The following is a 72,089-nucleotide window of genomic DNA, read 5'->3' as shown; positions in this document are numbered from 1 at the left end:
AAGTCTTCCTCAACGAAAATACTTACCTTTATCGGCTTAGAGCCTATTTCAGCTTCCAAATACACTTCTTGGACATCATCCTCAAAGACTCTAGCTCATGACTTGTGCATGGTATGCTCATATTTCAGCTCTGCATCTATAATAGCTTGCTAACTTGCTTTGTCTAAATCCTCCTCTGCATCCAAAGAAGGCTTCTTTTGGTCTTTAAGTGTTCCCAAATCAGCGTTTTTACTTCCCTCAGAAGTAACATTACTTTCCACCACCAAATTACTACTCTGTTGCATGAAATCACTACTCTACTCCATGAAGTCACTGTCTTTCTTCATGGGGCGAACAGTTTGCGGCATCAAATTACTCTGCTGATGCATGGGGTAACTGTTCTGCTCTGCAGATAAAACCACTTCTGATGATAATACCTCTAGAAATACCCTATACTGAGCCAAAATTTTCTGAACATCCACTTCAAAAACTGGCACAACTGTGGGGTTAGCTTGCATAAAAATCTCCTCCTCATCATCCTCAATCTTAGGTGCAACATTAATTGTCTGAGCAACTAACGGACGGTACTTAGGTTCCAAAATTACCTGATTACTTGTGGACAACTTGACCTCCTTACTTCCATGAGGAATAGTCGTTGTATCTGAGTCCCAATCCTGCTTCAACTTGGCTAGTCTAATCCACGGTCTTCCCAACAACATATTATATGAATCCCCTAAACCTTCCATACGAAGAACAACAAAACTAACCTTGAACTTCAGCCCGACTATCCGAATAAGCTGATTCTTTAATATTCCCAATGGCTGAATTCTTCTTTGATCTACCATTTTAACCTGAAATGGTGCTACCACAAGTCCTTGCAACTTATGTGCCAAATACATCTCTTCAGGAAAAATATTAACTCCAAAACCTCCATCTAAAAGAACATCATCAAACTTGCTACCCAAATAGTCAACTTGAATAGTCAGAACCTTATAGTCTACCACCTCCATCTATGTGGGAATCACCACTTGACAATCTGAGGTCTGTTCTCGATCCATAGCATAATGCTTAAACACTTCATCTTGATTCGACATAATCTTAGCTAAAAGCTTTTCTTTAAACCCTGGAATTAAATCAAGGATTTGTTCCAAAGTCAACTGTAATGAAGATTTTTCATGACTCGTGCTACTTTAACCCGCTCTTGTTTTGGGATGGGTTGCCAAAGAAGGTTGGATTTTGCCTTCAAGTCCTCGTTTAGGTGTTGCACCACCTCTTTTGAAGCACCTAGATCTGCTCCACTACTTTTGCATTGCATTTCTCTAGTGCCATGTAGTTCTCCACCATGAGCTGCTACTTGGGGTCACTAGAACTGGTGCCTACAAAGAAGTTGAAAAAATCCTGGACAAAGGGTGGTGGCGATGCATCTTCAACTCATAGATGTTCTCCTCCATGGCAACTTGCTTACCTTTGTCTATGTGCAGGGGATGCATGCCCTTATTATCTACTTGGTCATTGGGTGGGTGGTCTAAAAGGATCTAGAGTGTGGGCACTGACAAGTTTGAACTTGGCTACAGAGCTTGGTCTGAATTGAGGGTGAGAGGGAGCAAAGCCAACATGAGTGTTATCCATGTGCTCTGATAGATGGGATGGAGATGGAGAGATCTGTGGATGAGCAAGAGGAGCAGTTTGGGCATCAGAGTCTAGGTCATTTGGTTTGTCGAGCGGGGGGGAGCTAGGAGCAAGATTTGATCATGGCAGCCCAAAGTTCTTGTTGGAGCTTCTCCCATCTATCCAGACACTCCACTTCATAGTTGCATTGGAGTTCTTCAATGGTCTCGAAGGAGAGTGAGGTCGCACCACCAAGATTCTCTACTCCTAGCACACGGGACTAGAGGAAGACATTCTCCCACTCTAGTTGTTGCACTCTCTTCTTGATATTATCAGCAAAGGCTAGTTGGGCATGTTGGCACCCCTCTAGCCTTTGATGATGCTCCTGAAGAACAATGTTTTTTTACCGAAGTTTCTTAGAGACGGCGATATTGGCTTGTTTGAGGCGATCCACATGGGCCACTAGGTCTTACTATTGGCGCTTCTACCAAGTCAAGAACCCATTGATGAAGTTCAATGACTGTGGTTCATCTCCCAGCTCTGAACTTGAATAGAATGATGACAAGATGTTGGGACAAGTTGGCATGGAGGGGCATGACCCAAAGAGGTGCTATTGAGACAAGTAAGGAAAGAAGTGGGGATAGGGGGTTTGGTGTTATCTCTGGTCTCCTCCTACCTTTGGTGCTTCTATCCCTTTTATTTGAGAAGGGTGAGTTTGGCGTGGAGAGACTAATGGTGGCGAAGCTAGATTTCTTGGGGGACTAGAGATGGTGGGGCTTTTTTGGAGGATTGGGGCCTTGCATAGTGCGTTGCTGAGTAGTGGGACTAGGTGGCCATCCTTTATTGAGAACTTGGTCTCTATGCCACTTTGTAGGGTAGGATGCTCCTCCTTTTTTAGCATCTCAATGCTCTCCATGGTGTCTTGATGGAGCTAGAGGTAGGGTCAACCACGGCTGCTATCATAGAATGAGATTGGGAGGTGTCTATCATGGGCCAAGTCAATAAGGGTAGGTAGGGGAAAGAGGAGGGTGAAGTGTTAGCTACACATCATCTTGATGGTTTTGACAGTGGAGTACTTGTGGGATAGGTTTTTTCCTCCACAAAGAGGTGGTATAAATGTACATGCACCCAAGAAATAGGAGAAATAGGAGGAGAGAAGAAAAAGGTCAGTACCTTTTTGGAGATGCTAGAACACCTTGGCTTGCAAGAAGAGGGCCTCGGGAAAGAATCCAAGAGCATCAAGCTTGCTCTTGTGGTCATCAACTATGTTAGTCAGCCGGTACTCCTTGTTGATGATGGGGCTAAAATTTTCTTCCATCATGGTGGTAGTGGGGAGGGATGGTGAGTCTTGTTTGCCATGGGCAAGCAAGCGCAGCATCCTTTGTACTCTCTTTATGGAGAGCTTGTATGTGTTGCCCTTCATCTGGATAGTAGAGCCATTGATCAGCTGCTCTAAGATGGATTGTGTGTCAGGGGGATAGAGGTAGAGATCCATGGGAGGTTGGTGAATTGGGTGAGCTACAAGGACTCGATCCATGCTTGAGCATCTCTAAGGTCGATAGGGTTGGTGGGTGTAACCCCCTTAGTGGTGAGTTGGAAGGACACCATAGCAAGGAGAGGGAAGGATGGTCAAAGATAGAGAATGAAAGAAGAGGCAAAGGAGAGATGTGCACAAGTGTTGGGTGAATGATAAGGGTGTCGAGGAAGAGATTCTTTCTTAAAGAAAGGTGTGATTAATGCAAATAGTTAGTGGCCAATGCATGTGTACCATGTTAGCAAAACAAACCATGACCCAACATGATTAGAATGGGTTTTTTGAGATACCAGGGTGCCATCAACTACATGAGCTAATGAGTGGGTTTCACTCGGGGAAGTTATTATATGTATATCTCTACATCACATGCGTTCAAGGCCTATTATAAATATCCTTATTTGTGAATTTCTCTAAAATAAAATATAACCCTTTTTTATTCAATCTGTAAATAACCCCTTTATATTACACCCTTCTATATGTAAAAAATGTAGAAAAATAGTATTTTAAAAATACCTGATTTTGACCCCACATGATGCACACATATATTCATGAGTAACTTACCCGAGGGGTTTCATAAATGAGTGCCACGTCAGCAAAGGTGGGGTCATCTAAGAGCCATTTGATATGGAGTTGGGCAACCTATTGGAATGAAATGCCAAAATCCAATGGTGAACGAAAAGCAAGGGAATTTGTTTTGATAGGGAATGTGCACAAAAGGCATTTGGTTTAATAGTGATAGAGTTAGAATCTATTGATAGGCTTCGGCCCTGCTATAGGTTACCTTGTAAATCTATAAGATAGATTGAGTTAGTGTTGCAATCATGAAAGTCCCAAAAAGGACCTCTCCACCAAAACTTGAGCTTGTTCGGAAGGCTTTCCATCTAGGTCTTTAGCTCGTCTTTAGAACCACCGTGGCAAGTTGGCCCTTTTGGAACAATGGTTTCTTGGATAGCTGATCAACTTGATGATTCTATTAGGCTCTTGGATAACTGATTAGCTTGGTGATTATGTCAGGCTTGGATCTTAGATAGAATATAAGTACTGTGGATTTGGTATTCTTCTAGTTGGGAAATGGCTTCCATCTGGAATGGTAGCGGATCCAACAAGTGGTTGATCTCTGAGTGGGTCCAATACGGCAACTCGTAGAAATTGAGAACCATCACATTCCGTTTGGATATGACTCCGTGTGGACCATTTTAAGCTCGTACCAGCTTTGGGCATTCATACGTGTTGGAGGTTGTCCAAGAAAACCTTCCCTAAGTTCATGACCCTCTAGCAAGAAAGTAGTGTATCCTTGATATACCATCTTCTTCATGGTTCATGATCTTCGGGAGTCTAACTATGGCCCGCACAATGGACATGCATGATAACCTGAGGTAACCAGAACTGTCCCAACACCTCTAGCCAGTGAATACAAACTTGAATGAGCTATGATAGATATTACCAACAAGAATGAAAGCCTATTTACCTGAGCACTCTTCGAATCCTCGAAATTCATGCATCATCCACATGAGAATGGCTTGAATATTAGCGAACCATCGACCATCGCGCTTGCTCTCCACCCACCCACAAATCAACGTATGTCGATTCTTCCAAAAAATGAGCCAATCTTTGGAAAATCATGACTCAGGGGGTCGACTAGGGTTTACCGTATGGTACCATGTGAGTATAAGGGAGGGGGGATTATTTAAGGGAAGGAAGGTACATTTTATAAGATAAGGTCCCATAAATAGGGGGTAGATAAGGGGTATTTTCATATATTTCTTGCATGCAGGTGACATCTCCTTATTACTACCTAGTGAATCCCATGTGCTCACGACCACAAATCCCAAGGGGGATATTTGCTTCTAGGCTGAATACTAGTTTGTATGGAGTCATGCGGGTGGCAACTTTGAAGGAAGTCTTGAAAACCCATAGTGTTGCAGGAAGCTTAGTATCCCAATCTTTTCTATTCTGATCTAGAAACTTGGTTAAAATTTTACATAAGACCTTATTGGTGGACTTAGGTAAGTTGTTAGCTTGTGGGTAGCAAAGAGAAGATTTCTTATGGACAATTAGAAAGAATGATGTGAGCTCCTTGATGAATTTATTTACAAAATGTGTACCTTAGTCACTAACCAATTTGATTGGACTGCTATATCTAGTAAAGATATCCTTAAATCAAAATTTGGCAACTAACTTAGCAATCTTGTTTGATAAGGGCCATGCACTATCGATTTGGTGTAGTAATCCATTGTTGTTAGGATATACTTGTTTCTTGTGTATGTCACAGTCAAAGGGATGGGACTACAGTCCCCACTTTTGGAAGGGTTCTAGAGGTAGGATTGGCTAGAACAGCAAGCAATCTCTAGCTCTAGGCTAGCCCATAGGAATCAGAGTGCTAGATCCATTTGCAAACATCACCATGCATGGTCAAATACCACAAACTAGCTTGCTGGATTTATTTGGGTTTTAACTTTAGTGGTAAAGTTACTACCAATAACTCCTTGATGGGCTTCCTCAAGGCAATAGGCTGCTCCATAGGGAGGACCACTCTTTACAATGCTCTAGAGAGAGTGTGGTAGTACAATTGTCTCATGACAAATTCAAAACACCAGCTCTAGAGAGCCAGTTGTTTCCATTGGTCTTTTGAAGATGGGGTAGAGGTACGCCAATTTTCAAGAATGTCATCATTTCTTTATACCACGACCATGGAGGGTTTGGCGACTCTTGGTTTGGTGCATTCACTTTTGCAGCAAATAGTTGGGCATATGAAAAGTTTTCTTTAACACTAGTTGGTGGTTCTCCAGAATTAAGGCAAGACATGAAATCTACAATGACATGTGGGTTCTAGAATGATGAAGAAATGTGTAATCAATTTCTTGTAGCATCAGAAGGCGAGTCGCCCAATAGTGACATTTTTTTGCTTGACCAAGTAAACTATTATTGAATGATCTACATGAGCAACAAAGGAATTTTTTAGCAAATAATGCTAGAATTTCTTGATGGAGTAGACCATGCCAAGACACTCTCTTTTGGTTACTGAATTTTTTTTCTTAACATTAGACAAATCTTTTGCTAGCATAGAACACTACTTGAAACCAACCATTGGCATCCTGTTACATAAGCACACTTCCAGTAGCAATATTAGATGCAACTACAAATACATAAAAATTATTTGCCCAATCTAGCATGGTAGGATCACAATAGGCTTTAGAGAGTAATAGCCAAAGGCATCGAAATTCCAAGTTGGCATCTTCATTCCATTGGTATGCAGATTTAGCCACGTGCACCAATTTATTAAGGGGAACATCAAGCAACCCAAGAGTTGTAGCTGTCGGCCATACCAACGGATTTGGACTAAAAATTGGAGTAATAGGTTTGCAAATCTAGTACTATAGCTTGCATGATTGCTGCCACCTTGGTGTGGTCAACAACAATGCCATTTTGCAAAATGATGTGGCCTAGTAAAATACCACCTTGAATAGCAAATATACATTTGAGCGAATTTAAACTTAAAAACTTACCTCTCAATATCTTGTGAGGCAAAGCTAGAGGTTCATCAGGTGAAGTGTGACCTTTCCAAAGACATTAAAATCATCCAAAAATACCCTCATAAAATTAGTGAGGTAAGCTCTTGCATGTCTCTCTAAAAGGAGGCCAAAGCATTATTGACACCAAACCATATCACAAACATATACTCCCCATGTAGTGATGAAAGTTGTTTTGGCTTAGTCTTCTAGATCAAGGCGCACTTGATTGTACATGTTGAAACCATCGAGAAAGGATTACATCTTGTGGGCAGCTACGTCATCCAAGATGGTATCTAGGTAAGATATAGATAAGGGGTAGGGAAGGGATTTGGGATTGTGACTGCATTAAATATTCGTAGCTTCTTGTTCTTCTTTGGAACAATGAAAATCAAGGAGATCCAATTCACTCAATCTATCAAAGTGATGAAACCTACTCTTAGTAGTTGATACAACTCCTCTTTGACTTGTTCACTCATGTGAGGGTTCATTCTATAGTGTTACATCTAGATTGGGACAACATCCAATTTCAAAGGAATCCAATGCTAATAGAAGTAAGGATCAAGCCCTTTCATGTTAGAATATTTGCAAGTGAATACATGTAAAAATCACATGATACAACATTTAATAGAATTTTAGAAAGAGATGGAGAAATAGATTACACAACAAATAAGATGAGAATAAAAATTTTCTTTAACTCCAAACAAGTTGATACAAAGATGGCTGTGTCCACCTGTGTGCTTCCAATGTGAAGCTTAGATGGTGATCTAGATAGAAGATAGGTGAAGAGCTTAAGGCTAGATAGAATAACTCTGATTGGGTGAAAGGATAGATAATGAAAGCTGTGAAGGGGTATACCTTACACAGCAAATAAGAGGAGAACAAATAATTTCTTTAACTCCAAAAAAACTAATACAAAGATGGTTCTATCCACCCATGCGCTTCCAATGTGAAGCTTAGAGGGCGATCTAAATAGAAGATAGGAGAAGAGCTTAAGGCTAGCTGGAATAACTCTGATTGGGTGAAAGGATGGATCATGAAAGTTGTGAAGGGGTCTTCATTTTATAGCCTCTGAAGGGGGTCATGATGGATGACCTTCCATGTGCACATGTGTTTGTTGACCTTCCATATGCACATGTGTCTGTTGACCTTCCATGTGCACCTCCACTAGTTGACCAAGAAATATTCCAAGGAATATCCCCTACCCTTAGCCAAGGACTACTTACATGACCCTTGGAGCCAAAATATGTGTCTGTGATAGCTTCTTTACCCCACAACTCAATGCAATGTGCCTTGAGTTGCTTCCATCTTACTACTCTATCAAACACCCAAAGGCTAGAACTGCAATGGTCACCTTTTGGTCATCTAGTCCTATAGATCTCATTTGATATACAAGTCAGGGCCCACCAATGTCCAGGCTCACACATGGATTCTCCTCATAATGGGGGACTTACAAACTTGAGCACCATGGATCATTGGTGGCACCTTATGACGGTAGGGTATTGTGCATATCTAACACTCATCCTCAATGTCTTGAACTAACTCATTGGCCCAATGCCAAGTCTTTAAAGATGAACTTGAAGAGAATCCTTCAAGAGTGATTTGGTAAAGATATATACTCAATTTATCCACTATCCCATCCTCGATCAAATCATACACATAGTGATACTGGATCTCTATATCTTTTGTGCATGTATGAAACACTAGATTCTTAGCAATGGCGATGCAACTCTGATTGTCACACCTTAGCAAAGTTGGGTCTTCATCTTGCAATCCCATATGCCATAAGATCCTCCTTAACTATACTTCTTTACATCCAACAAAATAGCCCGCATTGTACTCTACTTTGGTAGAAAAAAATGCCATTGTTGGTTGCTTCTTACAAATCTAAGAGAAAATTCCTAAACGTAAAGAAAAACAATAACTAGAAACTAACTTTCTAGAATCATTATCTCTTGCCCAATTTGACTGAAAATACCCCATAAAAGAAGAAGTATCATAACTATATGTGATACCATAGTCAAGAGTTCCCTTCAAGTATTTGAACACTCACATCCCAGCCTGCAAATGACTCTCACAAGGTTTATTTGAGAACCTGCTAAAAAATCTAACAACAAAACTAATATTTGGCCTATGTTGCACAAGTAGATCAAGCTACCGACCAACCTCTTGTACCTCCCAATGTCTCCTAGTGTTGATGTATCCTCAATGGCTAACTTTGCATTGACCTCCATAGGTAGACCTATCTCCTTGCACTCAATCATACCAAATGCTTTCAAGATCTCCCATGCATACTTCTTCTTAGAAATGAAGATCTTTATTGGCTATTACCATGACTTCAATCCCCAACAATAGTGTAACAAAGCCCAAGTCTGTCATTTCAAACTCAGAGCTCAAAGCCTTTCGAGTTTGATTGATCATATCTTCATAGTCACCTGTAATAAGAAGGTCATCCACATATAGGACAATAACTACAAACTTTTCACCATCCTTGTAGACATATAAGTTAGCATTTAAGGCACATTTTTTAAAGTTTAAGCTTAAAAATAACTTATTTATCCAGTAGTTCCATGCTCTAGGGGCTTTTTTTAGCCCATACATTTCCTTCTTCAGCTTACACACATTGTTCTAAAAATGAGGGGCCTCAAACCCTAGTGGCTAACCTTCTCCTAAAGGTCACCATTCAAGAACAATGACTTAACATCCTTTGGGTAAACTGTCCATTATTGTGGGTGGTTGCTACAAGTACTATGCGAATAGTGGTCATTCTAGTAGTTGGACCAAATGGATCTTTAAAATCAAACCCTTCAACCTTTGAAAACTCCTGTGTAACTATCCCAAAATACTTACTTGTTTTGAAGATTAAAAACACCCAAACTTCCTACCTATCTCAAGCTCCGTTTCGGGGATGAATCCCCTACTTCGATGCTCGATATGAGGCACACAAGTGCTCAAGCTTGAATCCATTGGTCTCGGCAACGGAACCAAAATGTGGGAGCTTTTGCTCAACCGCCAAGACCCACGGACCGCTTATTGCTTCAAGCGTTCCAAGCGAGCTCTAATGGCTATCTCTCACCTAGCCGAGGCGCCGTTGATCCTACAAGTGTAGTGAGCTTACCTTGATGCCAATGTGAGTAGCTCCTCTCTTGCACACCTCGGTAGCTCCACGATTCTTGATGCTAGCTCAAGCATCCTCAAGCCTCCTCCATCTCCAAGCTCCATCCTCCATAGCCGCACGCGCGAGAAAAGAGAAGAGAAGAGAAGAGAAGAAGAGAAGAGGAGAAGGTGAAGAGCTTCACCCTCTTGATCCCTCACTCCCACACACTCACTCCCTCACACTCTCACACTCCCTCTTCAAGAGCACACACAAGCAAGAAGGAGAGAAGAAGAGAGGAAGAAGAAGACTCATTTTGCCACACACCAAAAGAATGAGCTTCTCATTCACTTTTCAACTTTATATACAAAACCCTAAATCCCTTTTGGGCGGTCATCCCCTTTTTTACAAGGCCGGCCTTGGCCTAAGCCCATTTCTCATTTCCCACCATTCTAATTTATCCTATTCCCAACTAATGCGTACAATTTTCACAGGAGCGAGCCTGGCACTCTTTTACAAGGATTTGGGAGTGCTTTCACATTTAATGGTGCGCCTTTTACTCTTTTGCTGTCTTGGGGTGACACTGAGACTTTCTGAGGGTCGTGCCCGAACATTTGAATTTTTCAGGGTCTGGTTACCAGTCAAGGCACATTTTCCTTCTTTTATCCTATGCCTATTTTTGCTATTTTCTTTTTCCATTTTCCCACTCCTCTGTGCTGCGGTAAACACGGTAAACACATGGGTGGGGCATGTTTCAAAAGGGATATAAATCTAGAATAGTAGGTCTCCAAGGTTAATCTAGATTGCTTCAAGTTAAAGAATTCATTCATTTTCCGTGTACAATAGGCTAGTGGGAGATATGTTACTTCCACAACCCCTTGGTCCTTGCACCATTGCTTCCACCAAAGTTAGATTTGCCCATCAAAATTAGTTTAGCTATCATTGCTTGATTTGGAGGAGTAGTTCCTACAGCGGCAACAAAGTAATCTTCTATAGATTCGATCCAAATTTTCACTTTAGACTCACCATCCTTTCCTCTTCCATAAAACTCGAGTAGTTTGATTTTCTTGAGAATTAATTTCTTCTCTTGCACTTTGACCAAGATAAGTGTGAACCCTCAAACGAATGACGGTGGAAAATCCAAAAAAGATAAAGCAGAAGACAAAGGCCAAGGCAAAGTGAAACGGAAGACAAAGATGCACAAGGAGAAAAGTCCTAAATAAGGGAGAAACGCACACAATGAAAAGTGCAAGTCAATACTTTTGTAAAAGAGCGCAAGCCCATCGTGGTTTAATTCAAGGAGTGCTAGGCTCTCACCCGTGCAATTTGTAAATGTAGACAGGCGGTGGAAAGGAAGCTAGGAAGATAGAAGGACAATGGAAAAAAGAGCCTAGACCATGGTCGGCCATGTAAAAAAGGGGATAAGGGGATGACCGCCCAAAAGGGATTTAGAGTTTTGTATATAAAGTTGAAAAGTGAATGAGAAGCTCATTCTTGTGTGTGGCCAAAAGTGGCTCTCCTCTTCTTCTTCTTCTTCTTCTTCTTGCTTGCTTGAGCTTGTGCTTGAGAGAGGGAGTGTGAGAGTGTGAGGGAGTGAGTGTGTGAGGGTGAGGGACTGGGGAGGAGAATCTCTCCATCTTCTCGTCTCTTCTTCTCTTCTCTTCTCTTCTCTTGTCTTGCTCGCGGTGATGAAGCTTGGAGCGTTGAGCTTGAGGATGGAGCTTGCTTGAAGCTTGCACTTGGATCATGGAGCTACCGGAGTGCGTGGGAGAGGAGGTAACTCGATTGGCATGAAGGTAAGCTCACTACACCCGTAGATATGGATGGCACGTCGGCTATGTGAGAGGTAGCCATTAGTGCTCGGCTTGGAATACTTGAAACAATAAGCAGTCCGTGGGTCTTGGCAGTTGAGGAAAAGCTCCCACATTTTGGCTCCGTTGTTGCTGGGACCAACAGATTCAAGCCTTGAGCGCTTGCGCGCTTCGAATCGAGCATTGAATTAGGGTTTTCCCCGAACCGGTGCTTGAGGTAGATAAGTAGGAAACGAGGGAGTTTGAAGATGTATTTGATCTCCTTAGCAAGTAGGTTTTTTTTGTTTTGGACTTGGGAAAACATGATGGAGTAGTGTAGGTATTTGTCTTATAATGTTTTCTTGCATTTAGGAAGGATAGAAGCAAAACCTTGCAGCAAACAGTAGGGTTTTCTGTTGTTGTATAGTAGGCTGAAATAGGGAAATAGGGGCATAGATTCAGATTTCTGGCTGGAAGAGTATGAGGGACTAACTTTTGAGGTCACAGCAGGCTGGGATGGGGCAATAAGAGGCCCACGGAACCAGGAAAGACCACATTTGACATCCTACCTTCTAAGAAGAGAGTGAGCTTGAGAGCCAGGGAGAGAGCGAGAGAGGGAGAGAGAGAGAGCAGTGGGGAGATTGTTGAAGTGCTGATCGATTTGAGTGCCACATCATTTCCAGGTATGCCAGGCAGTTCCCTCTATTGCTTTGCATCTATTTGGAAGGCATGGCATGATTCGGTGGAGTAGACATTGACCTAGAGGCATCGCGCGCAACTCGCGGGCTGTCGTCCACCCCGTCGAACCAGTTCATCCGAGTCCCAGAATAGGACTACCTAATCTCTGGAGTTGGACTGTCCGACTCCGAAAATTGGACAACTTTTTCGATATGATTCCCAGAATCGAACCAGTCCCAGAATCAGACCATTCCCAGAATCAAACCAGTCCCAGAATCGGACCAGTCTCAGAATTGGACCACCTTTGCCTGTCTGATCGGACACTCAACCATCCGATTTTGAAAATCGGACAATCGGACCTTGGAAATCGGATACAAGGAATTAGATAGCTCAGAATCAGACGTTTATCAAAATCGGACGTCGGATTCCAAAAATCAGACATAACCAAAATCGGACCATTGGACCGATCGGACCAACCCGAAATCGGACGTCTGATTCTAATAATCAGACTCCTAAAAATCAAACATCTAAGAACCAGACAGAAAACTGTCAAAATCAGACAGGTATCTAGAACACAAATTTTGACGCATCTAAACCCCGAAATTGACCCTAAAGGCTACGTAGAGCTAAAGGCACATCACAGATCCATCACTGGGCTGAAACTTAGAGCAAGTAGTTCAAAATTTGGCTATAAATGGTCCTCCAAATTGTGCATGGTGTTTACTGTAACGGCCCTGTGGGTTGAGGGGGACTGCCCCCCCTGGACCCCTGCAAAGGGGGCTCTGCCCCCTCTGCACCTCCCCCAAGTAGGTTGGAGAGAAAACGTGCGCCGTGACAGGTCCTCCAAATTAGACCCTAGTGTAGTAGTGGCTCTACACGAGCATGGATTCTCACTTGCAAAAGAGCAACCAAAAGCCCATACCCGAACAGAGATAAACAGAGACCCTAGAACCTCAATGGGCCAATCTAGTCAACAAGGGCAAAAAGGCCACAGTGTAAAAACACATATGTGTTGCATTCAGATTGCATCTAGTCAAAGCGGAAAGCAACAACATCAAGCTACAACAACGAGAATGACTAGATATGACAGTCCTAATGATAGATGCTCCTTGAATAGCACTGCACTGACGATCCAAGACATCAGTGGAGAATCCACATCTGGTCCTGCAGTTGGGGACTCAAGGGTATTTGTCAGAAGGCTTGAATTTACAAGCCAAGACCCGAAAGACAAAGATATAGTACCACCTGCTTATCTTAGTGTCAAACTCACCGCGAAAAGAGAGCACACTATTGATACTTTGATTGATGAAGGAGTAGATTTTCATATCTTGACCTATGAATCATGGACCCTACTAGGCCAACCAGAGCTCATGCCGACTAGTGCAACTCTTAGCCCTTACAGGGGACACCCACAAGTACTCATAGGAAAGTGCAAAATCCTTGCGACAATTGAACTGAAATCTTGTCTATCCTATTTCATGTTCCTCCAAATAGTGCTAATTACGGGAAGGAAACCCTCCTAGGAAGACCCTTTAAAAGGGCAACCAAGTGTGAGGCCGACTATGTAGCATAGAGGATACACCTGACACTACCGGGTGTGAGGATAGTGACAACCTTTAGCAAGGGTGACCTCATCGAACCTCGAGGGAAAGGCAAGGAGGGTGCTCACATAACAGTCAAGCATGCTAGAGCAAGGACTTGTTGGAAGAGTTGATACAAGCATAAGTCGAACAACGAGAACTAGTGAGTGAGGCCATGCCCAAAACAAGAAGGTCAAGAGATAATGCCAAGGAAGGGCTTTGGACTTACAAATATCATATAACACCCAAGAAGAAGCCCAAGCCTTATAGACAAAGGCATCTATGGAGGGTCAACACAACTCCACGATGGATATGCAAAGCATTGCTACGTGCTCAAGGGTATAACGCAGGTAACTTATGGATTTGGGTGCCAAAAGCCCCTGCTAAACCTCCTCTATCTATTGAAGGCCAAATCGTATCAAGAGCAAAGAAGCGTAGGAGGAGATCTAAATGAAAAACCAAGTCTCGAGTCAAAAACATTGGAGTGACCGAGCCCCTCACAGTTGAAATCAAGAAACTAAACGGGATCAATCAAAGGGTAGATCCTCAGCCTAGCATGCTTGCCAAGAAAATATCAAATGTAATCATTGAGGATACGCAAAAGCCACTAGTGCCCAAGGATCCTTGGATTTCCCAAGAGGATAGTAGGCATCATAGGCACAACCTTGCTCATGGCAAGGTTAAATGCTCAATAAAGGAAATGGTAAAATCCTCTTGGATTCCCCAAGAGGATAGCATGCATCATAGGCACAACCTTGCTCATGGCAAGGTTAAATGCTCAATAAAGCAAATGGTAAAATTATCTAATAGCCATGAGCAAATCTTCCAACCATTGTCGGAGTCACTTAAGAGTCCCAAGTCTCCTACACCCTCTTTTCCCAAGGTTGTGCCTATGATGCATGCTATCCTCTTGGATTCCCCAAGAGGATAGCAGGCATCATAGACACAACCTTGATCATGGCAAGGTTAAATGCTCAATAAAGAAAATGGTAAAATCATCTAACAGCCATGAGAAAATCTTCCAGCTAGTGTCGGAGTCACTTAAGAGTCCCAAGTCTCCTACACCCTCTTTTTCCAAGGTTGTGCCTATGATGCCTGCTATCCTCTTGGATTCCCCAAGAGGATAGCAGGCATCATAGGCACAACCTTTCTCATGGCAAGGTTAAACGCTCAATAAAGCAAATGGTAAAATCATCTAACAGCCATGAGCAAATATTCCAGCCAGTGTCGGAGTCACTTAAGAGTCCCAAGTCTCCTACACCCTCTTTTTCCAAACGGACATAGGAAGCACAACAGCAGTCATCAAGTGCAACTACTCAATCCCAATCTCTATCTCCATCTAAGCTTCCAAATGTCCAAGAGGTGGGACATGACACCATCCGTAGCTCTTGGCCCATGGATATGCCTGTGCAGCCTATTGTGACTAGCTCAACTCATGCTCGATCTACACAGGTGAATTCTCAAAGGGCAACAAAAGACACGACCACTTCCGATCGCCCTAGGGACTTGACACCGCAATCCACCAAGAGTAGCTAGCCCATTGGAATAGCCGCTACTACTTCCAATCAGGAATCACAGCAGTCATAGCTCTTGGCCATGACAATGCCCCTTGTGGAACGTGTCCTTAGTAGTTTACCTGTGGAGGAGGTGTTGCAACCAACTTCCTTGACAACTCCAGCACTTCCAAAGTGCCTAAAGCCTAGGTTGGAGGAGTTAAACACAAGGGAATTGGCTGAAGAGCTAGACTCTCCAAAAAGGGAGGCAATTGTATCCTCACAATCTAGCGAGGCTATTCAGCAGGCCATGGCTATGTCCCATGAGGACACACTAAAGAAAGAAAATGCTGAGGCCCAACCAAGCACATCAATGGTTGACCTAGTCCAGGGTCCTGAGTCGTTGAGAGATGCACCTTTACTGACCAAGAAAAAGAGGATAAAACAACGAAAACAACAGCAGCTACTACAGGTGGTTGTGGACCCCAAGAACATCGAGACCAAGAGCACTGGAGAGCTGAGGAACAAAGCATCGAGACCATCCACCAATGAACCCATTGATGTCTCTTCTAGTAGCGGTGAAACCTCACACACATCCATGTGCTCTAAAAAATCAAAGTAGCCGTTACCATCAATGGTTGCTTCCAACACTCAATCCACCGACAATAGAACTTGCATTGACCAGTCAAGAGTGAATACAACGCTGTCACAATAGGGTGACAAATTTATACTAGTCACATCCAAGGAGAACCACAATGCAATAACAAAGCCTCAGGAGAAACATGGAAACCCCAAGAGCATAAGAAATCCTAGCACTGGCCAAACTTGCTCGTCTAGACTTGAGACCCCAGCTATGCTAAAGCCAAGGAAAACTCATAGAACCTTGCATGAGATAGCAACCGAGCAAGCCCTCGTTGAACATAGAAGTGTCACAGAATGCTTAACGGAGTTGGATGCTAAGCTCACAGTGTTCGCACATGTCTATGTCCTGGCAGACATGGGCGCATTCCCTAAAGAACAACTTCAAGAATACTTGCCATTTTCCTTATCCTGGGAAGAGCAAGAACATCTTGATGAGCACTATAACAGGCTCTTGTATGAATGCATGCGACTCATCTTTGACGAGGAAGCCGAAGAACTACTCTTAACTGTCACATTCAATGATGTGCTTTGCCAACCAAATCTCTTAGAGATAGAGCAACTAAAGCGACTATCAGAGGGTTGAAGTCAATTTGAACAACATTGGTGTGAAACCCGCATTGCAATGGCCGAACTAGGAGCCTAGATCATGACAGTCTCAGAGGAGCGATAGGCCAAATGGCGGTCTCAAAGAGACCCAACCTATATGGCACCAACTTCCTTTCGAGTGCTGACTGCCATTCGGGGTACAGACTTAGCTGAAACTATCCAAGAGAACTCTCTATCTGATAAGGTTCTCACTGAGGAGGAGTTACATGTTGCCAGTAGACTCGAACAAGGTTCCATGCTACTCGATGGTGCAAAATATCTATCAGTATTGAGTAAGCTGCCACGAGTACTAGATGCGTGTACCACGCTCTAGTACAATCCGGAGTTCTACAATTGGCTTTTATCCTCGTGAAGTGACATGGATTTATAGATATGTATATAAATAAACAACGACTTTTGTGACCCTGTATAGACAATGTTAACACACACAATCAATGATAGTCAAGCTCAAGGAGAAGAGTTGGGTTCAACAGGCTAAGCTCCTCAGGTCCTCCTCTCACCACACATTTAGAAGTTGTGTGATCATTCCCACCTCCAGGTGAAGGGCATGCAACCCTCATCATCACCATAGGAAGCTCTGATGACCAACAGCTCTGAGGGTGTGGATAGCGTACCATCCCTTCCTATACACCTTTCCCCTTTACGGTCTATCCTTCTGAGGATGAGCCCTACCCCGCTCTCCCTGACAACCAGTCCACGCAACTTAGCATAAGTCAAGATCTGCTAATGGTGGCTGGAGGCCAAACGAACATCATCATAGGGGCCATCCCTCTACTACAACCACTACATGCCTCACCTCTCCCCTCCTCATCATATGTGCTTGATAACCCACTATATAATCCCTTCCATGCAAATGGTTTTATCCTGTCTCAAGGCCTAATCCTTGCTTTGCATTTTGCAAGTCCCCCTATGTAGTAGCAGACATGGAGCACCCAGTGCAACTAGCTTTCAAAGATGCTCTCTGCCATTGAAGGGAGCATGCAGCACAAGCTCCTCCGCCGGAACACTATGTGCCTAGCCTTAAAAGGTATGCAAATGAACGAGGCCCCAAGCTCCTCCGTCGGAACGCTACGTGCCTAGCCTCAAAAGATATGCAAAGAAATGAGGCCCCAAGCGACACCGCCCCAGACGTAGGCCAAAAAATCCCCAAGTCAAGGGAATAGAAGTTCAAGGGAGCACACAAGGCGTGGCAACACCGATTGTGCGGGCCCCCAACAGACGCTCGAGCATCAGGTGCTCAAAAGCGGAGAGGGAAACTCGAGACAAGGAAGAATTTGATGCATTGTTCAAAAAGAAACAGAAAAGGAAAAAAGATAAGAAGCACCCAGATCACAGCACAGCACCTAGGGGTCCTCAAATTAGGTGTGTCCAGTGACCTTGGTTGGCTGGCTCCGTCCCTAGTCCCCTAGCCCCTTAGCATCACCCACAATTTTTCAGGGTACATCAAGGGTAGGACATACCTAGGGAGCTTGTATCGCCTATGGTTAGACCTGTCACCCTGACCCATTCACACGATTCCCTCTTGCACTCTGCCTTAATACCATTGCAATCACTGGTGGTAAGCACCGCACGAATGGCCATGAAAAGTATACTATCCTCATCACGCAAGTCTAGTAGCTCCCAGCTACCAAAAGTGCAGTGTCCCTATGTTCAATTATGCTACGTTATGCAGTCACAATGCAAAGGATGTCGCATACACCTTCAGGTGTACTTCTTCTCAACATGGACAACTTTGCTTCATCCACACATTGTTATGAGAAACCAGCCCACGGTCTCCTAACTACATAATATCTACGTATGCATGAGCACTCACATAATATCTGCAACAAAATATATACACAGTTTGGGTCCTCAAGTGTAGGACAATACTCTCAGCTTGCTTAGAGTTCGACCTGTCTCCCAAACTAATTAAACTATGTCTTGTGCACGATAGAGAAGACTAGCATTACCCCTAGGGAGAGATCACCTATGAGAGGTTTTCAATTGCAGGTATTAAAGACTCCAACGAAAGTGTTGTTCGCTCTTCATCAACACCCAACTCTGAATTCTTATCCTTTATCATCCTGCAATCTTGCCAAGAATCTTCATGTACAGAATCTTCAACAAACCAACACTTGTGCTGGCCATTAGTGCAATCTCCAACAAAGAACAGCCCTACCACCAACTCCAAAAACCCTACCACCAGCTACCTAGGCCACCAACGTGCCCCCAATGACCTTCCTCCACACCACCACCAACACTCCTCCACGGCAACCACCGATGTCCCTTCCACACACGCCTTCAGTACATGCCAAAGCCTGCTATCTACGCCGATGAGTGCCATGGGACTGGCACTTGTCTAGGAGGGGGTAATGTTAACCTCAAACAAACGACGACGGAAAATCCGAAAAAGCTAAAGCAGAAGACAAAGGCCAAGGCAAAGTAAAACGGAAGACAAAGACGCACAAGGAGAAAAGTCCTAAATAAGGGAGAAAGGCGCACAAGGAAAAGCGTAAGTTAATACTTTTGTAAAAGAGCGCAAGCGCATCATGGTTTAATTCAAGGAACATCGGGCTCTCACCTGTGCAATTTGTAAATGTAGACGGGCAGTGGAAAGGAAGCTAGGAAGATAGAAGGACAATGGGAAAAAGGGCCTAGGCCATGGCTGGCCATGTAAAAAAGGGGATAAGGGGATGACCACCCAAAAGGGATTTAGGGTTTTGTATATAAAGTTGAAAAGTGAATTAGAAGCTCATTCTTGTGTGTGGCCAAAAGTGGCCTTCCTCTTCTTCTTCTTGCTTGCTTGAGCTTGTGCTTGAGAGAGGGAGTGTGAGAGTATGAGGGAGTGAGTGTGTGAGGGTGAGGGATTGGGGAGGAGAAGCTCTCCATCTTCTCCTCTCTTCTTCTCTTCTCTTCTCTTGTCTTGTCTTGCTCCCGGTGATAGAGCTTGGAGCGTTGAGCTTGAGGATGGAGCTTGCTTGAAGCTTGCACTTGGATCGTGGAGCTACGGAGTGCGCGGGAGAGGAGCTAACTCGATTGGCATGGAGGTAAGCTCACTACACCCGTAGATATGGATGGCGCGTCAGCTATGTGAGAGGTAGCCATTAGTACTCAGCTTGGAATGCTTGAAACAATAAGCGATCTGTGGGTCTTGGTGGTTGAGAAAAAGCTCCCACAATAAGCATAGACATGTAAGACACAATACTCTAGTTTTGTTAACATTTATAAGATTAGTTACATGTCTTGAGTACTCACAATACTCATCTCTCCTCTAGATCTTTTTTAACATTTCAACCTATGAATTTTTAATGTATAGCATACGGCTAGTATGAAGTACACAATCTTGCAAAAATTTGAGACTCGTTTATTATTCATGGTTCACAACAGGGCTAACCAGATTTCTTTATTAAATCAAGTAGATAGTTGGAATCAAGTTAGGGAAACTTTTGGATTACAACTATTCTAATTGTGAAATTTAGATACATAAATGGTTTTGTAGGTTGGAGGTTCATCAAATATTCTTAGAAATTTGTATATTTGGGAAAGATTTGGAAAACCATCTTTATATGAATTGTGATAGAACTATGTTGAGGATGGAATTTAGGCATGATTCTTCAAAGATGAACAACTTGACCAGTTTAAGGTCTTCCATCCACTTGTTTCTCTTAAGGTTGTTTTGAAGATAGGCAAATCAATTGGTATTGATGAAGCAATAGACCCCACTTCATATCCACCAATGCTCCCGATATAGTGGCGAAACATACACTCCAAGACCATCATGAAGTGCTCATGCCAATCAAAATCAAGAAAATGCATCGCCAATGTAAACATTGCTTGTAATACCAAGAATTTTTGCTAATATTTATTATTCTGAAAGAGATTCCATCAATTTGTTAAAGAAAAATCTATTAAGACTTCAAGCTCTTTTATCTTTAGTATGTGTGTAACCAACACTATGTCACCTATCATATGCCTAGCTATATCAGCAAAACTGTGGGACATTAAATAAGTTGTGACTTTAGGCTGTGTGTGAATGGTCTATAAGACCTTTAGTGTGTTGTATTCACTTTAGTTATGTGTTATGGAATAAGAAGAAATTGAGATGAGAGCACCCTACTCCTCTCTGTTGCTCCAACCCTTCTCATTATCTCTCAACATGGTATCAGAGCCATGAATGGGCTGTGTGGTGGATAGCATTTTGGAAGACTTGAAGACTGAAGGCCAAGGGTTCCTGTGAATAGCAAGCAACCTACCATTGTTGTTTTACAAGGTATGTGTTAAAGGTATTTCATCTTGCTTGAAGGAGAGGTTATTTGAGCCTGTCTGGAGCATTGTGGAGTCTTGTTTGAGCACTTTGAAGAAGGCATTGGCCATCATTGGTGTGAAGGACTACTGTTGATCCCCCCAGGCTACATCACATGATTGCACCTATTTCTTATTTGATCTCCTCTACTAAAATTGAAGACATTGAGCACTAATCTAGCTATCCAATGCTTGGAGATACATTGTGGAAGGTACTTGAATGTCCTGACTGTTGAGATATCGAGCTCCACTCGTGATACGCCAGGGTGACCGTTGTGTATTTATGTCACCGACTTGTCAGTTGTTGCAGACACGGTTGGTACACCGCCCATAAATAATAGCTACATGATAGCTATCCTTATCTACTCTAGTTCGTGGCTCAGTTAGTATGCCACCTTAGTTAGTTGAGTTTGGTTTGAGACCCATATATAGGGTTCTTCTATTTCTTTGTATGAGAGTTCTTTTGGCTTACACAAAAACTAAGAAGAGGAAAACTGTTTTCAGCTTCCACCCTTGTGTGTATTCCCCCATTGTGCAAGCAAGAAAGCTACAAGTGAGACTCCTTCCTTCTCTCCCACATTCTTGACATGGTATCAGAGCCTTGTTCGTGGTAAGGAGCTCAAGAAAGCAAGCCAAGCTCGCGGTGGTCTGGTAAGAGGAGCAGTGTTGCTTTCATTCTCTGTTTTGGGAGCAGATCTCTGCAGGTAGCACAGCCGGAAATTGCAGGAGTGCATTGTCTCAGGTTGAGACGCCCTTCGCAGTGAAGCAAGAGGGCAGTATATGCTGCGGGAAAGGGCTTTAGCCCTTGGCGACCCTGTTTTTTTTATTTGAGGCCATTTCGGGGCCTGTTTTGAAGTGGAAGTTTTCTGCACGCACTCAAGAAAAGGCCCTATTTTATGCTGTGCGACCACTGTTCTACAGGTCGGTGAAAAGTTATTGTAGAAATTGCATCGTATGCTTGTGCGCAGAGACATTGGGAGTTTCAGAATCATCCTTGGTTCCTGTTTATGCAAAATCGTCACTAGGAAGTGACTGTGTGGTCAAATACCACTTTCGCCAGTTTTGCAGATTTGCCCTTGTGAGGGTGAAGCTGAGTTTTTGCAGTGACAGAATTTTTCGCAGTGTTCTGTAATGGCGTCTGATTCTCTTTCACAGATTGTAACTGAAAAGCTTGACAAGAACAACTTCCAGGCATGGAAGTTTAGAATGACGAATTTCCTTATGGGAAAAGGATACTGGGAATTTGTTGCAGGAAATGAAGAAGAACCAGTTCTTCCTGATGTTCCCAATCAACAATAAATGCAGGCATTCAAAGCATGGCATGAGAGAGCCAGGAAAGTTATGTACTAGCTGTCTATCAGCATTTCAGACTCTATGATTGTGCATATTGAGGATGCAAGTACGCCAAAGGAGGCATGGGATACTCTGTCAAAGATGTATAGCACAAATACGCAAGCCAGGAAAATGCAGCTCAAGCAAGAGTTGCACAATGTGCAAAGAGAAAATATGAGCATCAATGACTACCACATGAAGGTGAAGAAGATTGCAGATGCACTTGCTTCCATTGGGTTGCCAGTGGAAGATGATGATTTAGTTTCTGTGACCTTGAATGGTCTAGGAAAGGATTATGCACAGTTTCGGACATCCATTTCAGTTCGTGAAAGATTTCCTGATTTTGAGGAGTTGATTGCTCTTCTAATTTCTGAGGAGCAGAGAAATGGTGGTGCATCTTCTTCAGGAGGAACTTCAAAAGAAACTGTCTTCTACTCAAATGCTGGAAGAGGTAGAGGCAAAGGTAGAGGAGGCCAATTTGGAGGCCGTGGTAGAAATCAGAATATGCAGCAAACTCAAGAAAACCAGTCCTATGGAGGAGGACGTGGTAACTCTAGAGGCAGGGGGAGCCAAAGAGGTCGTGGTGGATGGCAAAGAGGCCAAAATGCAAACAGTAATGTTGAATGCTACTATTGTGGTAAAATGGGTCATATGGCTAAAGACTGCTATAAAAAGCAGAATGACATCATGAATGGAAAACTGCAACAAGGAAATTATGCATCTTCTAATAGACAGGGTGATGACAGAAATGAGCATTTGTTTATGGTGCAGCACATGAACAATTCTGTTACAAGTGCAGAAGAAAGCAACGATGTGTGGTATGTTGACTCAGGTGCATCAAACCACATGACAGGTCATGCAGAATGGATGGAGGATACAAGAAAAATGGAAAAACCAGGATTTGTGGAGACTGGTGATGATACTGCACATCCGATTGTGCAGATTGGAAAATTTCCTTTGTCTATGCAGGATGGAAAAAAGAAATACCTGTCCGATGTATTTCATGTCCCGAATATCACCAAGAATCTGGTTTCTGTTGGTCAAATGGTTGAACAGGGCTTGCAGGTCAGATTTAATCCTCATGGATGCTTTGTTGAGGATATGAAAAATAAAGGTCGCTTGATAGCAAAAGGAAAGAAGAAGGGCAGAATGTTTACGTTGGATGCAGACATGTCTGAATTGAGTGCAGCAATGTTTGCACATGGGACCGGTGTAGTTGCAGATATTGATATCTGGCATAAACTCATTGGTCATGTTAATGTACAACGACTTAAATCAATGCAGGCCCAAAATATTGTTGCAGGATTGCCTAGATTCAAGGTTGCAGAAATGCATAAGGTATGTGAAGCCTGTCAGTTTGGAAAACAGGCAAGGAAACCATTTCCTAGACATATTCAAGAGAGTAAGAAGCCATTGGAATTAATCCACTCTGATGTGTGGACTACTAAAGCTGCATCTCTAGGAGGCTGTCATTATTTTATTACTTTTATTGATGACTATAGCAGAAAAGTTTGGGTGTATTTTATGAAAAAGAAAAGTGAAGTTTTTGGGCATTTCAAAACTCTTAAAGCTATGGTTGAAAAAGAAATAGGTCTGCAGATAAAATGCCTAAGGTCAGATGGAGGGGGAGAGTACCTCTCAAATGAGTTTGCAAGGTTCCTGCAGGAGCATGGCATAAAGCAGCAATATTCATGCAGTCATACCCCACAACAAAATGGAATTGCAGAAAGGAAAAACAGGCATATTGGAGAGGTATCTCGTGCCATGCTCAATGAAAAAGACCTGCCAGATTTTTATTGGGCTGAAGCAGTTGCTACAGCAGTCTACATAATGAACAGGACTCCCACTACAGCAATACATGGAATGACTCCAGAGGAGAGGTATACTGGTAGGAAACCAGATATTTCTCATTTGAAAATTTTTTGTTGCATTGCCTATGTACACGTGCCAGATGAGTTGAGATCCAAGCTGGATCCAAAAGCTGAGAAGTGCATCTTTATTGGTTACTCTCTGCAGCAAAAAGGGTATAGATGCTATAACCTTTCTACTCGTAAGTTTACAGTGAGCAGAGATGTTGTTTTTGATGAGATGAGTAGCTGGTATAAACCAGTAAATGTGATTGATGATGTAGATGCACAAAATGGTAATGCTGCACAGAATTCACAGCAGCAGTCACAAAATATTAGTGGACCTGGAGCGTCCTCTAGCAGTGGTTCACATTCTTTGCCATGGATAGGTAGATTGAGATCAGGAGAATCTTCTCAAAGCAATGCAGATAGTGGTATGCAGGTATCACGAAAAGGAAAAGAGAAGGTTGATCAGCCCATGTTTGATGTGAATGTAGGCCACTCTTATGTGGATGGTGAATCCAGTGGCTCAGAACAGAGCATTGATGATGAGTTGGGTATTCCTTCTATTGTTACACCTGGAGTAAGGAAGACTAGGGATGTTTTGAGAGCACCTGGGAGTGAACCTACTTTGCCAGGTCTACGAGAGCTAGGTATCCTATGGATAGGCTGAAATATGATGGATTTACAGCCATTCACTATGCATATATGGTCAAAGTGATACAGGAACCAGAACCCACTTCTTTTGAGCAAGCCATGGGAAATGAAAAATGGGAGAAAGCCATGGATGAAGAAATGGATGCCTTGGAAGCAAATGCTACATGGGAATTGGTACCTTTGCCTAAAGGTAAGAATGCAATTGGCTGTAAGTGGGTTTATAAGGTGAAGCACAATGCAGATGGTTCTGTGAACAGATACAAGGCAAGATTAGTAGTCAAGGGGTATGCACAAACATATGGCATTGACTATGAAGAAACATTCAGTCCGGTTGCAAGGATGGCAACCGTAAGAGCAGTCATTGCTATGGCTGCATCAAAGGAATGGTATTTACATCAGATGGATGTAAAGAATGCCTTCTTGCAAGAAGAGGTCTATATGGAGCAGCCACCAGGTTATGTGAATGATGTTCATCCTGAGTTTGTTTGCAGGTTGAAGAAAGCCTTGTATGGCTTGAAGCAAGCACCTAGAGCATGGTCTGACAAGATAGGACAGTATCTTGTCACTATTGGCTTTCAGATTTCCAAGGCAAATTTCTCACTTTATGTGAGAAAAACAGAAAAATGTATTATGCTACTTGTCATTTATGTTGATGATTTGATTATGATAGGTGGCAGTGATGAAGATATCCTTCATGTGAAAATGCTATTGAAGCAGAAGTTTGAGATGAAGGATTTGGGAGAGCTGCGTTATTTCTTGGGCATTGAGGTGATTAGATCACCAAGTGGGATACAGCTCTTACAGAGGCAGTATGGATTGGACATGCTGTCCAAATATGGGATGACAGGCTGTAAGCCTATTTCAGTTCCTTTGGAGCAGAATGTGAAGCTGAGCACAGATGCAGGTGAGCTTCTGGAAGACCCTACTATGTACAGACGCATAGTAGGAAGTTTGATTTATATGACTATTACCAGGCCAGATTTGAGCTATGCTGTTGGATTGGTAAGTCAGTTTATGCAGGCTCCAAGGAAACCACATTTGGATGCGGCTAGACGCATACTCAGGTATGTGAAGTCCACATTGCAGTATGGACTATTTTATGAGACTGGGGTTCAGATACAGCTGCATGGATACACTGATGCTGATTGGGCTGGTAGTATTTCTGATAGACGATCTACCAGTGGATATGTGTTCTCTTTTGGGAGTGCTGCAGTCACTTGGAGCAGCAAGAAACAGCCTACAGTTGCCTTGTCGAGCATAGAGGCTGAGTACAGGGATGCAGCAATGGCTGCATGTGAGGTAGCTTGGTTGCATAAGCTACTTTATGATATGCATCAGTCTACAGATGGGCTAGTTGTCATTTATTGTGACAACATGAGTGGTATACACTTGGAAAATAACCCAGTCTATCATGCTAGAACAAAGCACATTGATGGTGCATTATCACTATGTGTGGGAGAGGGTTTTACTAGGTCTTATTGATCTAGTTTATGTCAGCACAGAGGATCAGATAGCTGACATATTTACGAAGGCATTGGGCGCAGAGAAGTTGCGCAAGTTTAGAGACCTGCTTGGTGTGCAGGAATTGGGATTGAGCTCAAGGGGGAGTGTTGAGATATCGAGCTCCACTCGTGATACGCCAGGGTGACCGTTGTGTATTTATGTCACCGACTTGTCAGTTGTTGCAGACGCGGTTGGTACACCGCCCATGAATAATAGCTACATGATAGCTATCCTTATCTACTCTAGTTCGTGGCTCAGTTAGTATGCCACCTTAGTTAGTTGAGTTTGGTTTGAGACCCATATATAGGGTTCTTCTATTTCTTTGTATGAGAGTTCTTTTGGCTTACACAAAAACTAAGAAGAGGAAAACTGTTTTCAGCCTCCACCCTTGTGTGTATTCCCCCATTGTGCAAGCAAGAAAGCTACAAGTGAGACTCCTTCCTTCTCTCCCACATTCTTGACACTGACATGGCAATGCATTGATGGAATCTCAGTTTGAAGGCTATGCATAGGTACATAGACCTGGAATAAAGCATGAAATACTGTAACTAGTGAATATACAGCATACACTGGATCGTGGTTGAAGCATTGAAGCTATTTGACATGCATTCTTGGCTCCATTGAAGTGTAGATACATCTTGGAAAACATATTATTGTGTCTTATACATTTGAGTTGCAATTTCTTGGACAAAACACTCAGATTTGAGAGTGTATGAAAACTATCATAAAACTATTGACAACAAGCACTCATTGGTCTTGAAGCATTACATAACATCGGTTAACTTCTGTCAAATGTATGACATGGCATATGTCTATTGAATGTCTCGAGGAATGAGATGAGCATTGAATGCTCATGAAAGATAAATTTTGGAGCTAAAAAGTATGCATTGACATTGTTTTTATTGGTTACAAATAGGGAATGCATTCTATGACATTGTCTGTTGAAGACAAAGTATCTATGGTTGTCTATATGGTCATCTATTGACCCCTGCATTTGATAGCACATGTATGAAGTACTTTGAGGAAATTTTGGAGCTAGATAATCCTGGTTTGCTAAGTATTGGGTGATTGCAACTTGCAAGAAAGGTATTTAACACTTGTACTTGATGTATATGCACTGAATTATGCCTGCATGATCATGTATGGACTCCTACATGTACTATTAGATGTCTGAGAGTTTTTGGAGCATGTATGACATGTATACATCTCAGTTTTGGCCTTGAAAGAGATGGTGGTCATTGACAATTTATAGATTTTAGACTGCATGTTTGGTTGACTACAGTGAGGGTGCATGATACACAGAGTTATAGCAACTACATGCTCTATGTGTTGAATGATGTACCTATAGGTTATGCCACATGCTTGTGGATGGTCTTGAGAAGTTGATGGGATGAGATACCTTGATTACAACATACATTTTTTTGCAAAAAAATATCATAAACCGTTAAAGATTTTAGTTGGTCAGTTATACTTGTTGGCTTGTGGGAAGTCAGCAGGCATTGACTAGCCATTGTCAGTTACAATATGGCAAATGCAGACAAGATCGACAACATAACCCAGATAGTGGGGGAAAATCTTGACAACAATAAGTATGCCATATGGAATTTCTGCATGGAGAACTTCTTGTTAGGTGGTAACGGATATTGGGACTTGTTGATAAGTGTTGAAGCTAAACCTGAAATCCCAGAGAGGAATCCTATAACTGATCAAAGACGAGCGCACTAAGCTTGGTTGGAAAGAGCTCGCAGGGTGCTACATTGGTTATCTTTGTGTATCTCGGATAATATGGTAATCCAGATCATGAACTAAAAGTCACCAAAACAGATGCGTGGAACATATTGATTGGGTATTATGGCACAACTACTAGGGCTAGGAAGATACAGTTAAAGAAAAAATTCAACAGCATGGAGAGAAAAGGTAGATCTATACATGATTATGTCACAGAGATTAAGACTATTGCAGATCAATTGTCATCCATTGGCACACACAGGTGGAGGATGAAGACATGGTTGCAATGACATTAAATGGATTGGTATCTAAAAATAAGTCATTTGATACTTCCATATTCATGTGGGCTGAAATGCCGAGTTTCAATGAGCTATTTGTTAGAATATCAAGCTCCCATTATTCTCTTGTCAGTATGTATGACCAACATTAGCTGTGTCCAGCTGTATCAGCAAGTGCGGGACATTAAATAAGTCAGTGGTCTTAGACCCAATGTGAATGGTCCTACATACCTTAGTACTATTGTATACACTTATGATATGTTTGTAGTCAATGACATAATGGATGAAGCAGAGAGCACTCAGCTCTTCACTCTTGTCTCTGTCTCTGAATCTTAACATGGTATCAGAGCTCCCATGACTGGGCTCTTTGGAGTGCATGCGGGAAGAAGACCTAAAGACTGACCTGCCAAGGTTGAAAAGAGAAGAGGGCTGCCTGTCATTTCTCACCATTGCTCACATAGGGTATGCATTGTTTTCATTTGGTCTTGATCTTGCTCAAGAGTTGATCTAGAAGCCATTGACAGGCTGAAAACTGTCATTGAATGCGGGCAGCAAGCATCATCTTCTACTGAAGCATGCTATGACACTGTTAATCTCTAACAACTGTATGCTATTGGGAATATGTCTGGGAATGCTTGTAGCATTGAATCGGGCATTGAGCATGATTAAAAACTGAAATTTGAAGCTGAAATTGTATGCATTTACATTGTCTTAGTTGGGTACAAATTGTAAATGCAATGTATGCCACTGGTTATTGAAGACATCTTGTCTATGGGTGCCCATATGGTCATGCAGTAACCTTGATACTTTAAAGTGGATGTATGGCATGTTTTTGAGCTATTGACTTCACTAAGTGTTTGCTGACTGCAATCTGTGAACAAGTTATTTGACAACCTTGCTTGCTGGTTATGCACTGTTTTGTAACCGTATGCTTATGTCTGGACTGCCACATGTACTAGCAGATATTCTGGAGGGTTTGGAACATGTATGACATGTAAACACATTGATTTTGGCCTTGAAATTGCTGCTAGTTACTCATAGTTTATAGTTTTCAAACTGTATGTATTTACCCTGGTAGTGAGGTTGTAGGAGTTTAAGCTAAAGCAACTACATAGCATATGTATTGACTATTATACCTATGGGGTAGACCACTTGTTTGTGGACTATTTTGAGCTGTCATTGGGCTGAAATACCCTAGTTTTTTATTGCAATTAATTGCAAAAAACTATCATAAACAATTGAGGATTGAACTTGGTTAGTCATACTTGTTGGCTTGCAGGAAGTCAGGTAGTGACTAAATATTGTCTTGTACAATATGGCTAAAGTAGAGAGGATTGACAACATAACCTAGATAGTGGGGGAAAAGCTTGACAGTAACAATTATGCCATATGGAAGTTCCGCATGGAGAACTTCTTAATAGGGAAAGGCTACTGGGAGTTGGTGACTAGAGCGGAAGCTAAACCTGAGCTCCCAGATCAACCTACGATTATCAGAGACGATTACACTGAGCTTGGATAGAAAGAGCTCGTAGAGTCTTGCACTGGCTCTCTTTATGTATCTCAGATGCCATGGTAATGCAGATAATGAATTGCAGCTCTCCTAAGAATGCATGGGACATTTTGGTCAAGTACTATGGCACAACCACAAGTGCCAAGAAGATACAGTTGAAGCAGAAGTTCAACAACATGGAGAGAAAGAGCAGATATATATAGGATTATGTCACAGAGGTTAAGACCATTGCGGATCAGCTGGCATCTATTGGTTCACAGGTTGAAGATGAAGACATGGTTGTTGTGACTTTGAATGGCTTGGGGCCTGAGTATAAGTCTTTTGACAATTCTGTGTCTGTGAGGGCTGAAATGCCTGATTTTAATGAGCTAGTTGCATTGCTTGTACATAAGGAAGTTAAACTTGGCTTGGCTACAAGGTCAAGTAGTTCTAAAAATAAGGATACAGTTTTTTATTCGAATCAGTGCGGCCATGGCAGTAGAAGTAGAGGCTATGGATCCGGCAAAGGAGGTCAGCAGAATGCATCCTATGGCAATAACAACCAGCAGGTATCGAATGCAAGAGGTGGTGGAAACTTTAGAGGCAGGGGGAGATCTAGCCCTAGAGGTAGAGGCTCCTGGCAGCAGCAGCATCCATCTAACAATCCCAAGAGGGATAAGGATTGTCATTACTGCGGGAAGTATGGGCATATTGCCAAGGACTTCTGGAAGAGGCAGGGCAATCAGAAAGGCAAACAACATTACTGCGAGAAATATGGGCATATTGCCAAGGACTATTGAAAGAAGCAGGGCAATCAGAAAGGCAAACAACATGGACACTTTGCTACGTCTAGTCAGGCAGATGATACTTCAGGAGATAAATTTTTTGCCATGCGGTATGTAAAAGACAGAGCTGCTAAAAAATGCACTGATGATGCAGTTTGGTACATTGATTCAGGGGCATCGAACCACATGACTCCTCAAGGTGATTGGTTTACTGATATGGTGACTGAAAAACATGGCTATGTCTGTACAGGTGATGACACGTAGCATAGCATTGAACATAAAGGAAAAGTGCCTCTTGTGGTTCATGATGGCAGAAAGAAAAATTTGCATGATGTATTGCATGTTCCTTCGATTACAAAGAACTTACTGTCTATCAGTCAAATGACGGAGTAGAACTTGCAGGTTAGATTCAATAAGCATGGCTGCTTTATTGAAGAGTTTGGCAATGGATGCAAGTTGATAGCTCGCGGTCACAGGAATGGCAGAATGTTTACTCTTGATGCTACCTTGCTAGAGCTGAATTCAGCTATGTTTGCCCATGGTTCTGGCACTATCAAAGATTTGGAAATTTGGCACAAGAGAGTGGGGCATGTGAATTTGCAAAGGTTGCAAATTATGCAAAAAAAAAGCTTGTTACAGGTTTATCCAAGCTGTTGAGATATCGAGCTCCACTCGTGATACACCAGGGTGACCGTTGTGTATTTATGTCACCGACTTGTCAGTTGCAGACGCGGTTGGTACACCGCCCATGAATAATAGCTACATGATAGCTATCCTTATCTACTCTAGTTCGTGGCTCAGTTAGTATGCCACCTTAGTTAGTTGAGTTTGGTTTGAGACCCATATATAGGGTTCTTCTATTTCTTTGTACTTGAGTTCTTTTGGCTTACACAACTAAGAAGAGGAAAACTGTTTTCAGCCTCCACCCTTGTGTGTCTTCCCCCATTGTGCAAGCAAGAAAGCTTCAAGCGAGACTCCTTCCTTCTCTCCCACAATCTTGACATGGTATCAGAGCCTTGTTTGTGGTAAGGAGCTCAAGAAAGCAAGCCAAGCTCGCGGTGTTCTGGTAAGAGGAGCAGTGTTGCTTTCATTTTCTGTTTTGGGAGCAGATCTCTGCAGGTAGCACAGCCGAAAATTGCAGGAGTGCATTGTCTCAGGTTGAGACGCCCTTCGCGGTGAAGCAAGAGGGCAGTATATGCTGCGGGACAGAGCTTTAGCTCTTGGCGACCCTGTTTTTTTGATTTGAGGCCATTTCGGGGCCTGTTTTGGAGGTGGAAGTTTTCTGCACGTACTCAGGAAAAGGCTCAGTTTTATGCTGTGCGGCCACTGTTCTACAGGTCGGTGAATAGTTACTGTAAAAATTGCATTGTATGCTTGTGCGCAGAGACATTGGGAGTTACAGAATCATCCCTGTTGCCTGTTGATGCAAAATCGTCACTAGGAAGTGACTGTGTGTTCAAATACCACTTTCGCCAGTTTTGCAAATTTTTCCTTGTGAGGGTGAAGCTGTGGTTTTTGCAGTGACAGAATTTTTTGCAGTCTTCTGTAATGGCATCTGATTCTCTTTCACAGATTGTCACTGAAAAGCTTGATAAGAACAACTTCCAAGCATGGAAGTTTAGAATGACGAATTTCCTTATGGGAAAAGGATATTGGGAATTTGTTGCAGGAAATGAAGAAGAACCAATTCTTCCTGATGTTCCCAATCAACAGCAAATGCAGGCATTTAAAACATGGCATGAGAGAGCCAGGAAAGTTATGTACTGGCTATCTATCAGCATTTCTGACTCTATGATTGTGCATATTCAGGATGCAAGTACGCCAAAGGAGGCATGGGATACTTTGTCAAAAATGTATAGCACAAATACGCAAGCCAGAAAAATGCAGCTCAAGCAAGAGTTGCACAATGTGCAAAGAGAAAATATGAGCATCAACGACTACCACATGAAGGTGAAGAAGATTGCAGATGCACTTGCTTCCATTGGGTCACCAGTGGAAGATGATGATTTAGTTTCTGTGACCTTGAATGGTCTAGGAAAGGATTATGCACAGTTTCGGACATCCATTTCAGTTCGTGAAAGATTTCCTGATTTTGAGGAGTTGATTGCTCTTCTAATTTCTGAGGAACAGAGAAATGGTGGTGCATCTTCTTCAGGAGGAACTTCAAAAGAAGCTGTCTTCTACTCAAATGCTGGAAGAGGTAGAGGCAGAGGTAGAGGAGGCCGATTTGGAGGCCATGGCAGAAATCAGAATATGCAGCAAACTCAAGAAAACCAGTCCTATGGAGGAGGACGTGGTAACTCTAGAGGCAGGGGAGCCAAAGAGGTCGTGGTGGATGGCAAAGAGGCCAAAATGCAAACAGTAATGTTGAATGCTATTACTGTGGTAAAATGGGTCATATGGCTAAAGACTGCTATAAAAAGCAGAATGACATCATGAATGGAAAACTGCAACAAGGGAACTATGCATCTTCTAGTAGATAGGGTGATGACAGAAATGAGCATTTGTTTATGGTGCAGCACATGAACAATTCTATGACAAGTGCTGAAGAAAGCAATGATGTATGGTATGTTGACTCAGGTGCATCAAACCACATGACAGGTCATGCAGAATGGATGGAGGATGCAAGGAAAATGGAAAAACCAGGATTTGTGGAGACTGGTGATGATACTGCACATCCTATTGTGTAGATTGGAAAAATTCATTTGTCTATGCAGGATGGGAAAAAGAAACACCCTGTCCGATGTATTTCATGTCCCGAATATCACCAAGAATCTAGTTTCAGTTGGTCAAATGGTTGAACAGGGCTTGCAGGTCAGATTTAATCCTCATGGATGCTTTGTTGAGGATATGAAAAATAAAGATCGCTTGATAGCAAAAGGAAAGAAGAAGGGCAGAATGTTTACATTGGATGCAGACATGTCTGAATTGAGTGCAGCAATGTTTGCACATGGGACCGGTGTAGTTGCAGATATTGATATCTGGCATAAACGCATTGGTCATGTTAATGTACAGCGAGGAATTGCAGAAAGGAAAAACAGGCATATTGGAGAGGTATCTCGTGCCATGCTCAATGAAAAAGACTTGCCAGATTTTTATTGGGCTGAAGCAGTTGCTACAGCAGTCTACATAATGAACAGGACTCCCACTGCAGCAATACATGGAATGACTCCAGAGGAGAGGTATACTGGTAGGAAACCAGATATTTCTCATTTGAAAATTTTTGGTTGCATTGCCTATGTACATGTGCCAGATGAGTTGAGATCCAAGTTGGATCCAAAAGCTGAGAAGTGCATCTTTATTGGTTACTCTCTGCAGCAAAAAGGGTATAGATGCTATAACCCTTCTACTCGGAAGTTTACAGTGAGCAGAGATGTTGTTTTTGATGAGATGAGTAGCTGGTATAAACCAGTAAATGTGATTGATGATGTAGATGCACAAAATGGTAATGCTGCACAGAATTCACAGCAGCAGTCACAAAATATTAGTGGACCTGGAGCGTCTCCTAGCAGTGGTTCACATTCTTCGCCATGGAGAGGCAGATTGAGATTAGGAGAATCTTCTCAAGGCAGTGCAAATAGTGGTATGCAAGTGTCACGAAAAGGAAAAGAGAAGGTAGATCAGCCCATGTTTGATGTGAATGCAGGTCACTCTTATGTAGATGGTGAATCCAGTGGCTCAGAACAGAGCATTGATGATGAGTTGGGTATTCCTTCTATTGTTACACCTGGAGTAAGGAAGACCAGGGATGTTTTGAGAGCACCTGGGAGTGAATCTACTTTGCGCAGGTCTACGAGAGCTAGGTATCCTGTGGATAGGCTGAAATATGATGGATTTACAGCCATTCACTATGCATATATGGTTAAAGTAATACAGGAACCAGAACCCACTTCTTTTGAGGAAGCCATGGGAAAAGAAAAATGGGAGAAAGCCATGGATGAAGAAATGGATGCCTTGGAAGCTAATGCTACATGGGAATTGGTACCTTTGCCTAAAGGTAAAAATGCAATTGGCTGTAAGTGGGTTTATAAGGTGAAGCACAATGCAGATGGTTCTGTGAACAGATACAAGGCAAGATTAGTAGTCAAGGGGTATGCACAAACATATGGCATTGACTATGAAGAAACATTCAGTCCGGTTGCAAGGATGGCAACAGTAAGAGCAGTCATTGCTATGGCTACATCAAAGGGATGGTCTTTACATCATATGGATGTAAAGAATGCCTTCTTGCATGGTGATTTGCAAGAAGAGGTCTATATGGAGCAGCCACCAAGTTATGTGCATGCTGTTCATCTTGAGTTTGTTTGCAGGTTGAAGAAAGCCTTGTATGGCTTGAAGCAAGCACCTAGAGCATGGTCTGACAAGATAGGATAGTATCTTGTCACTATTGGCTTTCACATTTCCAAGGCAGATTTCTCACTTTATGTGAGAAAAACAGAGAAATGTATTATGCTACTTGTCATTTATGTTGATGATTTGATTATGACAGGTGACAGTGATGAAGATATCCTTCATGTGAAAATGCTATTGAAGCAGAAGTTTGAGATGAAGGATTTGGGAGAGCTGCGTTATTTCTTGGGCATTGAGGTGATTAGATCACCAAGTGGGATACAGCTCTTGCAGAGGCAGTATGGATTGGACATGCTGTCCAAATATGGGATGACAGGCTGTAAGCCTATTTCAGTTCCTTTGGAGCAAAATGTAAAGCTGAGCACAGATGCAGGTGAGCTTCTAGAAGACCCTACTATGTACAGACGCATAGTAGGAAGTTTGATTTATATGACTATTACCAGGCCAGATTTGAGCTATGCTGTTGGATTGGTAAGTCAGTTTATGCAGGCTCCAAGGAAACCACATTTGGATGCGGCTAGACGCATACTCAGGTATGTGAAGTCCACATTGCAGTATGGACTATTTTATGAGACTGGGGTTCAAATACAGTTGCATGGATACACTGATGCTGATTGGGCTGGTAGCATTTCTGATAGACGATCTACCAGTGGATATGTGTTCTCTTTTGGGAGTGCTGCAGTCACTTGGAGCAGCAAGAAACAGCCTACAGTTGCCTTGTCGAGCACAGAGGCTGAGTACAGGGGTGCAGCAAAGGCTGCATGTGAGGTAGCTTGGTTGCATAAGCTACTTTATGATATGCATCAGTCTACAGATGGGCCAGTTGTCATTTATTGTGACAACATGAGTAGTATACACTTGGCAAATAACCCAGTCTATCATGCTAGAACAAAGCACATTGAGGTGCATTATCACTATGTGTGAGAGAGGGTTTTACTAGGTCTTATTGATCTAGTTTATGTCAGCACAGAGGATCAGGTGGCTGATATATTTACGAAGGCATTGGGCGCAGAGAAGCTGCGCAAGTTCAGAGACTTGCTTGGTGTGCAGGAATTGGGATTGAGCTCGAGGGGGAGTGTTGAGATATCGAGCTCCACTCGTGATACGCCAGGGTGACCGTTGTGTATTTATGTCACCGACTTGTCAGTTGCAGACGCGGTTGGTACACCGCCCATGAATAATAGCTACATGATAGCTATCCTTATCTACTCTAGTTCGTGGCTCAGTTAGTATGCCACCTTAGTTAGTTGAGTTTGGTTTGAGACCCATATATAGGGTTCTTCTATTTCTTTATACTTGAGTTCTTTTGGCTTACACAACTAAGAAGAGGAAAACTGTTTTCAGCCTCCACCCTTGTGTGTCTTCCCCCATTGTGCAAGCAAGAAAGCTTCAAGCGAGACTCCTTCCTTCTCTCCCACAATCTTGACACAAGCTCCAATATTTAGATATTGGTCATGTATGCGATGCTTGCTAGTTTGGTAAGCAGTCAAGGTTGCCATTTGTCATGCATGTAAGGTAGAGTACAAGTCTGTTGCAGTTAGTGCACTCTGATGTTTGGGGGCCAACCCATAATGCATCCATGGGAGGCTCGAAGTATTATGTGACATTCATTGATGATTATAGTCGCTATACTTGGATTTACATTTTGAAGATAAAGGATGAGGTGGTTGTTGTTTTTCAGCAGTTTAAAAAGCAGGGTGAAAAGGAATTTGATTGCTATATCTCTTGCTTGAGATCAAATAGCGGTGGGGATTATGTGTCAAATGAGTTTGACAACTTTCTGACTGAAAATGGCATATGCAAGCAGCTTACCTGCAGCTACACTCCTCAGCTGAATGGGGTAGCTGAAAGGAAGAACGGGGTCTTGATGGAAGCTACTCGTGCCATGATGAATGAGAAGAAGATGCCGCTCTATTATTGGGATGAGGCTGTTATGACAGCCATGTATATCTTAAATCGGACTCCCACTACAGGTATTCATGAGATGACATCGTTTGAGAAGCTGTATGGCTATAAGCCGGATGTAAGTCACATGAAAGTCTTTGGCTGACTTACTTATATGCATATTCCATATGAAAAAAGGAAGAAGCTGGATCCAAAAGCACATAAGTTTGTTTTCATTGGATATTCGTAGGAGAAGAAGGCATACAAATGCTATGATCCCTCTACCAGGGAGACTTTGGTGAGCAGGGATGTTATTTTTTATTAGATGGGTTCTCGGTGTGTATCATTGGCTACAGTGCCATCAGATATGCCTTCCATTCATGTATCTACAGTTGATTTGCAGCAAAGCACTGCTATGATAGGACCTAGTAGTCAAACAGTATCCCCATGGATAGGGAGATTGAGGAGCTCACTGTCCACTGACACTAGTATGTCAGTGAGGGGGAGATATGATGTCTTGGACAGCAAAGGAAAAGAGAAAACTACTGAGGATGCATATGGTATGATGACACCTGGTAGAATGACTTCTGGATATAAGTCTGCTAACACTTTAGACAGTGAACTTGGTATTCCGACTGTCTATACACCTGGCATAAGGCAGAGCATGTACATTCCACCTCATGAGAGAGGGGAATCGAGCAGTGCACCATAGCCTAGATGCTCACAAAGGGTCGTATACCCTGTTGATAGGTTGATGTACATTGGCTACTCTACAAAGCATTATGCTTACATGACAAAAGTGATGGAGATCAAAGAACCAGGTACATATGCTGAAGCAATGAAAGATGAGAACTCGTGTGCAACTATGGATGAAGAAATGAATGCCTTGGATGAAAATAAGACATGGGATCTTGTGCCACTACTTGAAGGAAAAAATACCATTGGCTGCAAATGGGTCTACAAAATCAAATGCAAGTCGGATGGCAGTGTGGAAAGGTACAAAGCCAAGCTGGTTGCTAAGGGATATGCCCAATAGTATGGGCTTGATTATGAGGAAACATTCAGCCCTGTTGCCAAAATGGCAACCATACGCACTCTGATTGCTTTGGCTGCTGCTAGAGGCTGGAAATTGCAGCAGATGGACGTTAAGAATGCATTTCTTAATGGTGACTTAGCAGAGGATGTCTATATGGTTCAGTTGAAAGGGTATGTTCACCCTGATTTTCAGCATTATGTATGAAGGCTGAAAAAGGCATTGTACGGGCTGAAGCAGGCTTCGAGAGCTTGGCATGCTAGGATCAGTAACTACTTGTGCAGAGATTGGGATTTGCTATTGGTAGGGCTGATCACAACTTATTTACAAAGAAGACTAACAGTGGCTTGGTAGTGCTGGTCATATATGTTGATGATTTGATAATCATTGGTGATGATGACTTGGGCATATAGCATGTAATGAAGATGCTGAAATCTGAATTTGACATGAAGGACCTAGGAGAACTGAAGTATTTCTTGGGCATTGAGGTAGTTCAAGCTGAAAATGTTTTATAGCTGATGCAGAAGCACTATGCCATGGAAATGCTGAAGAAGTATGGCATGGCTGAATGCAAACCATTGGATACACCTCTTGATCAGAATGTCAAGCTAGACATGAGCACTGGAGCTGAAGTAGAGGATGTGACTATGTACATGCAGATGGTTGGTAGTTTGATTTACTTGACCATCACTAGGCCTGACTTGAGCTATGTTGTGGGGCTCATAAGCCAGTTTATGCAGAATCCCAGAAAGTCGCACTTGGATGCAGTTAGATGCATTATGAGATATGTTAAGTCCACTGTAGATTATGGGCTGTTTTATGTCAAAGATAAGCCATTGAAACTCATTGGATACACGGATGCAGATTGGGCACGATGCTCATATGACCGTAGATCTACGAGTGGATATGCTTTTGGATTTGGTAGCGGCATGATTAGCTAAAGCAGCAAGAAGCAGCCTACGGTTGCTTTGTCGAGTACTAAGGCAGAGTATAGGGGCGCTGCATTAGTAGCATGCGAGATTTCATGGCTGCTCAAGCTTATGGCTAATTTGGACATACAGGTGGATGCTCCAGTGAAGTTACTATGCAATAATCTGAGTAGTGTACTCCTGACCATGAATCCAGTATATCATGCCACAACGAAACACATAGAGGTACACTACCACTTTATCAGAGAGATGGTTCTTGCAGGGCGAGTTGATCTCATGCATGTAAAGATTGATGAGAAGGTTGCGGATATCTTTACCAAGTCCTTAGGTAAAGATAAATTCAGTGCTTTTAGATAGCTACTTGATGTGCAGATGTTGTCTTGAGCTTGAGGGGGAGTATTAGAATATCAAGCTCCCATTATTCTCCTATCAGTATGTATGACCAACATTAGCTGTATCCAGCTGTATCAGCAAGTGTGGGACATTAAATAAGTCGGTGGTCTTAGACCCAATGTGAATGGTCCTACAGACCTTAGTACTATTGTATACACTTATGATATGTTCATAGTCAATGACATAATGGATGAAGAAGAGAGCACTCAACACTTCACTCTTGTCTCTGTCTCTGAATCTTAACACTGGTTTGCAGTGCTTATTCATGAGGAAGTTAAACTTGGCTTGGCTATAGACTCTAGCAGCTCCAAGAACAAGGATGCTATTTTTTATTCACATCAACATGGTTGTGGCAGTCATGGTAGAGGTTATGGTTCTGGTGAGGAGGCCAATAAAATGTAGCTTATGGCAATAATAACCAAAAGGCCTCAAATGTAAGAGGAGGTAGGAATTTTAGAGACTGGGGGAGATATAGCCCTAGAGGCAGAGGCTCGTGGCAGCCGCAGCATCCATCTAACAATCCTAATAAAGATAAGGATTGTCACTGATATGGAAAGTACAGTCATATTGCTAAGGACTACTGGAAGAAGCAAGGCAATCAAAAGGGCAAGAAACATGGACATTATGCATTGTCCATTCAGACAGATGATGCTTCTGGGGATAGACTATTTGCTATGACATATGTGAAAGACAGGGCTGCTAAGAAGTCTACTGAGGATGTTGTTTGGTATATTTATTCGGGGGCATCAAATCATATGACCCCTCATGGTGACTAGTTTATTGACATGGTGCCTGAGATGAATGGCTATGTATGCACAGGGGATGACATGCAGCATAGCATTGAACATAAAGGCAAAGTGCCTTTGGTAATCCATGATGGCAAGAAGAAGAACTTATATGATGTATTGCATGTCCCGTCAATTACTAAAAATTTGTTGTCTATGGGCTAGATGACTGAGAAAAATTTGTAGGTTAGGATTAATAAGCACGGTTGCTTCATTGAGGAGTTTGGTAATGGCTGCAATTTGATTGCTCGTGGTCATAGGAATGACAGGATGTTTACTCTTGATACCACTTTGACACAGTTGAAATTAGCCATGTTTGCCCATGGGTCTAGTGGCACAGTTAGGGATTTAGAAATACGGCATAAGATATTGGGTCATGTTAATCTTCAACAACTACAAATGATGCAAAAGAAATAGCTTGTTACAGGTCTATCCAAGTTTGCCTACACATATATTTGTCATGTCTGTGATGCTTGTCAGTTTGGTAAATAGTCAAGGTTGCCATTTGTCAAGCATGTAAGAAATAGTAAGTGACCACTACAATTGGTTCACTCTGATGTGTGGGGGCCAGTCCATATTGCATCTATAGGAGGCTCTAAGTATTATGTGATATTCATTTATGACTTCAGTCACTATACTTGGTTTTATATATCGAAAACAAAGGATAAGGTATTTGTTGTTTTTCAACAATTTAAGCATCAAGTTGAAAAGGAATTTGATTACTACATCTCTTGTTTGAGATCTGATAGTGGTTGGGAGTATGTGTTAAATGAATTTGACAGTTTTTTGGCTAAAAATGGCATACATAGGCAGCTTACATATAGCTACACTCCACAATAGAATGGGGTAGCTAAACGAAAGAACAAGGACTTAATGAAAGCTATTCATGTAATGATGAATGAGAAGAAGATGCTGCTCTATTATTGGGCTGAGGCTGTTATGATAGTCATGTATATCTTGAATAGGACTCCTAGTGCATGTATTCATGATATGACACCATTTGAGAAGTTGTGTGGCTACAAGCCTGATATCAATCACATGAAAGTATTTGGATGTCTTGCTTATGTGCACATCCTTGATGAGAAGAGGAAGAAGATGGATCCGAAAGCACATAAGTGTGTCTTTATTGGTTATTCACAAGAAAAGAAGGCATATAAATGCTATGATCCCTCTACTTGGGAGACACTAGTGAGTAGAGATGTTATCTTTGATGAGATGGCATCTTCATATGCATCATTTACTGCAATGCCATTGAATATGCCTCTTCTACATGAGTTCGCACATCTACACTTAGCATGTTGGTGGTCATTATGATACTCACATGGCCACTAACTTATTACTTATTATATTTAGTTTGCTACACCTACCTACAACTTGCAAAGATATAACGCTAGTCAATTAGTGTAGTCAATTATGCACTGTTTGACTTAGAAAGCCACTTTCCTTTATGTTGTATCTTATCTATAATTTGTGTACATTGTATAGTGTGCAGAAGAAGAAGAAGAAACCAGCAAGAAAACGTTTTGGCCTCCATCTCTCTTCTTGTATTCTTGAGTGAGCTTCCTCTCGTGTATACAGTGTGTGTTTAGCACAGCAACTCAAGCACATCCCCCCATCACACGATTCTTGACATGGTATTAGAGCTGCGCCACTGAGAGAGGCTGATTTTGAAGGCTGAAGTAAAGGAGAAGAATCAAGGTTCGAGCAAGCAAGCAACGGGTAAGAAGCTCTCCCATTCTTCCACTCTCTCTCTTGGATAGTACGTGTGGAGGCACTGGAAGCAATGTTGAGCAAAAATCTCAGATTGCTGTGAGATTTGGTGTGTGAGCAGATCAATGTATATTCTACAGATAGAATCTTTAGGTCTTTTCCACAGTTATTTTGGGAGTCTGAGGCCGCTTTAGGCCCTGTTTTAGAGCCGCAAGGTTACGGACAATAGTTTCAGGAGGGTACATTGTGATTTTGGCTGTATTGACCGAAAGTGGGTGTGCAGGTTACATATTGCAAATCTGTAATTTTTTAGGTTTTTGCAGGAAGCAAACATAAGGTTTATCTGCAAACAAGTTCCAGATTACATGTACTATTGAGCAATCAGTGAAAAAGGTTGCTTGATGTATTGTTGTGCACGTGTTGTAAAAGATTGTAGAAGACTAGCTTGTTGTGTTGTATCCTTGTTTGTAATAATGGTAGAGAACAGTGAAAATCCCATTCTTGAGAAGCTTGACAAGAACAACAACCCTTCATGGAAGTTCCGTGTGATGAACTTTCTCATTGGAAAGGGCCTTTATGAGTTTGTCTCAAGTGAAGAAAAGGAGCCAGAGCAGATGAGTTAAAAGCATGGAAAGAGTGGAATGTGAAAGACAAAAAGGTGATGTACTGGCTATCTATAGTCATTGATAATACTATGCTAGGACATATCAGGAATGCAAAAACTTCATAGGCAGCTTGGACAATTTTTGAGAGCATGTTTACGATAAATACAAAGGCACGAAAGATTCAACTCAAGCAAGAGTTGAATGCCTTGAAGAAAGGGAAAATGTATGTCAATGAGTATGTGTTGAAGGTGAGGAGCATTGCAGATGCTTTAGCAGCGATTGATGCAATGCCAGATGATGATGATGATTATTTGGTTTCATTCACTCTAAGTGGCCTTAACAATGAGAAGGCATGGAAATCATTTGTTACTTTAGTATATGTACGGAAGCCATTTCCAAATTTTGATGAGCTGATCTCTCTCATGATTACTGAAGAGACCAATATGCAGGGTGATCCATCTGAAAGAAATGGTGAAAAGGTCCAAGCATTTTACTCGATTTAGAAAGGGGACGTGGTAGATCCTCTTCGAGAGGCCATGGTATGGGACGTGCTGGCGATAACCAGCAAAATAGGTTCAATCAACAATTTGGTGAAATGCAGGTTTGTGGAGGCAGAGGAAACTTTAGAGGTAGGGGGAGCTCTAGAGGAAGAGGTGGATGGCAGAATAGAGGTTCTGGAAATTCTGCTATTGTTTGCCATTATTGTGGCAAAACAAGCCATATTGCAGCCCACTGCTATGCAAAGAAGGATGATATTTGCAGTGGTTAATTGCAGCAAGGAAAGTATGCATCGTCTTCACGACAGAATGAAGACAAAAATGAGCGTCTATTTGTTATGCAGCATATGATGAATGCAGTTACAAGAAAGGGGACACATGATGATGTATAGTATGTCGATTTAGGTGCATCTAATCATATGATCCATCGTGTTGAATGGTTTGGAGAGATGCAGGACTTACAAAACCCAAGTTATGTGCAGACGGGTGATGATTCATGCCACCCAATTTCACACATTGGAAAGGTTTCCTTGTCCTTGTATGATGGCCAGACAAAGAGTCTGACAGATGTATTACATGTGCCATCAATTACAAAGAATCTAGTGTCTATTGGCCAAATGGTAGAGCAGGGGTTGCAGGTCCGATTCAATGCAAAAGGTTGTTTTGTAGAAGAATTTAATGATAAGTATAGGTTGGTCGCAAAAGGAAGTAGAGTTGGCCAAATGTTCAGTTTAGATGCTGGAATTCCTGCAATGGATGCTGCTATGTATGCTAAAGGAAAAGGAGTAGTTGCAGATATTGAAATATGGCATATTTGTATTGGACATGCAAATGTGCAAAGGCTGAAATTAATGCAGTCCAAAGGATTGGTTACAGGGTTTCCTTCATTTAGAGTTGCAGAATTGCATAAAGTCTGTGAAGCATGCCAATTTGGTAAGCAGGCAAGACAACCCTTCTCGCATGATAGATAAGTGAGTAGAAAAATTCTTGATGTAGTGCATACAGATGTTTGGGAGGCTACACAGTATGTATCTCTTGGTGGCAGCAAATACTTTGTCACATTTATTAATGTAGTGCATACAGATGTTTGGAAGGCTACACAGAATGTATCTCTTGGTGGCAGCAAATACTTTGTCACATTTATTAGTGTAGTTCATACAGATGTTTGGGAGGCTACACAGAATGTATCTCTTGGTGGCAGCAAATACTTTGTCACATTTATTGATGACTATTCAAGGAAGCTATGGGTATACTTTATGAAGGAAAAGAGTGATGTGTTTGAGCACTTCAAATCTTTTAAGGCAGCTGTTGAAATAGAAACAAGCTTAAAAGTGAAGTCGTTGAGATCAAATGGAGGGGGAGAGTACCTCTCTAATGAGTTTGGTGGTTTCTTGAGGACTCATGGGATAAAGAGGCAATTTACTTGTAGGTATACCCCACAGCAAAATGGTATTGTAGAAATAAAAAACATGCATATTGCAGAAGTTGCACTGGCATTAATGGCTGAAAAGAATATGCCCAAAAATTTTGGTCTGAGGTTCTCCATACTGTTTTTTACATTATGAACAGAACTCCCACAGATGTAGTTCATGGGATGACTCATGAAGAATGCTTTATTGGCAAGAAGCCTGATGTATCGCAGTTGAAGGTATTTGGCTGTGTTGCATACATTCATGTGCCAGATGAGCTACGAAAGAAGCTTGATCCAAAGGTAGAAAAAATTATTTTTATTGGATACTCTTTAGAGCAAAAAGGGTATCGCTGTTATAACCCTGTCACATGTGAGTTCGGAGTGAGCAAGGATGTTATCTTTGATGAGATGGGAAGTTGGTATACACCTACTAGTGATGTTTTGGATGATGATAATGATGAGGATAGCTATGTGCAAAAAGATAAACAAGAATCACAGAGTCTTAGTGGACTAGAAACATCATCTGGTACTACACCTATAGTGAGCTCTTGGTGTGGGAGACTAAGTAGCCCCACATTTTCAGGTGGATCTATAAGTGTTGCAGGTAAGGAAAAAGGAAAGAAGAAAGTGTTGGATGGTAATGATGCATCTACCAGTCATTTGGGATTTGATGGAGATTCTAGTGGTTTGGAGAGTTTGGATGATGAGCTTGGCATTCCTTCAGTCAGGACACCAGGTGTACAGAGAGCTCATAGTAATGTAAAGGCTCCATTGAGTGATCCGGTGGTACGTAGATCTAGCAAAGTCATATACCCTATTAAAAGATTTGGTTTTGAAGGTTATGCAGCTCACCATTATGCTTATATGGTGAAACTAGTTGAGGATGTTGAGCCCACTTGTTTTGAGGATGCTGTTGGTCATGCTCATTGGGATGCAGCAATGGATGAGGAGATGGCTGCATTAGAAGCCAATAAGACTTGGGATTTGGTACCCTTACCTAAGGGTAAGAAAGATATTGGCTGTAAGTGGGTTTACAAAGTCAATCATAATGTATACTGTTCAGTTAGCAGGTATAAGGCTAGGCTGGTTGCAAAAGGCTATGCTCAAACATATGCCATAGATTATGACAAGACATTCAGTCCAATTGCTAGGATGGCAATTGTTAGGTGTTTGATTGCCTTGGTAGTAGCCAAAGGTTGGAGTTCGCAACAAATGGATGTTAAGAATGCCTTCTTGCATGGTGAATTGCAAGAAGAAGTGTACATGGAGCAGCCAGTAGGTTATGAGGATTTAGAGCATCCCACATATGTGTGCAGGTTAAAGAAGGTACTCTATGGACTGAAGCAAACACCTAGAGCATGGTATGAAAAGATTGGAGAGTATCTTGTCAATATTAGATTTTGTATTTCTAATGCTGATCACTCACTTTATCTATGTGGATGACTTGATTATTACAGGTGACAGTGACAATGGGATTGCTGAAGTTAAGGACTTCTTGAAGAAGAAGTTTGAGATGAAAGATTTGGGTGAACTGAGATACTTTCTTGGTATTGAGGTGATCATACATGATGATGGTATATGGCTGTCCCAAAGGCAATATGGATTGGATATGTTATCCAAGTATGGTATGACAGCATGTAAGCCTCTTTCAGTACCATTGGAGCAAAATGTGAAGTTGAGTGCTGACGTTGGGGATGAGATAGAAAGACCCTACTATGTTCAGGAGGATAGTAGGGAGTTTGATATACATGACTATCACAAGGCCAGACTTGAGCTATGTTGTTGGCCTTGTCAGTCAATTTATGCAAATGCCTAGAAAGCCTCATTTGGATGCAGTTAGACGTATATTGAGGTATGTGAAGTCTACTTTACATTATGGATTTTTTATGAGGCAAGTAAGGATGTACAAGTCTTTGGATACACAAATGCAAATTGGGCTAGTAGCATGTTAGATAGAAGACCTACAAGTGGATTCATGTTTTCCCTTGGTAGTGTAGCAATTACATGGAGCAACAAAAAGCAACCTACAATTGCTTTATCGAGTACAGAGGCCGAGTACAGAGGTGTTGTTATGGCAGCATGTGAGGTGGTATGGCTGCAAAAGTTATTAGGTGATTTGGATGTGTAGGGAGATGGTCCAGTTGTCATTCATTGTGACAACATGAGCAGCATACAGCTAGCTAGGAATCCAATGTTCCATGCTAGGACAAAACACATTGAGGTGCACTACCACTTTGTGAGAGAGAAGGTACTTGCAGGAGAGATTGACTTGGTATATGTCAGCACATAGGATCAGATAGCTAATGTTTTCACAAAGGCATTGGGTGCAGAGAAGCTTCGAAGGTTCCGAAGCTTACTTGGAGTTGCAGAGATAGAGTTGAGCTTGAGGGGGAGTGTTGAGGTGGCAAGTTCAACATGTGCAGACATTGATGATGGACCGCCTGGCTAGATGAGTCCACACGTCTACACTTAGCACGTTGGTGGTCATTATGATACTCACATGGCCACTGACTTATCACTTATTATATTTAGTTTGTTATACCTACCTACAGTTGGCAAAGATATAATGCCAGTCGATTAATGTAGTCGATTATGCACTGTTTGACTTAGAAGGCCACTTTCCTTTATGTTGTATCTTATCTATAATTTGTGTACATTGTATAGTGTGTGGAAGAAGAAGAAGAAACCAGTAAGAAAATGTTTTGGCCTCTATCTCTCTTCTTGTGTTCTTGAGTGAGCTTCCACTTGTGTATAGAGTGTGTGTTTGGCGTAGCAGCTCAAGCACATCACCCCATCACGTGATTCTTGACAAAGAGCAAGCTTCTGATGATACATCTAGTATAATGACACTGGCAAGATGACTTCAGGCTATGACTCAACTAACAATCTAGACAGTGAGCTTGGTATGTTGATGTGTATACGCTTGGCACTAGGCAGAACAGGTTCTTCCTCATGAAAGAGGGAAATCGAGCAATGCACCATAGCTTAGATGCTCATAGAGAGTTAGGTACCCTATGGATAAGTTGACTTACAGTTGTTACTCTACAAAGCATTATGCTTACATGACAAAAGTGATGGGGGTCAAAGAACCTGGTACATATGCTAAAGCAGTGATGGATAAAAATTGGTGCAAAGCTTTGGATGAGGCATATCTGCCTTGGCTAAAAATAGAACATGGGATCTTGTACCACTACTAGAAGGAAAGAAGACCATTGGCTACAAATGGGTCTACAAGATTAAATGCAAGTCACATGGCAGTATAGAGAGATACAAAGCCAGGCTAATCACTAAAGGATATGCTCAGCACTATGCGTTAAGACTATGAGGAAACATTTAGCCCTGTTGCCAAGATGGCAACCATATGAATAGTGATCTCATTCTCTACTACTAAAGGCTGGAAACTGCAGTAGATGGATGTTACGAATCCGTTTCTCAATGTGATTTAGGAAAGGATGTTTATATGGATCAACTTGAAGAGTATGTACATCCTGATTTTTAGCATTATGTATGCAAGCTGAAAAAAGCATTGTATGGGCTGAAGCAGGATCCAATAACTTGGAATGCAAGGATCAATAATTACTTGCAAAGTTTGGGATTCACCATTGGCAAGGCTAATCATAGTCTATTTACAAAAAAGACAAATAAATGTTTAGTAGTGTTGGTCATCTATGTTGATGATTTGATAATCATAGGTGATGATGACTTGGGGATATAGCATGTTATACGGATGCTGAAATTTGAATTTAGTATGAAAGACTTAGGTAAACTGAAGTATTTCTTGGGTATTGAGGTGATCAAGGTTGAAAATGGTTTATGGGTGGCTGATGCAAAAACACTATGCCATGAAAATGCTAAATAAATATGGCATGGTTGAACGTAAACCACAAGATATGTCAAGATTGTGGGAGAGAAGGAAGGAGTCTCACTTATAGCTTTCTTGCTTGCACAATGGGGAAATACACACAAGGGTGGAGGCTGAAAACAGTTTTCCTCTTCTTAGTTGTGGAAGCCAAAAGAACTCAAGTACAAAGAAATAGAAGAACCCTAGATATGGGTCTCAAACCAAACTCAACTAACTAAGGTGGCATACTAACTGAGCCACGAACTAGAGTAGATAAGGATAGCTATCATGTAGCTATTATTCAGGGGCGGTGTACCAACCGCATCTGCAACTGACAAGTCAGTGACATAAATGCACAACGGTCACCCTGGCGTATCACGAGTGGAGCTCGATATCTCAACACTCCCCCTCGAGCTCAATCCCAATTCCTGCACACCAAGCAGGTCTCTGAGCTTGCACAGCTTCTCTGCGCCCAATGCCTTCGTGAATATGTCAGCTACCTGATCCTCTGTGCTGACATAAACTAGATCAATAAGACCTAGTAAAACCCTCTCTCGCACATAGTGATAATCCACCTCAATGTGCTTTGTTCTCGCATGATAGACTGGGTTATTTGCCAAGTGTATACTACTCATGTTGTCACAATAAATGACAACTGGCCCATCTGTAGACTGATGCATATCATAAAGTAGCTTATGCAACCAAGCTACCTCACATGCAACCATTGCTGCACCCCTGTACTCAGCCTCTGTGCTCGACAAGGCAACTATAGGCTGCTTCTTGCTGCTCCAAGTGACTGCAGCACTCCCAAAAGAGAACACATATCCACTGGTAGATCGTCTATCAGAAATACTACCAGCCCAATCAGCATCAGTGTATCCATGCAACTGTATCTGAACCCCAGTCTCATAAAATAGTCCATACTGCAATGTGGACTTCACATACCTGAGTATACGTCTAGCTGCATCCAAATGTGGTTTCCTTGGAGCCTGCATAAACTGACTTACCAATCCAACAGCATAGCTCAAATCTGGCTTGGTAATAGTCATATAAATCAAACTTCCTACTATGCGTCTGTACATAGTAGGGTCTTCCAGAAGCTCACCTACATCTGTGCTCAGCTTCACATTCTGCTCCAAAGGAACTGAAATAGGCCTACAGCCTGTCATCCCATATTTGGATAGCATGTCCAATCCATACTGCCTCTGCAAGAGCTGTATCCCAGTTGGTGATCTAATCACCTCAATGCCCAAGAAATAACGCAGCTCTCCCAAATCCTTCATCTCAAACTTCTGCTTCAATAGCATTTTCACATGAAGGATATCTTCATCACTGTCACCTGTCATAATCAAATCATCAACATAAATGACAAGTAGCATAATACCTTTCTCTGTTTTTCTCACATAAAGTGAGAAATCTGCCTTGGAAATCTGAAAGCCAATAGTGACAAGATACTGTCCTATCTTGTCAGACCATGCTCTAGGTGCTTGCTTCAAGCCATACAAGGCTTTCTTCAACCTGCAAACAAACTCAGGATGAACAGCATGCACATAACCTGGTGGCTGCTTCATATAGACCTCTTCTTACAAATCACCATGCAAGAAGGCATTCTTTACATCCATCTGATGTAAAGACCATCCCTTTGATGCAGCCATAGCAATGACTGCTCTTACAGTTGCCATCCTTGCAACTGGAGTGAATGTTTCTTCATAGTCAATGCCATATGTTTGTGCATACCCCTTGACTACTAATCTTGCCTTGTATCTGTTCACAGAACCATCTGCATTGTGCTTCACCTTATAAACCCACTTACAGCCAATTGCATTCTTACCTTTAGGCAAAGGTACTAACTCCCATGTAGCATTTTCTTCCAAGGCATCCATTTCTTCATCCATGGCTTTCTTCCATTTTTCTTTTCCCATGGCTTGCTCAAAAGATGTGGGTTCTGGTTCCTGTATCACTTTGACCATATATGCATAGTGAATGGCTGTAAATCCATCATATTTCAGCCTATCCACAGGATACCTAGCTCTCGTAGACCTGCGCAAAGTAGGTTCACTCCCAGGTGCTCTCAAAACATCCCTGGTCTTCCTTACTCCAGATGTAACAATAGAAGGAATACCCAACTCATCATCAATGCTCTGTTCTGAGCCACTGGATTCACCATCCACATAAGAGTGACCTGCATTCACATCAAACATGGGCTAAACAACCTTCTCTTTTCCTTTTCGTGATACCTGCATACCACTATTTGCATTGCTTTGAGAAGATTCTCCTGATCTCAATCTGCCTGTCCATGGCAAAGAATGTGAACCACTGCTAGAGGACGCTCCAGGTCCACTAATATTTTGTGACTGCTGCTGTGAATTCTGTGCAGCATTACCATTTTGTGCATCTACATCATCAATCACATTTACTGGTTTATACCAGCTACTCATCTCATCAAAAACATCTCTGCTCACTGTAAACTTACGAGTAGAAGGGTTATAGCATCTATACCCTTTTTGCTGCAGAGAGTAACCAATAAAGATGCACTTCTCAGCTTTTGGATCCAACTTGGATCTCAGCTCATCTCGCACATGTACATAGGCAATGCAACCAAAAATTTTCAAATGAGAAATATCTGGTTTCCTACCAGTATACCTCTCCTCTGGAGTCATTCCATGTATTGCTGCAGTGGGAGTCCTGTTCATTATGTAGACTGCTGTAGCAACTGCTTCAGCCCAATAAAAATCTGGCAAGTCTTTTTCATTGAGCATGGCACGAGATACCTCTCCAATATGCCTGTTTTTCCTTTCTGCAATTCCATTTTGTTGTGGGATATAACTGCATGAATATTGCTGCTTTATGCCATGCTCCTGCAAGAACTTTGCAAACTCATTTGAGAGGTACTCTCCCCCTCCATCTGACCTTAGGCATTTTATTTGCAGACCTGTTTCTTTTTCAGCCATAGCTTTAAGGGTTTTGAAATGCCCAAAAACTTCACTTTTCTTTTTCATAAAATACACCCAAACTTTTCTGCTATAGTCATCAATAAAAGTGACAAAATAATGACAGCCTCCAAGAGATGCAGCTTTAGTAGTCCACACATCAGAGTGGATTAATTCCAATGGCTTCTCACTCTCTTGAACATGTCTAGGAAATGGTTTCCTTGCTTGTTTTCCAAACTGACAGGCTTCACATACCTTATGCATTTCTGCAACCTTGAATTTTGGCAATCCTGCAACAATATTTTGGGCCTGCATTGATTTAAGTCGCTGTACATTAACATGACCAATGCGTTTATGCCAGATATCAATATCTGCAACTACACCGGTCCCATGTGCAAACATTGTTGCACTCAATTCAGACATGTCTGCATCCGACGTAAACATCCTGCCCTTCTTCTTTCCTTTTGCTATCAAGCGACATTTATTTTTCATATCCTCAACAAAGCATCCATGAGGATTAAATCTGACCTGCAAGCCCTACTCAACCATTTGACCGACAGAAACCAGATTCTTTTTCCCATCCTGCATAGACAAGGGAATTTTTCCAATCTGCACAATAGGATGTGCAGTATCATCACCAGTCTCCACAAAACCTGGATTTTCCATTTTTCTTGCATCCTCCATCCATTCTGCATGACCTGTCATGTGGTTTGATACACCTGAGTCAACATACCATACATCATTGCTTTCTTCTGCACTTGTCACAGAATTGTTCATGTGCTGCACCATGAACAAATGCTCATTTCTGTCATCACCCTGTCTGCTAGAAGATGCATAATTCCCTTGTTGCAGTTTTCCATTCATAATGTCATTCTGCTTTTTATAGCAGTCTTTAGCCATATGACCTGACCCATTTTACCACAGTAGTAGCATTCAACATTATTGTTTGCATTTTGACCTCTTTGCCATCCACCACGACCTCTTTGGCTCCCCCTGCCTCTAGAGTTACCACGTCCTCCTCCATAGGACTGGTTTTCTTGAGTTTGCTGCATATTCTGATTTCTACCACGGCCTCCAAATCAGCCTCCTCTACCTCTGCCTCTACCTCTTCTAGCATTTGAGTAGAAGACAGCTTCTTTTGAAGTTCCTCCTAAAGAAGATGCACCACCATTTCTCTGTTCCTCAGAAATTAGAAGAGCAATTAACTCCTCAAAATCAGGAAATCTTTCACGAACTGAAATGGATGTCCGAAACTGTGCATAATCCTTTCCTAAACCATTCAAGGTCACAGAAACTAAATCATCATCTTCCACTGGTGACCCAATGGAAGCAAGTGCATCTGCAATCTTCTTCACCTTCATGTGGTAGTCGTTGATGCTCATATTTTCTCTTTGCACATTGTGTAACTCTTGCTTTAGCTGCATTTTCCTGGCTTGCGTATTTGTGCTATACATTTTTGACAAAGTATCCCATGCCTCCTTTGGCGTACTTGCATCCTGAATATGCACAATCATAGAGTCTGAAATGCTGATAGACAGCCAATAGATAACTTTCCTGGCTCTCTCATGCCATGCTTTAAATGCCTGCATTTGCTGTTGATTAGGAACATCAGGAAGAACTGGTTCTTCTTTATTTCCTGCAACAAATTCCCAATATCCTTTTCCCATAAGGAAATTCGTCATTCTAAACTTCCATGCTTGGAAGTTGTTCTTGTCAAGCTTTTCAGTGACAATCTGTGAAAGAGAATCAGATGCCATTACAGAAGACTACAAAAAATTCTGTCACTGCAAAAACCACAGCTTCACCCTCATAAGGGAAAATCTGCAAAACTGGCGAAAGTGGTATTTGACCACACAGTCACTTCCTAGTGACGATTTTGCATCAACAGGCAATAGGGATGATTCTGTAACTCCCAATGTCTCTGCGCACAAGCATACAATGCAATTTTTACAGTAACTATTCACCGACCTGTAGAACAGTGGCTGCACAGCATAAAATTGGGCCTTTTCCTGAGTGCGTGCAGAAAACTTCCGCCTCCAAAACAGGCTCCGAAATGGCCTCAAATCAAAAAAACAAGGTCGCCAAGGGCTAAAGCCCAGTCCCGCAGCATATACTGCCCTCTTGCTTCACCACGAAGGGCGTCTCAACCTAAGACAATGCACTCCTGCACTTTCCGGCTGTGTTACCTGCAGAGATCTGCTCCCAAAACAGAAAACGAAAGCAACACTGCTCCTCTTACCAGACCACCGCGAGCTTGGCTTGCTTTCTTGAGCTCCTTACCACGAACAAGGCTCTGATACCATGTCAAGAATGTGGGAGAGAAGGAAGGAGTCTCACTTGTAGCTTTCTTGCTTGCACAATGGGGAAATACACACAAGGGTGGAGGCTGAAAACAGTTTTCCTCTTCTTAGTTGTGGAAGCCAAAAGAACTCAAGTACAAAGAAATAGAAGAACCCTAGATATGGGTCTCAAACCAAACTCAACTAACTAAGGTGGCATACTAACTGAGCCACGAACTAGAGTAGATAAGGATAGCTATCATGTAGCTATTATTCAGGGGCGGTGTATCAACCGCATCTGCAACTGGCAAGTCGGTGACATAAATGCACAACAGTCACCCTGGCGTATCACGAGTGGAGCTCGATATCTCAACAAGATACACCTTTTGATCAAAATGTCAAGTTGGACATTGGTACTGGAGCTAAAATTGATGATGTGACTATGTACAAGTCTGATCTACTTGACCATCACCAAGCTTGACTTAAGTTATGCTGTTGAGCTCATAAGTCAGTTCATGCAGAATCCCAGAAAGCCACATCTGGATTCTATTAGATTATGAGATATGTAAAGTCCACCATATATTATGGGTTGTTTTATGTGAAAGTTAAGCCCTTGACACTAGTTGGATACATTGATGCAGATTGGGCAGGATGTTCATGTGACCGTAGATCTACAAGTGGTTATGCCTTTGGATTTGGAAGTGAAATGATCAGCTAGAGGAGCAAGAAGCAACCTATGATTGCCTTATCTAGCACTAAGGAAGATTACAAGGGTGATGCATTGGCAGCATGTGAGATTGCATGGCTGCTCAAGCTTATGGCTGATTTGGACATACATGCGGATGCTCTAGTGACCTTGTTATGCAAAAATCTCAGTAGTGTACTACTAGCAACAAATTCAATTTATCATGCCATGACTAAACACATTGAGATACACTACCATTTTATCAGAGAGATGGTTCTTGCACGGAAAGTAGATCTTATGCATATAAAGACTGATGAGCGCGTTGCAGATATCTTTACCAAGTCTTTGGGTAAAGATACGTTCAGTGTTTTTCAACAGCTACTTGGTGTGTAGAGGCTATCTTGAGCTTGAAGGAGAGTGTTAAGACTTTAAGCTCTTTTATCTTTAGTATGTGTGTAATCAACACTCTGTCACTTGCTGTATCAGCAAGTGTGGGACATTAAATAAGTCAGTGACTTTAGGCTGTGTGTGAATGGTTTGTAAGACCTTTAGTATGTTGTATTCACTTTAGTTATGTGTTATGGAATTAGAAGAAAATGAGATGAGAGCACATTGCTCCTCTCTGTTGCTCCAACCCTTCTCTCTGTCTCTCAACAAATCATTCTTGCATCAAATGTTTTTTTAACAAGGTTACAAACAAATCTTCCTATACATTAGTTTTATTTTGCTTTGATACAACGTGTGATGTGTCCACCTTTAGATGCCCTTTGTAGTATGATTTAGTGGTCCATTGAGACAATTTTCCTTGGCAACTCTGCTCGGTACTATTTCAAATAATGTGAGGTTTACTGCCTAAACTCTCTCAAGTCCACTCCGCAATGGAAGTTCTTGGCCATTCCCCCAAGAATCAACCTAAATTTTGGTTTCTAGGTAAGTTAAGGTCTCCTATTTGGGATCAGTCTTCGAATAATTGCTCGCACCAGATTGCTCCAAATCTCACTCGTATCACACTTGGTTCAAGGAGAGTGAGAAATGAGGGGAAGTATGAGTACATCAACCTCTCTGCCCACAAGGCAAAGTCTCACTCCATTTTCCTAAAATAATACAGAGTCAAGGTTCTAATTATTTCTAGGGGTTAATTTTTCTTATTCTCTAATGCATCAAATTTGAGAAGCTCTCAGCTTACCAAGACCACCGTGCCTTAGGACAAATTCATCAGGGATCACGCCCTCCCGCTTCCCTCAGTTGGATAGTTTTAGCTATCTACTTACCTAATACATTTAACTTTTATATAATCATCTTCCTTAATTAACCCTTTTAATCATAGTATTTTCTTACATAATTTAAAATCACAATGCACTAACAATAAAAATAAACCTTTTGAAAGACAATTGTTTTATTTAATAGAGAATTCTTATACAAGTGACCACCTTCTGTCCATATGGAAGAACGCCATGAGGACCTTTGTTTCTCCAAGATTTCTGCCCCTAACACCAGGGTCTCAGAAAATCCATCATGAGTCATGTAGGATTTTGGACAATTCTAGAAGTAAGAGTTTATGGGCTAGAGCCCCCCTAGCACTATCAACTCATCTTACCCAAGGACTTCCTACTACAGAGTGACCTCTCACCATCAAGGTCGGTCCGAAAACACTCTGAGGCAGAAATCTATTCCCCCTTGGAAAGGGAGCCACAACTCTTCTTGGGGGAGGTCTAATGCGCTTTTCTTTTTATCTTGTTGCCAGATTTAGTATATTAAGTTTTGTTATTATTCAATTAATTTCCTAAATGCATCAAGTTTAACCAGTAAGCATTTCTGTAAGCACAAGCAATATTCCTTATAAATAAAGAGGCAACTAAGCAAGATCTTAACTTGGAGGCAATCCCTTCCAACTCAACTCTCTTTTAACTACTGGGATTCTTCATAGTTTCCCTTCAGATTTGACTTTTCTAAGTCCCATTTTTTAAACTTGACTAACATTTCTTATTTATGTCTTTTCCTTAGTTGTTGATCTTTTTTTCAACCTTTCATTCATAAACTTTGTTAAAACAATTAGTCACTTGATCGCATTAAGAGTCTAGAGTTTACCCTCAATTGTGGAAATTTATCGAATCTTGGAAATACTATTGGAATTTTCTTCCTTAAGAAGTACTCCTAATTGATAATTTTTTATCATCAATTTTAATTGTTCTACTTTTCTTTAAATTCCCAGAAAAAGTTATTTTTAAGGTTTATAAATACTTAAACGAATATCTCTTGATATTAAAGAAATTCGTAAGCACAAAAAAGAAATATATTTGATACAATTTTCACCTTTCCCACAACGTTCACATAATTTTTAAAAGCTAAAAGAATTATTGTTAGTACAACTTTCACTTGTCCTAATGTCTATATAATTTATAAATACAAAAATAATTATTCTTAATACAACTTCTACCTTTTCTAATGTCTACATAATTTATAAATGTAAAAATAAGTATTTTTAATGCAACTTTCACTTGTCCTAACACTTATATAATTTATAAATGTAAAAAAATATTTTTAATGCAACTTTCACCTTTACTAATGTTTACATAATTTATCAATGCTAAAGAACTTATTATTGATGCAACTAATTATCTATAAGTAATTTAAGATAATTTATTCAAGGTGATGTTATGTAATTTATCCTAACTTCAAATTATACAATTCTAATTCAATAGTCTTTACTTGCCCTATCATTTCTTTTCATTAGAATTTCTTCACCATATTGCAACTTCTTTATTTATGTTCCTAGCTATGTATTGAATGAATATTATTTTTTGCAAAGGAACCTAGCCTTGTGCCCCGTGTGATGGTGTGTCGACCATGTTTGTGATCTCATTGATAGCTTCAGTGCTCCCTACTCCATAATACCTCCTCTTTAGGGCTATCACGAGAAGTCATTTGTAGCACTAGCTTCTTGGTCTTGAACTCTAAATGACTTGGGAACTCTTTGCAAAATCGAGACGTCACTAGGGGAGGAAGGACTTGTGTCAAAGTACAGAGGATAAGAAGGTAGATGAGATTCTTACGGGCCAGGGTGATGCTCCTCTTTGCGATTGGGGATCATCTTGTTGATAAATATGATATATCCTAAGTCATATCCTATGATTGTATGTATCTAAAGTAGAAGCATATGTAGAGTGTCCTTAAGTTGAGGGTATCTATCACTTTGATGATACCACTTGGAGTAGACTGGGAGAATGGAACAATGAAGAGATGGAAGAAGATTGAACATGAAAAATGTTCTGAGTCTCTATATCCCATGCCATCCACTCTCTGTTGCGCATCTCTCCCCCTCTCTTTTGAGTTGGTATGAGAGCATGTGGAACATCCTCAAGTGCATGATTTGTATTCCGGAGCTTGGAGTCTATGTGACGGTATCTGATCTCGATCGCAGTTCTTACTACTTGGCCGACCAAGCGAAGCTCAGCTTTCCATGTACTGAGAGCAATAGAAAGTATATTGCGGCCATTATTGAGAGGGAAGCTGTGACAATCAATCGCATGAGGCACTACCATTGCTGTTGCCGTGAATAGGGAACATAAAACTAGCAATAGGATGGTTCGAATCAGAAAGCCAAGCTCGTGACCTCCGTATCGCATCTGCCAGTGCTTTCAATGCTGCCCGATCTTGTCCAACAACCCTGAGCCCTCTTGTGCAGCATATTTTTCTCGTTCAGACTGTTTCACCTTTGACATAGGAATTCCTGTCTACCTAACCTACTTACGATATTTTGGTTTTAGCCTCAAAGCCTCCAATTCTTTTTCAAGCTTCATCGGTTGTGCTTGTGAAACCTTATCGTCATCTTTTTGAAGGGATAGCCTCTCCATCTCCAACTTGAGCCTCTTGTTCACACTAGACACTATTGGAACTAGTTATTTTAAGACTTTTCTTTCACACTCGGGTTGAAATTGAATTGGTTATTGCCCAAATTGGTTTATGGTCAATCGATTCATACTGCAAACCAGAAGAACTAGTTTGTTTGAAGACTGAAAAAGGGCAGTTTCTATGCAACTTACGGGAGGCTATTTGGAGGCCGATTTTTTCTCAAAAAATTATGGGAAATTTTTTGTAGCTTCAGCTTGATACGTACTTCTAGCTTGGCACAAAAAATTTGCATAAAAATTGTAGGAAAAATGTCAATTTTAGACTTGTGTTTTTTATGCATTTTGGGTCATATGAACATCATTTGGGATCCGATTATGATGTTTCTTGTTAGGAACTGAATGTATGACATGTTCGCATCATGAATGGATGTATATGATAGTTTTTGGAAACATGTATGATAGTCATATTGTTGGAAGCTATTTTTACATGCATTTTGGTCTCGAATTGGACCATTGATGTTCCGGATTGGGGCATGCTACTAAATACCATTTGTGGAAATATTGCATTGCTGGGTTTTCTAAATTTGCAGTGGCCATAATTTTTGACACGGCACGGATCACTTAGATTGTGGGAGACAAATTGACCAAAGACAGTTATAGTGTTTGGTCTTATAGAATGGTGAATTTTTTGATGTGGGTGGAGGTCTATGGGACCTTATAACAGGTGATGATCAATCTCCAGAAGTTCTTGAACATCTAATTAAAGAGAAAAAGAAAGTTTACAAGGATGGGACAGGGAAGAATATGAAGGTTTTACATTGGATCTCCATACGCATTTCAGAAACCTTGATTCCTCATATAAAAAAGGCAAGTACTTGTAAAAGGAGGTATGGAAAATCATAGAAAAAATGTATGGAACATGTAGGATAGAGGCTTGTAAGATACAACTCAAGCAAAGATTACATGGTACATGGAGAGGCAATCATAATATCAATGACTATGTTGGCAGAAATCAAGCAAGTTGCAAAAGACCTTGCATTCATTAAAGCACCTGTTGATGATGATGATTTAGTGTCAGTAACACTAAATGAACTTGGACGACCAGCTTTCAAATCTTTGGATACCTCTATTTCAGTTATTTAGAGGAGGCTCTATGCCTAACTTTGAGGAGCTCATTGGATTGCTACTTACAAAAGAAATCAAGTTGGGATTGAATGCATCTAGCAGTGGCAAAAATGCAGGTGGAGACAATGTTTTCTATCACCAGAGAGGTCGCGGTAGCTCATCTAGAGTGAGAGGCTCTTCACTTGGTCATGGTAATGATGGTTTTGCTCGTGGAAGAGGTAACTTTGGTCATGGTGACTTCATGCATAGAGGTAGGGGGAGATATTTCCCTAGATGTAGAGGACAGTCTAGTCCTTCACAGAGAGATGGCACTTGTCACTATTGTGGGCAGTTTAGTCATTTTGAGAGGGATTGTTATCACAAACAGAATGCCATGTACAGGGGTCATGGGGGAAGGACCCAATATGGCCACTATGCAGGCATTTATGGTTGTAGAGGTTATGGACATAGAGGTGGATCACCTAGAGGTCACCTATTTGCTATGGAGCATGTGCTTGGGAGCATGACTCGCTCTCCTTATGAGAATGAATCCTTTTTGGATTCAACAGCTACAAACCACATAACTCATCATGTTGAGTGGTTTGATAGCAAGGAGCAGATATAGAATGAGGAATATGTTGCCATTGGTGATGATATTTTACATAAAATTATTCATATTGGTAGTGTGCCACTTGTTACTAAAGATGGGATTAATAATAAGCTTGGTGATGTACTTTATGTGCCCACAATAACTAAGAACTTAGCTTCAGTTGGTCAAATGAGAGATCAAGGATAGCACCTGAGATTCAATAAGCTTGGATGTTTCATTGAGGAGTTCCATAATAGAAGACCTGGCAGGGTGATTGCTCGTGGTAGAACGTGTTGAGATATCGAGCTCCACTCGTGATATGCCAGGGTGACCGTTGTGCATTTATGTCACCGACTTGTTAGTTGCAGATGCGGTTGGTACACCGCCCATGAATAATAGCTAGATGACAGCTATCCTTATCTACTCTAGTTCATGGCTCAGTTAGTATGCCACCTTAGTTAGTTGAGTTTGGTTTTGAGACCCATATATAGGGTTCTTCTATTTCTCTGTACTAGTGTTCTTTTGGCTTATACAACTAAGAAGAGGAAAACTGTTTTCATCCTCCACCTTTGTGTGTATTCCCCCATTGTGCAAGTGAGAAAGCTATAAGTGAGACTCCTTCCTTCTCTCCCACAATCTTGACATGGTATCAGAGCCTGCTTCATGGTAAGGAGCTCAAGAAAGCAAACCAAGTTCGTGGTGTTCTAGTAAGAGGACCAGCATTGCTTTCATTTTTCGAGTTTGGGAGCAAGTCTCTGCAGCAGGTAGCACAGCCGGAAAGTGCAAGAGTGCATTGTCTCAGATTGAGACGCCCTTCATTGTGTAGCAAGAGGGCAATATATGCTGCGAGTGGAGGCTTTAGCCCTTGGTTGCCTTATTTTTTTGATTTGAGACCATTTCGGGGCCTGTTTTGGAGGCGAAAGTTTTTCACACGCAGTCAGGAAAAGGCCCTGTTTTTTGCTGTGCGACCACTGTTCTATAGATCGGTGAAGAGTTACCATAGAAATTGCATCGTATGCCTATGGCGCAGAGACATTGGGAGTTACAGAATCATCCTTGTTGCCTGTTGATGCAAAATCGTCACTAGGAAGTGACTATGTGGTCAAATACCACTTTCGTCAGTTTTACAGATTTGCCCTTGTGAGGCTAAAGCTGTGTTTTTTGCAGTGACAGAATTTTTTGCAGTGTTCTTAATGGCGTCTGATTCTCTTTCACAGATTGTCACTGAAAAGTTTGACAAGAACAACTTCCAAGCATGGAAGTTTAGAATGACGAATTTCCTTATGGGAAAAGGATATTGGGAATTCGTTGCAGGAAATGAAGAAGAACCAGTTCTTCCTGATGTTCCCAATCAACAGCAAATGCAGGCATTTAAAGGATGGCATGAGAGAGCCAGAAAAGTTATGTACTGGGCTGTCTATCAGTATTTCAGACTCTATGATTGTGCATATTCAGGATACAAGTACGCCAAAGGAGGCATGGGATACTTTATCAAAAATGTATAGCACAAATACGCAAGCCAGGAAAATGCATCTCAAGTAAGAGTTGCACAATGTGCAAAGAGAAAGTATGAGCATCAATGACTACCACATGAAGGTGAAGAAGATTGCAGATGCACTTGCTTCCATTGGGTCGCCAGTGGAAGATGATGATTTAGTTTCTATGACCATGTTCCGAATATCACCAAGAATCTAGTTTCTGTTGGTCAAATGGTTGAGTAGGGCTTGCAGGTCAGATTTAATCCTCATGGATGCTTTGTTGAGGATATGAAAAATAAAGGTCGCTTGATAGCGAAAGGAAAGAAGAAGGGTAGAATGTTTATGTTGGATGCAAACATGCCTGAATTGAGTGCAGCAATGTTTGCACATGGGACCGGTGTAGTTGTAGATATTGATATCTCGCATAAACGCATTGGTCATGTTAATGTACGGCGACTTAAATCAATGCAGGCCCAAAATATTGTTGCAGGATTGCCTAAATTCAACGTTTCAAAAATGCATAAGGTATGTGAAGCCTGTCAATTTGGAAAACAGGCAACGAAACCATTTTCTAGACATGTTCAAGAGAGTAAGAAGCCATTGGAATTAATCCACTCTGATGTGTGGACTACTAAAGCTATTGGAGGCTGTCATTATTTTATCACTTTTATTGATGACTATAGTAGAAAAGTTTGGGTGTATTTTATGAAAAAGAAAAGTGGAGTTTTTGGGCATTTCAAAACTCTTAAAGCTATGGTTGAAAAAGAAACAGGCCTGCAAATAAAATGCCTAAGGTCAGATGGAGGGGGAGAGTACCTCTCAAATGAGTTTGCAAGGTTCTTGCAGGAGCATGGCATAAAGCAACAATATTCATGTAATCATACCCCACAGCAAAATGGAATTGGAGAAAGAAAAAATAGGCATATTGGAGAGGTATCTCGTGCCATGCTCAATGAAAAAGACCTGCCAGATTTTTACTGGGCTGAGGCAGTTGCTACAACAGTCTACATAATGAACAGGACTCCCACTACAGCAATGCATGGCATGACTCCAGAGGAGAGGTATACTGGTAGGAAACCAGATATTTCTCATTTGAAAATTTTTGGTTGCATTGCCTATGTTCATGTGCCAGATGAGTTGAGATCCAAGTTGAATCCTAAAGCTGAGAAGTGCATCTTTATTGGTTACTCTCTACAGCAAAAAGGGTATAGATGCTATAACCCTTCTACTCGTAAGTTTGCAGTGAGCAGAGATGTTATTTTTGATGAGATGATTAGCTGGTATAAACCAATAAATGTGATTGATGATGTAGATGCACAAAATGGTAATGCTGCATAGAATTCACAATAGCAGTCACAAAATATTAGTGGACCTAGAGTGTCCTCTAGCAGTGGTTCACATTCTTCACCATGGACAGGCAGATTGAGATCAAGAGAATCTCCTCAAAGCACTGCAGATAGTGGTATGCAAGTATCACGAAAAGGAAAAGAGAATGTACATCAGCCCATGTTTGATATGAATGCAGGTCACTCTTATGTGGATGGTGAATCCAGTGGCTCAAAACAAAGCATTGATGATGAGTTGGGTATTCCTTCTATTGTTACACCTAGAGTAAGGAAGACTAGGGATGTTTTGAGAGCACCTGGAAGTGAGCCTACTTTGTGCAGATCTACCAGAGCCAGGTATCGTGTGGATAGGCTGAAATATGATGGATTTACAGACATTCACTATGCCTATATAGTCAAAGTGATACAAGAACCAGAACCCACTTCTTTTGAGCAAGCCATGGGAAAAGAAAAATGGGAGAAAGCCATGGATGAAGAAATGGATGCTTTGGAAGCAAATGCTACATGAAAATTGGTACCTTTGCCTAAAGATAAGAATGCAATTGGTTATAAGTGGGTTTATAAGGTGAAGCACAATGCAGATGGTTCTGTGAACAAATACAAGGCAAGATTAGTAGCCAAGGGATATGCACAAACATATGGCATTGATTATGAAGAAACATTCAGTCTGATTGCAAGGATGGCAACCGTAAGAGTAGTCATTGCTATGGTTGCATCAAAGGGATGTTCTTTACATCAGATGGATGTAAAGAATGCCTTCTTGCATGGTGATTTGAAAGAAGAGGTCTATATGGAGCAGCCACCAGGTTATGTGCATGCTGTTCATCCTGAGTTTTTTTGCAGGTTGAAGAAAGCCTTGTATGGCTTGAAGCAAGCACCTAGAGCATGGTCTGACAAGATAGGACAATATCTTATCACTATTGGCTTTCAGATTTCCAAGGCAGATTTCTCCCTTTATGTGAGAAAAATAGAGAAAGGTATTATGCTGCTAGTCATTTATGTTGATGATTTGATTATCACATGTGATAGTGATGAAGATATCCTTCATGTGAAAATGCTATTGAAGCAGAAGTTTGAGATGAAGGATTTGGGAGAGCTGCGTTATTTCTTGGGCATTGAGGTGATCAGATCACCAAGTGGGATACGGCTCTTGCAAAGGCAATATGGATTGGACATGTTATCCAAATTTGGGATGACAGGCTATAAGCCTATTTCTATTCCTTTGGAGCAGAATGTGAAGCTGAGCATGCAGATGCAGGTGAGCTTCTGGAAGACCCTACTATGTACAGATGCATAGTAGGAAGTTTGATTTATATGACTATTACCAGGCCAGATTTGAGCTATGCTATTGGATTGGTAAGTCAGTTTATCCAGGCTCCAAGGAAACCGCATTTGGATATGGCTAGACGCATACTCAGGTATGTGAAGTCCACATTGTAGTATGGACTCTTATATGAGACTGGGGTTCAGATACAGTTGCATGGATACACTGATGCTGATTGGGCTAGTAGTATTTCTGATAGAATATCTACCAATGGATATGTGTTCTCTTTTGGGAGTGCTGCAGTCACTTGGAGCAGCAAGAAACAGCCTACAGTTGCCTTGTCGAGCACAGAGGCTAAGTACAGGGGTGCAGCAATGGTTGCATGTGAGGTAGCTTGGTTGCATAAGCTACTTTATGATATGCATCAGCCTACAGATGGGCCAATTGTCATTTATTGTGATAACATGAGTAGTATACACTTGGAAAATAACCCAGTCTATCATGCTAGAACAAAGCACATTGAGATGCATTATCACTATGTGCGGGAGAGGGTTTTACTAGGTCTTATTGATCTAGTTTATGTCAGCATAGAGGATCAGGTAGCTAACATATTTACGAAGGCATTGGGTGCAGAGAAGCTGCACAAGTTCAGAGACCTGCTTAGTATACAGGAATTGGGATTGAGATCGAGGGGGAGTGTTGAGATATCGAGCTCCACTCGTGATATGCCAGGGTGACCGTTGTGCATTTATCTCACCGACTTGTTAGCTGCAGATGCGGTTGGTACACTGCCCATGAATAATAGCTAGATGACAGCTATCCTTATCTACTCTAGTTCTGGCTCAGTTAGTATGCCACCTTAGTTAGTTGAGTTTGGTTTTGAGACCCGTATATAGGGTTGTTCTATTTCTCTGTACTAGTATTCTTTTGGCTTACACAACTAAGAAGAGGAAAACTGTTTTCAGCCTCCACCTTTGTGTGTATTCCCCCATTGTGCAAGTGAGAAAGCTACAAGTGAGACTCCTTCCTTCTCTCCCACAATCTTGACAGAAAGAAAGGGAGATTATTTGCTTTGGATGGAGGTACTCCAGTGATTCAAAACTCTATGTGTGTTGAGAGAGGACATGGGCAAGATAAGGATGTGGAATTATGGCATAGAAGGATTGGTCATGTCAATTTGCAAAGATTGAAGCAAATGCAATCAAGACAGATAGTCCCGGTCTATCGTATTTTGGATATGTGAATTTTGATCATGTATGTGAGGCTTGTCAATTTGACAAGCAATCTAGATTGCCATTTCTAAAGAGGGAGAGAATAAGTAGCTATCCTTTGGAAATGGTACACTTAGATATTTGGGGCCCATGTTAGAATGTTTCCATGAGTGGAATATCTAGATTCTATATCACTTTCATTGATGATTTTAGCACAATGACTTGGGTGTACTTTATGCAGCATAAAAGTGGAGCATTTGAAAAGTTTTTGGAATTTAAATCTATGGATGAAAGCCAATTTGGATACTACATAAAATGTTTGAGGTCAAATAATGGTGGAGAGTACATATCATATGAGTTTTGTGACTTCTTGAGAGATCATGGTATCAAAAGGCAATTGACATGCAAGTACACACCTCAGTAAAATGGTATGGCTGAAAGGAAGAATCGAATCATTGCAAAGGTTGCAAGGGCAATGATGAACCAAATGAACATGCCATTGTCATATTGGGTAGAAGCAGTGCATACTGTAGTTCACATTATGAATAGAACACATATAGCCTTGACTCATAATATGTCAAACTATGAGAAAATCTAAGGCAAGACACCTAGTATTGCATACTTTAGAGCCTCTTTGGATGTGTTTGTTATGTTCATGTTCCGAATGATTTGAGAAAGAAGATGGAACCAAAGGCTATAAAATGCATTTTCCTTGGATATCCTAATGAGAAGAAGGGATACAAATGCTATGATCCAGTGAGTAAGGAAGTATACATAAGCAGGGATGTTAGATTCAGTGAATATGAATCATGGCACAAGCCCAAAATTGCAGTGGATGTTGATTCCTTTGAAAGCAGTGATCAGGATGGCTATGGAAGGAAACTTTTAGCAAACAACAAGGCTAAAAATCAACATGTGGAAGATGCTTTAGGACCTTAAGAGAATGTGGAAAGTAGTGGCAATTACAGTCCATGGAGTGGTAGGTTGAGAAGTGCACAAAGGAGTGCAGAATTTGAAAAAGGAAAGAGACCTATGGCTGAAAGTTTAGAAGATGAATCTATAGATGATGAGTATGGCATTCTGCATGTTAAAACACTTGGCACTGGAAGTGCAGGAAAGTATGTTCCACCACATGCTAGATTAGTTGAGACACAAGGTAGTGCACCTGAATTTAGAAGGTCATAAAGGGTAAGGTATCCAGTTGATAGTTTGTCTTATAATGGGTTCATGAAAATGCATTATGCATACATGGTTTCTTATGTACAACATGTGGAGCCTTCTTGCTTTGAAGAAGCAGTAGAGAGCAAAGAGTGGAGACAAGAAATGGATGAAGAGATGGATGCACTAACGAAAAACAAGACTTGGGATTCGATGAAATTACCTCATGGCAAGAAGTCCATTAGATGTAAATGGGTTTATAAGGTCAAATGTAAGTCAGATGGTTCCCTTGAGAGGTATAAAGTAAGGCTGGTTGCAAAAGGATATGCACAAACTTATGGTTTGAACTATGAAGAAGCATTCTGTCTAGTAGCTACAATGACGACAGTGAGATTGATGATTGCCTTGGCTTCTATCTATGGTTGGAAGCTTTATCAAATGGATGTGAAAAATGCATTTTTGAATGGCAACTTAGAAGAGGAAGTGTGCATGGATCAGCCAAAGGGCTATGTAGATCCAAAATACCTACATTATGTATGCAAGTTGAAGAAGGCTTTATATGGACTAAAGCAAGCACAAAGAGCATGGTGTGATAGAATCAACAAATTCTTATGCAGTATGGGATTTCAGTAGAGCAAAGCTAATTATTCACTTTATGTGAGGCATACAGAAGATGGTATGGTTGTTGTTGTCATCTATGTTGATGATCTCATTATTACATGTACACTTGAGAAGGAGATTGCTAAAGTCAAGCATGGGTTACATAAAGAGTTTGATATAAATGACCTTGGTTTGTTGAGATACTTCTTGGGTATTGAGGTTATTGACACACCTCATGGTATATGGGTGATACAAAGGAAATATGCATTGGAGATGTTGGAAAAATATGGCATGACAGGATGCAAACCGGTTCATACACCATTGGATGAAAATGTTAAGTTGATAGATGATGTACCTTATGTTGAGGATGTCACTATGTTCAAAAAGATGGTTGGTAATCTTATCTACTTGACCATTACAATACCAGACTTGAGTTATGCTCCTGGATTGATAAGTCAGTTTATGCAGAAACCATGCAAATCACATTTGGATGTAGTGAGAAGAGTTCTTAGGTATGTGAAGAAGACATTTGGCTATAGCTTGTTTTATGAAAAAGGAATCAAGCCTACATTGTTTTGATACTCAGATGCAGACTACGCAGGTAGCTCTATAGATACAAGATCTACTAGTGGCTGTGCATTCTCATTTGGTTCAACCATGGTAAGTTGGAGCAGTAAGAAGCAACATACAGTTGCTCTATCAAGCACTGAAGCAGAGTATAGAGGCATTGCATTGGCAGCATGTGAGCAAACATGGTTGAGATTAATCTTAAATGACATGGGGATAGAAATTGATGGTGGAGTCATTATGTATTGTGACAATATTAGCAGCATTATGTTGGCAAAGAACCTAGTCTACCATGCAAGGACAAAACACATAGAAGTGCACTATCACTTCATTAGAGAAAAAGTCATTGATGGAGAGATTGACTTGGTCCATGTGAAAACAAATGCCAAGTTGCTGATATCTTTACCAAAGCATTAGGTAGTGATTAGTTTGTGCGCTTCAGGAGTGCACTTGGAGTCTTATGTGTGCAACTCATTCTGAGCTTGAGGGGGAGTGTGGATAAATATGATATATCCTAAGTCATATCCTATGGTTGTATGTATCTAAAGTAGAAGCATATGTAGAGTGTCCTTAAGTTGAGGGTATCTATCACTTTGATGATACCACTTGGACTAGAATGTGAGAATGCAAGAATGAAGAGAGAGAAGAAGATGAACATGAAAAATGGTTGAGTCTCCATATCCCATGCCGTCCACTCTCCGTTGTGCATCTCTTCCCCCTCTTTTTTCAAATCTCCTTTTGCTCCTTCTCTCACTCCCTCTCTTTCCTCACTTTCTTCCTCTCTATCCTTCTCTCCTTATCTATTCCTTCCTTTCTTCATCTCTACTTTCTCTCTTTCCTTCTTTCTCTCCACTCTCTCTCTTCCCCTATTTCTTCTCTCTTTTTTTCACCTCTTCTACTCTCTTCTTCTCTCCTCATCTCCCTTCTGTTCTCTTCTTCTTCACCTCTTCTACTCTCCTCTCCTCTTCTTCTCTTCTCTTTTTCCTTCTCTTCTCTTCTTCTTCACCTCTTCTACTCTCATTCTTTTCTCTCACTCACTCTCATTCACACACACACACACACACCTCTCTCTCTCTCTCTCTCTCTCTCTCTCTCTCTCTCTCTCTCTCTCTCTCTCTCTCTCTCTCTCTCTCTCTCTCTCTCTTTGTGGCAACAACTGGTGCACATGGTAAATAGCATTAGCCTAATGCTAAGTTAAGGCTAGCTTTTATAGCCTTTGACTAAGGCTAAAATCTTAGCCTCTCAAGTTTAATGAAACATCACCAAATTGGAGCTTATTGTGTATTTTGTAGTGTGTTGATGGTGTGTGAGAGGTCAATGATTGCGAGAGACACGAGCCAATGAAAGCTTTGAGGGGGTGACAACAACTTGAGCTAATAGCTCGTTGGAGAAAATGATGGCTTCCTTTTATTTGGTTTTCCCTTTTAAATATTATTATGATTTTTAAAAACCTTAGAACCAACTCTCTCCTTTATCCCCCTTCGCACATAGGCATTGGGTCATTACATATCCACCCTACAATAAGGGGCCATGCACTTGATTTAGGCTTGCTTCTTGCCATTTTGATCTTGCTTCATTAACCATTAATCGACTAGTATTCTTACTATTGACAAAACCCAATCGTAGCATACAAGCTAAGACTAAAACATGGGCCAATTTGAGAGATTTACAAAAGCATTTTTCATAAACAATAAAAAGATATTAGCAATGCAACTTTATTGTTTAGATATATAATCAATCATGTGCTTAATAATAACAAGATATAAGCAATGCAACTTCATTATTTAGATGTATGATCAATCATGTGCTTAACAAATTTAGCTAGCTTAGTTGAACAAATGCAACAACCTTCCAAATCAATACCACAAAATTGGGCAATTTGATGAGAGAGAGATTCAAACCTAAAATAGATCTACTTTCTATACTTGTACCATGGATGTTCTATTGAGATTCAGACAATCACACCTACTAATAGCCTCTTTGTATGGGGCTTTAGGGCTAAGGACATGTAGGCTTACCTATCCCATATGCACAATGGAGCCTATTGCAGTTTACTACTTTTCTATAAAGCATTGTACTTGCTTCCTTTTCTTAATGCAATGCAATGAGAGTACTCTTTTCTTTTCAGTAAAGTGTCAATGTCATTGTCCACACACACAAGATTGTGTTTATGAGTTCAAGTCTCAATCTTGAAACCTAATTCACTTGTGTGACAGTCAGTGTTCAAGTCTATGTCTACATGAGTCTTCTTCCCGTCTTTGAACCACCATAGCCATGCTCTAGATCCATGTAGTTTCACATGGTATCAGAGCCAATTCGGGCATGGATCAGCTTGGCTTAGTTCTTCTCTGTTCTCTCTCAGCTCTTCTTAACCTCAGGTCAACTCAAGACCAGCTCATGGTTCCATTTCTCACCTTCATCTCTACTTGACCTTCCTTGGCAACCATAGCCAGCTTGCACCCAGCTTGCTTCAAGCTCTTGGATCTCTCTCCACAAGTCATATCTCACTGCAATTCCTACTAGAAAAATGTTCCTCTACTTCCAGAGCTCCTCCCTGGTATCTCACACCTAAGCATTACACAGCCTGGAACTTAGCATTGTCAATCTTCTCAACTTCTGCCTTGGGTGTCCTCCATAGCCAACAGGACCCAGCTCACTTGGATTCATTGGATCTCTCAATATAGAGCATATTGGCTGATGATTCCTTCTAAAGACCTCTTCCTCTGGTTAAGGCGCAACAGCTCAGCACCATAGCCACTAACATTAGCCAACTTTGCCCTCAACATTATCAAAATTGTTGAGATCTGCCCGATTTGCGCCTGTTTGCGTTTCGTCATCCTATGTGACTGTTGCTCGACCTGATGCTGACAATGGTTATGGGGCAATGAAAGCCCATGAGATAAGCTTTCTTTCCATAAATTTTTTTTGGAAAATGATCAAGTATTCAACCCACACAAAGCAAAAAACCAGGCCCCTATCTGAAACCCTGAACTATCAACCATAGCCATTTTTCATCAAAGCTCAAAAATCTCATCATTTTCTCTCTCCTGCCACCTAAAGCAACCCACTCTCACTCTGATCTACTACCCTAGCATCAAATCAAGAAGGGGAAGGACCCAAAAAAGATCGACAAAGGATCGAAGACCCAAAGAGGAAGATTCAAGCTTAATATCAAGTCGGACATAGTGTGTTCTCACACTACCATTACTTGTGTCTCTTGACACATTGTAATCTGATCTTTCACTTGTAAAATCTGAGAATCTTGGAACTGATTTGCTGCTGCTCCAGCTCTCCAGCATGGGAAGAGACTCACCGACGGCTCGATTCAAGGGAGACCTGGCAAACCTGCATCAAGCTCATCTTGATGAAGAAGGGTCTGTGGGCCATCACAAATGGCAAAGAGAAGAAACCTCGGGATGCGGACCTTGCAACTACTTGGCAAAAGAATGATGACAGAGCCCAGGTCATTATCAAACTAGAGCTAGACAACAGCTATATCCACCATGTGGATAACTATGAGACCTCACAGGATACATAGAAGAGACTTGACACCTTGTTCGGTGCACAGTCTAAATCATCAAAGTATGGTCTCCTGATTGAGTTTTTTAGGCTGGAAATGAAGTCCGGCACATCACTTGCCACGCATCTAAATTACATGGAAGGACTTCTAACCCAACTTGCAGGAATCAACATTAAAATGGAAGAAGATGTTTGCATCGGTGTTGTACTTAAGAGTTTGCCTCCTAAATGTAATAATGTATCAACAACTTTAATCAACATGCCAAATCCTGAACTTTTTGATATCCAGGCATTACTGTTAGAAGAGGAAAAGAAGCTAAAAACTAAGGAATGTGAGAAATGTGGGATCTAGAGCATGGCAATGAGTTATGGTGGATGAAAGGAGAAGTGTGGACTCATGATGAAGAAGATAAAGACACTGTTTGTTACACAAGTGAATTAGGTTCCAAGATTGAGACTTGGACTCATAAACACAATCTTGTGTATGTGGACAATGACATTGACACTTCACTGAAAAGAAAAGAGTACTATCATTGCATTTAGAAAAGGAAGCAAGTACAATGCTTTATAGGAAAGTAGGAAACTTCAGTAGGCACCATTGTGCATATGGGATAGGTTAGCCTACATATCCTTGACCCTGAAGCTCCATACAAAGAGGATGTTTAGTGAGTGTGATTGCTGATTCTCAACACCCCTCCTCAATCACAACTAAAAAGGCACAAAGTGTGTAGAGGCTGTAATGAGAACCACCTACAAAGTGTGGGCACACCACAAACATGGTAGACACCAGAGGCTTTTGCAGAAAAGGCTAAGTATGGACATCCAGAGGCTGTAACAGGGGCCTCACAAAGTGTACAGGACTGTAATGCCAAGTTACATGAGGAGTTTACAAAGCTTATGGCAGGAAGCATTAGGGCAAGGAAGTACAAGGCTTTTAAAGCAGTCTATCAGAGTTATGAGAGTAGAAGGACTTATGAGTCTTGTCCTTCCGATCCTGGTGGTCTTCATCTTCATCTTCTTCTTCTTTTGCTCCATTTTCTTCTTCTTCTTTGACTGCAACTAGATAGGCCTTTTGGGATCTCTTTCTTGTGTGGCAGAACTTCTCGGTGTGTCCGGTCCTTTTGCAGAAGTCATAGAAGAGCTGATCCTTCTTGCCTTTGTACCTGTTGCCAACATATAATGCATGCTCATCTCTAGAGATACTTGGTTCTTCCTTAGTTTTTAGCTTCTTTTCTTGTTCTAACAGTGATGCCTGGATATCAACAAGTTCAGGATTTAGCATGTTGATTAAAGTTGTTGATACATTATTATATTCAGGAGGCAAACTCTTAAGTAGAACACCGATGCAAACATCTTCATCCATTTTAATGTTGATTCCTGTAAGTTGGGTTAGGAGTCCTTCCATGTAATTGAGATGTGTGGCAAGTGATGTGCTGGACTTCATTTCAAGCCTGAAGAACTCAATCAGGAGACCATACTTTGATGATTTAGATTGTGCACCGAACAGGGTGTCAAGTCTTTTCCATGTATCCTGTGAGGTCTCACAGTTATCCACATGGTGGATATAACTGTCGTCTAGCTCTAGTTTGATAATGGCCTGGGCTCTGTCATCATTATTTTGCCAAGTAGTTGCAAGGTCCGCGTCCCGAGGTTTCTT

This window comes from Lygodium microphyllum, chromosome 4 (assembly GCF_053477565.2).
Source record: "Lygodium microphyllum isolate KBCC chromosome 4, Lygodium_microphyllum_v1.1.10, whole genome shotgun sequence".
Lineage (NCBI taxonomy): Eukaryota > Viridiplantae > Streptophyta > Polypodiopsida > Schizaeales > Lygodiaceae > Lygodium > Lygodium microphyllum.
This window is presented reverse-complemented; position numbering follows the sequence as displayed.